The 60,948-nt window shown below is 45.7% G+C and overlaps 1 protein-coding gene across 4 annotated transcripts; it reads left to right on the top strand.

Annotated features, from left to right (window-relative positions):
• The first annotated feature begins 281 nt into the window (after positions 1-281).
• On the top strand, positions 282-18,951 carry SLC18A1 (solute carrier family 18 member A1). Of its 4 annotated transcripts, XM_016210888.2 has the most exons (15): positions 282-405; positions 2,007-2,370; positions 2,983-3,041; positions 5,328-5,411; positions 6,278-6,370; positions 7,941-8,030; positions 8,261-8,304; positions 10,171-10,231; positions 10,313-10,408; positions 14,989-15,067; positions 16,020-16,071; positions 17,261-17,324; positions 17,543-17,662; positions 17,876-18,009; positions 18,838-18,951. In XM_016210888.2, exons 1-15 carry the CDS (start codon positions 282-284, stop codon positions 18,949-18,951), a joined length of 1,578 nt encoding a protein of 525 aa, XP_016066374.2. The 4 variants fall into 4 exon arrangements, with proteins under 4 accessions (XP_016066374.2, XP_087672186.1, XP_087672187.1 ...); XM_087816060.1 differs by lacking the exon at positions 5,328-5,411; XM_087816061.1 differs by lacking the exon at positions 10,313-10,408.
• The last annotated feature ends 41,997 nt before the right edge of the window (positions 18,952-60,948 follow it).

Here is a 60,948-nt window from a genome sequence, read left to right as displayed (position 1 = left end):
CCCTTCTCTCTGAAATCAATAAAAATATATTTTTTAAAAAATAAAAATAAAAATAAGAAAACATATCCTCGAGTGAGGATTAAAAAAAAAAGTTTTTGAGGGGAAAGTTTTCAAATACTATCCTATTTTTAGCAATTCTGTACTTTTTATTTTAATAGTGAGCTACACTGGTCTGGGCAGACTTTCTCCCTCTTCTGTAAAGGCTGCAGAAGACCTTTACAGGTGTAACAGGACCTTCCCTAAGAACCTGGAGGAGAAGACGCCCCAGTCCGGTCCTCGCCATGCTCAGGGCGGTTTGGGACACCCCTCCGCGTTGGCTGCAGAAGGCGAGAGAGTCCCGGAAGCTGGTGCTGGTGGTGGTGTTTGTGGCTCTGCTCCTGGACAACATGCTGCTTACTGTGGTGGGTACGTCTGGGGTCTTGGTGTCGGGGGTAATTTGCTCTGGGTCCGGCAACACACCCTCCTCTAGCTTTCAGCAGTGAATGGACTTGAGAATGTTTCCTATCATGCTTGAAACAGCACGGAGGTTGCGGGGAATTGGAGGAGACAGCAGGAAAAGGAGTCTGGAGCTTGCCAACCATTGCTGAAAGCTCCAGAGGTTCAAAGAGAAGGAATTCAGAGAGTGTCTGACCAAAAAACAGGCTGACTAGAGCAGAACTGGCATTCCTCCCTCCCCATGCTATCTTCCCAAGGTGCTAATGACTCCAAGTGGCCTCTGGGACAGTGAGCCTCTTCTCACTGTTGCCTTCCCAGCTTCTGCTCCACCAAAACAACATACTTTGTATGGCTATTGATCTTTATATCAAAACCCACCATCAGACTTCTGCTTTTTTTTAGTTGGTAGTCTACTCATCTTTACATTTGGTTATGCCAGTTCTAAATGGGTGCTAATATGTTGCCCTTCTTGGGTGTACACTCTTAAGCAAGAAGCTTTCTGAGACAAATTGTTAATCCAATATAGTCCATTCTCATCATTCATAGTAGTTATGCTCTCTAAAGTAGCTGCAAACACTGAATTTAGCCAACACTGAATCATTACTCCTAGGGGAACTAAATACACACACATCCCATATAGATTATAATCTTAAATCCTAAAAACATATATCCTGGTATATTCTATTTTTTAAACTTTTTAAATTGTTCAGTTACAGTTGGCGTTTAATATTATAATACTTCCAAGTGTACAGCATAGTGCTTAGACATTTATATAACTTACGAAATGATCCCCCTCTAAGTCTAGTCACCTGGCATTATACACAGTTATGACAATATTTCTGACTATATTCTCTGTGCTGTACTTTACAACCCCATGACTATTCTGTAACTATCAATTTGTACTTCTTAATCCCTTCAATTTTTTCACCCAGCTCCCCAAACCTCTTCCTACCTGGCAACCATCGGTTTGTTCTCTGTATCTATGGGTCTGTTTTCTATTTTCTTTACAAAAGAAAAAACAAGGTTTGGAGTGTTAAGTGCCTCTCTGAGGCCAGCTCACTCACAGGTGCCAGAGTTGGGATTTGAGCTCTGCCCAACTGCCCCAGAGCTGGGGCTTCTTGCCCGACACTGGCCTGCTGTTCCTGTCTCCATGCTCTGCCATCTCTGCCTGAGAGCAGAAATAAAAAGGCAGAGCCCGCCTAGTCAACCTCAGCTGGGAAAATGAGCATCTGGTGACAAAATTTTCCCCTCTCTCTGTACATATATTCAAGAAAAATTATGACAGCTCCGCAAGTGTTGACTTTGTGATCACAAATACATTTTAGCCAGTAGGCGAATTAGTCCATATGGGATCTCTGATGATGAGGCCCAGTTGTATGATAGTTAGGATTTAGGTACTTTAGCTAATAGCATAACTTGGGGGGCACAATCTTTTAGTGGGCTTCAGGTCATGTCAGTTAGAAACCTGCCTTGAGCATGAAACTGAACCTCATAGCAATGACCCTGGACCCACTAGTGGTAAAAAGACAATGTGTCCTTAGCCCTTACCACTTGTCCTTCTTGACTTTCAGTGCCCATTGTGCCCACCTTCCTATATGCCACAGAATTCAAAGCAGTCGACCCTTCCCTGTTCCCCGGCACCACCGCAGCTTCCCGGCACGCCCTCGCTTCTCCTGCCTTTTCCACTGTCTTCTCCTTCTTTGACAACAACACCATGGCTGTGGAAGAGAGTGCGCCCAGCAACACCGCAAGGACAAATGGCACTTCTGGCACCATCCCCCCTGCAGTCACAGGAGTCATCTCATCCCATAAAAACAACTGCCTGCAACACACAGAGTTCTTGGAGGAAGAGAACATACGAGTCGGGGTCCTGTTCGCTTCAAAGGCCCTGATGCAGCTTCTTGTCAACCCATTTGTGGGGCCTCTCACCAACAGGTATATGCGTGGGTGCCCAGGGGCTCAGGAATAAGAGAATGGGCTGAGGTACTCCAAAGGTGGTTAGAAGGGAAAAAGAAACTCTTTCGTCTGCACCCCAGGACAGTCAGCTGCTAGAAAAGCTGGTTACCCCAAAGGATAGCATGATGTTGAAGAAATGCCATGGGCTTCGGATATTCTTAGTGATGTAATGACTAGAGTACCAAGAAGAGAACCAGTGAAGAGAAGTACACCATTCACGCTTTTTCAGTGCCCTAGAGCATGGCTCCCATAGGGTAAGATGGGAATGGGACAGGCCTATTGTGATCTAGAGCACTGGCTTCTTAGCAGGTGTGTTTGGGATTATCTTGATGTTCCAAAGGGGTATGCGCTCTGAGGAGGCTAGCCTTTCTGGAAAAGAAGGTTTGGGCCCTGGTCTGTGGGTAATTGTTCATGTTCGTTTATTTGCTTATATACATTCACGTGTCATGTCCATTCTCCACACCTGCATTCAGAGACGCATTTTACCATGTACTCAAATAACTGAGTTTCTTTTCCTAGTTACATGAAAACATATCGTCCAGGTATCTGGATGCCTCCTGGAACTGTATCTTTTTTTAAATTCCCTTTTAGGATTGGATATCACCTCCCCATGTTTGCTGGCTTCATTATCATGTTTCTGTCTACAGTTAGTAAGTAACTTGCTTCCTCTTTTCTTCCTCTCCCCGATTGCCCTTGATTTTATCACGGGCACTGCGGGAAGCGAGCAGGGCCAAGCTGGCCAAGTGCCTATGAGAGCGAGTGTTTGGTCTGGCAACCGGAGCAGCAATGGCAACGGTCTAGCTGGAATTTGTGTATTCTGCTCTAGGAGAAGACACTTCATTTCCTTCAGCTGCGGAAAATCGTGAAGGCTGTTTTACTGGGTCTGCTCTAGCGTGTGTGCTTGTGTGTGTGTGTATCAGTAAACCCTTGAGTGAGTTCAGAACAAACCTTGTATCTTTGGAAAGAGGTCATATTGGAAAATTCGACCATTAAAGGTTAGGAAATGTTCTAACTTAGGAAAATAAATTTGCTAAAGAAACAGGAAAAAGAAAGACAAATAGTCTATCCGGTAACTGATAAATGTTCCTGATTAAATGGAGATGGGATAAGAACAGTAAGTGAGAAAAAAACAGGTCTGGAAATTGACCCTGAGAATTAAAATAAAGCAGGACCAAATGGGGTGGGATTCATACAGGGGAGGCAGCCTGTGGCCCCACTGGTGGCTCCTGGTGCCTCTGCAGACTCTCTGACCCGAACCACAGACCTCCTGTGCCTCCTGCTTTTTTATTGCTTCTCCTCAGGTGTTCCCTTCCAACACAGGGCTGGACACCTACCAACCAGTGCTTAGTGAGAGGTTGTCTCCTTCAGGGCAGAAGGCTGCCAAGTGCAGGCGCTGGATGGCGTTCTGTCTCAGAACTGCAGCGTACTTGCATCAAAGAAAATAAAGATACTCAAGTTAGAAATGTTTATTGAACTTCTAGAGGCTCAGCCTACACTAAACTTTAAATTAAAAATGAATAATTTGCGCTGTTCTGCCAAATGAGACGTAATTCATTCCATAAGAGTTGATGGCAAAATTCACTGAAGGAATGTCAAGTATAAAAAGGCACGTTTTCAGTCCCCAGGGCTTTATGATGCCATTGCCAAACAGAAAGAGTTTGTCCACCCAGCGCGAGCAGAGCAAAACCCTAAACACCGAGAATGGCAGTAGAGAAATATTGGCTATGTTACTGTGAATGGCACCCCCAGGAGAATGGGGAGCTAAGGCTTAAAGGCCCAAACTCTCTGACGGCGTGCACATTACAATTATATAGGGCAAAATCACAGGTCACCGCGGGTTAGGGGGCTCAGGATCATGCTGGGAGCTGATTGGTCGGAGGTGAGGTAAGAGTAATAAATCATTTCTTGGGAAAGGATATAGGAAGAACCAACCTTGAACAGATTGGAAATCAGAAGGCCTGGGAGAGGGCACTGGAGGCCACGCAAGGAGAGACCAAGCGTGTGCATGTTTGGGAGACAGTGTGATCATGTCGGGAAGGAGTGGGAGATTATAAGACATAAACAAGCAAAGGCCTCTGTAATAAATGGGCAGCGGGATTTCAAGTCTGCTGATGCAGACACTCTGGGAGGGAGCCTTTGTCTCTCCGGGCCTTTGCCCTGGAACTGGAGGTGAGACATGTCTGCACTTACCAGCCTTACCACCAGCACCCTGTAATTTAGTTTTTTATAACATATTTCTCTTTGGTTCTCAGTTTTGTGTATGTTAGTCTCTAGTAGACCAAATCTCTTCAAGGGCATGAACTGAATGTCTCTTTAGTTTACATCTGCTAAGAGACTAGCACAGCTGCCTGCTCAGCATTGCTTAGTAAACACTCACTGATTTGATCTGGCTAACAGGTCTTCCATTGTAAGGTAAGGGGAAGGATCCGATTGGATAGCAAGGTATTACTTTAATATCTACCCAATGCCTATGGCCCTTCAAGTACACGTAGCTTTTTATCTCCATCCTTCAGATAACCCACTAGGGCCCAACAATGGCAAAGGTCAAATCTAGGTGTTGAGTATGGAGGATCCAGAAGTAGGGTGGAAGGACAAGTTCCCAGTCCAGGGCATTGGACTTCATAGACAGCCTGATTCCAGTGGACAGAATGTTGGAGGTTGAGCTTTGGGCAAGAAATGTGGAAATCCAGCCTTCCATCTCCCGCGTGGTGAATCTGTTTATGTTTCTGTGCTTCCTCAGTCTTCATACCAATTAAAATGCAGTCCTGATGAAGGGTGGGAGATCAGAAAGACAGCTCCAAGAACAGGGAGCAGTGAGCCTGCTTAAGACATATGCATAATGGCTCATCTTTGTAATATCACGGGCAGGTTTTCTGGTGGCCAGGGAACAAAGGCAATTTGCTAACTGGAGCGTTCTTGCTTTTCTCTTTCCCCAGTGTTTGCTTTTTCTGGTACGTATACACTGCTCTTTGTGGCTCGAACCCTTCAAGGCATTGGATCTTCATTTTCATCTGTTGCAGGTAACACCGACATCTTACACACACACACGCACACACTGCCTCGTTTACCATCTCTTACTACCGTCAGACCCTATTATACAATTTATATGAAAAAATTAAAGAAAATATCCTGGAAGGCAGAAATTGGGATTCAAAACCAAGATAATTCTGGAGTTGCTGGCAGTGCCTATAAATTCCTCAGGCTGACATGACTTCCTCCGATAATGTTCAGATGCAGCTAGCTCAGGCCAGAGCAAGCCCGAGGTAAAACAATAAAGCCAAGCCTTTACTTAAGGCCACTCTGTGGTCTTTTCTCTGTCCCCTCTTACCATTTTATAGTAACAGTAATGTTAATACTGCCAGTAACACCCTCACAGTTTGCAAAGTGTTATCAAGTACAATATGAATGTAATCCTTTGCCGTTTTACATGAGTGAACAGACATGAGAGCCCAGTCCATGCTCTCTTCCAGGTATTTGATACTTTCCTACTTCTCCTCGGGCTCCCCCGTTAAATAGAGCAGTGCTCTGTGTTTGTAGGTTTTCCCTTCCTTGACCTAGTCTGTATCTATTTATCCAGGGAAATGTGCTAGGAAATGATAAGATGATATGAAATACTACGTCGTAGGACAATGGTATTCTGTGTCCCCTTCCCAGAGACTTGCACTTCCAACAATATTCTGAACAAAGGGAATGAGCAATGTGGGAGTTTGGGGGAATAGTGGGGAAATATTTGTAAAATGCTATGGGCTAAGTTTTGCAAAACCCCTGAAGCTGAAACTCTAGCTAAGATGATCCCTGATGATATAATAAGGTGAAGGCCAGGAACCCTGTGAGAGAGGCAGGCAGAGAGCTCCTGCATGCTGACTCCATCTGTTACCTCCTTCAGGTCTTGGGATGCTGGCAAGTGTCTATACTGACGACTATGAGCGAGGTCGCGCTATGGGAATCGCCTTGGGGGGCCTGGCTTTGGGAGTGCTGGGTAAGTGGCATTGGCCCCAGATCTAGAGTTGTAGGGTGGGGGTACTGCAGACTCTCTGAAGATGGCTCCAGGAGGCAGGGGTTCCTAAGGTCATGGAAGACAATATTTTCCCTCTTTTTCTGTCCAATCATGTTTTGAGTCCTTATGAAATTTTGCCCTGGGAAGGTGAAATCCCTTTTCCTTTAAGAAGCTGAATAGCCCTTGAGGTCCTGGAAATGGTCCAGAAACCTAGTCTATTCAAGGGAGTGACTATCCCCATGTTAGCAGCCACTGCCTCACTTCTGCTTCTGCACATGGCCAGCTTTCAACAGTAGAACATGCTTTGTCAGATTTTGTACTAAATGCATTACAGACATAATCTTCAATTCTCAGCACCATGCTGCGACGGAAGGATGATTGCCCCTGATATAGAGATGAGAAGAGGGAAGGTTAGATAGTCATCCAAGGTCACACGGCCAGGAAATGCCAGAACAAGGATATAGATGCAGATTTTCTGGACTCGAATCCCAAATGTGAAACCATAAGGCTGTCCTTTCTTTGAGGTTCATCCCTCTTATGGTTTAATTGACTAGTCTGACAAGCCACATACTTTTACTGAGCACTTATTACATATCAACCACAATGCTAACACAGAGGGGGTATCAGTAAGAAGCCTCAGACATGGTTCCTGCCCTGTAGGAGCTTGTGAGCTAATTGGGGAGAAGTCTCTTCCCTGGCTCGTACCCCACCCTCTGCCACCACAGGAAAGAGATGGAACAAAACCTCTGCTCCTTGTTAGTACCCACCTACCCAAACACCCAAGCTAAAACCACTGGGTCCCTGTCTCCTTTCTCTCCTCTCACTCCCAAATGAGTACACCCATTGTGTTCTCTACAGCCACTCCCTCAAGGTCAGCTCCTCATCAGGTCTCAGTTGCAATATGGCACCAGCCTCCTGCCTGACTCCTTGCACAGTCTTTCCTTCCTCCAAGGTGCTCCAGAGGAAGCTCCCTATGCCCAGAGCTGGCAGCATTTCTCCCCTGCTACAAAGCACTGATGTTTCTCCCCAGCCTTCAAGGCCAAGTAGATGCTTTATCTGGATATATGGGGCCCTTAACTATTTGGCTTCAACCTTCCCTGCCTCTACTCTTCCTCTCCCAAATACTCATACCCTAGTAGAGTTGATTTTTTTGTATTTCTTCTCCAACCACACTCTCCTTTCTGACACCTCTGTCTTCTTTACACATGACCCTTCCCCACCAGTATTATCCACCTGACAAAGCCTGTGTGGCTTCCCGAACTCACTCCACTGTGCTCACACAGCTCTTTGTAGATGGAGCCTTTACTGTTGAACTTACTTTTTATCATGTTCTAATTACTTGGGTTGTCCCGCCCACCACCACCATGCTCCTTTCCTCCACTAGAATGTGAAGACCTTGGAACCAGGTCTTCTTCATCTGAGTCCCCAGAGCCTCATGTGGAGCTCAGCCCCAAGTAGGCCACAGTACACATTCACTGGTCCATGCGGATAAGTCACACTGGCTGGGAACTGGCCTTCATCTCTGCAATCTGGGCCTGCTTTGCCTTTGCAGTGGGAGCTCCCTTTGGAAGTGTGATGTATGAGTTTGTTGGGAAGTCTGCACCCTTCCTCATCCTGGCCTTCCTGGCACTGCTGGATGGAGGTAAGTCACCAGACAGGTGATAGTCCCGGTCAGGTTGGGAAAGCATTGTGCTGTGGTGTCAGTCTTGACATGTTTGAATGGATCAAGGACTGCCCCATCCTAGGAAAGAATGAAGAAACTTAGGGAGCTAGGTCTACATGTGATAGAGTGGCAGCAGTGTGGCTGCTATTGGAGCCTCCAACGAGTTGGTGGATAAACTGGAACTGTCTCTCTCCCTCTTTCTTTCTTAGCACTCCAGTTTTGCATTTTACAGCCTTCCAAGTTCTCTCCTGAGGTAAGTAGACACCAAGCCCCATTGCCAAGAGATATATAGAATGGCTACGGGCAGTGATCCAGGCATCCCTAGATCATCCCTGTCAAACCACAACAAGAGAGGTGAAGGGGAATGGAGTCGGGGGATGTGAGAATTGTACTTTGATTCCCAGATAGGGTCATATTTAGGGTAGTGTGTTGGGGGGGGTGTGGGAATCTGTCTTGATATTGGACAAAGGTGGAGGAAGGGCCTTATGAAGACTCAAAGAAACCTTATAGAATACACACACACACACACATATACATATGTATACACACATACATACCTATATATGGCCATGCACTGCATAACAATGTTTTGGTCAACAACAGACTGCATATACAATGGTGGTCCCTTAAGATTATAATTGAGCTGAAAAATTCCTATCGCCTAATAACACTGTAGCTGTTCTGCCATCATAGCCACGGTAATGTTGTAGCTCCCAGTGTCACTCATGTGTTTGTGGTGTAAACAAACTTTCCGGGCTGCCAGTTGTATGAAAGTATAGCACATACAATTATGTGCAGTACATTACAATAATGATAACAGACAACTATGTCACTGGTTTATATACTTACTATACTATACTATTTATCATTACTTTAGAGTGTACTCTTTTTTTTTTTTCAATCCTCACCCCAGGATATTTTTACCATTGCTTTTTGTAGAGAGTGGAAGGGAGAGAGAAGCATTGATGTGAGAGGGACACATCGATTGGTTGCCTCCCACAAGAGCCCCAATTGGGGCTGAGGATGGAGCCTACAGCTGAGGTACGTGCCCTTGGCTGGAATTGAACCCAGGACCCTTTAGTCCGCAGGCCAACACTCTAGCCACTGAGCCAAACTGGCCAGGGCTAGAGTGTACTCTATCTACTTATAAAAAAGAGTTTGCTGTACAACAGTATGCTGTGTTACACCAGCAGCGGCCTCATATATCTCCTGTTTACTGAGTCTCATGTTTGCATGATTTTCTCTTGTGCTTAATTTAATTTTGTGTTGCTTTGTACAATAACATGCTGTACATGCTTGTTGACTAGGAGCAGTAGGCTGTACCATATATCCTAGGTGTGCAGTAAGCTATCCTGTGTAGGTTTGTGTAAGTGCACTCTATGGTGATCACACAAAGACAAAATTGCCTAATCACATTTTTCAGAATGCACCCCTGTTGTTAAACAGTATATGACTATATATATATATATATATATATATACACACACACACACACACACATACATACAGTCATGAGTTTAATATATGTATTTAATACACAGGGTATGGCAAAAGTAGGTTTATAGTTGTGAGCACATGAAACAGTTTATTCTTGTATTATTATTTATTAATTATTGTATTATTTTCCATATGAATATATATATATATTCAGAACCAGGAAGGAGACAATGACCTTAGGACTTGTACATTCATAGTTATAACATCCCAGAGCCAGAGAAGACCTTAGACGCCATCCAGGCAACCTCTCTCCCAAGATCATCCTTACAGACCATCATTCTGTCTCAGTTAAATATCGGAGTTGGTATTTTTCTGACTCCAAGCCAGAGATGGCTCTGGGAAATCCATATCAAACCAGGAAGGAAGGAAGATAAAAAATACAAAAAACATGGGAAAGTTTATTCTAAATACCTTGGCTTTATAGCCAAGTCAGACCAAAGTGTGGGTGACCTGGGAACCCACTACTTGTGATTGGCATCTGAAGTTGGGGCAGCCTTGAGGGACTGAGCCCTTACCCTGTGGGGTCTGTGCTGACTCCAGGTCTGTACATTCTCAGATTCTGTGAAAACAGGAGAGATTTATATACTATACAAATGGAAGTTTTTGTTGTCCATGTTCTCAGAGTGCCAAGGGGACTCCCCTCCTTACACTTCTCAAAGACCCTTATATCCTGGTGGCTGCAGGTAAGCTGACAATACCCCCCTCGGGTTGGGTGAGTCCAGACTTCAGGGCAGCCACTGCAGCTCACAGAACTGTCCCCCCAGGATCCCTCTGCTTTGCCAACATGGGAGTGGCCATACTGGAGCCCACACTGCCCATCTGGATGATGCAGACCATGTGCTCCCCTGAGTGGCAGCTGGGTAAGTGACCTTGGTCCCCAACTCAGGCTTGAGCAGAGGTGTGTCCTCGGGACCTTTCTCGAGTAATAGAAAAGCATCACTAGGTCCAGGTCTTCAAGGTCACAGACAGACAATGTGCTTCCTTCATAGAATTATCTTCCAATTCTCACCTGCAGCCCAAGGAGGACAGGGTAGGAGGGGTTGACAGGGCTATGGAGCAACAGTTTCCTGTGTCGTAGAACCATTAATGATTTCTAGTCAGAGGACCTAGGTTTTCATTTCTATTGATTGGCTATGCAAACTGCGCAAATCAGAGACTTTCTGAACATCACTTCTCTCATCTCCAAGATAGGCATCAGAATATTATCTAGTTCAAGGGTAATTTGAGGAATAAATGGAAGTCTTGTACCTGTAGAGCATTCATATGCACCACCATTACCATCCACATTTTCTCTCTTCGACTCCCCTTCCCCCACATTACTTTTTTTTTTTGCTATCTTTTCACCTCTAAAAAGTAGTTTATGGAATATGTTCTGTGGCCCTCACCTAGGGAAGGTGCTGGGCTCTGTACCCCAGTGGAGAGCTCTGGGCCCAGGAGAGAGGCCTCCAGCCTCTGCTCTGAGGACAGATGTCCTTGTGACCCATCTGAGCTTAAAGAGGAGGTGCTGGCCCTTTCCAGGAAGCCTGAGGACAGGGACAGAGAAGTCTACGTGCAAATCACTCAGTCACTGCAGGGAGGAGAGGCTTCTGGGGCCAGAGGGGAAGCCGATAAGGACCTGATACTGCTCAGCAAGCAATAAAAAGCACTAAATCTAATTTTTCAGGGGACGATTCTAAGCAAGGCTCCCAGCCCCAAATTGAATTTTCCTGGCCTGCAGCTGCCCCTGGCCATGACAATTAATTGTGTTAGTCAGTGCTCGGTGCCAGCCAGCATCCCCTGCCCTGAGGCTCTGGCTGTGTAGGTGGGAGCCACGGCTCAAAGGGGCCCTTCCCCAGGCTTCCCTACCCAAAGGAGAGGATATTAAAAGCAAACCAGCATCCAGCAGTAACTGGTGAATTGTTGACTTTGGACTTAATTGTAATCGGCACTGTAGTTTCTATTAGGCAGTGCCGTTGCCCCGTGGTAGTAGAGGCAGAGTGGCAGGTGAGGCCTGAGGAAGCTCACAGGCTGATTTCACACACTCCCCAGAGCTCAAGGACGCTTTGTCTTCCTCCATCCTTTACTGCAGTCCTCAGTGCCATCTGTCTCAAACTGCCTGGAAAGCTTGTTAAAACTCAGATATCTGGGCCCCACCCAGCAATTCAGTGAAACAAGTTTGCGTTCCTAGTAAGTTTCCAGGTGGTGCTGAGATGGCCTCAGTGACCACACTGAAACATATTGCTCTAAATGCAGAACACCTCTCACCTGTTGGGAATAAAGGATGAGGCTTTGGGAGGGATTGTCATCTGTGACTGAGCTCTCTCTAATGTCCCACGTGCCTGCTGCTCTCACTGAGCAAGCAGCGAGTGGAAGGAAAGCTCAGGCTTTGGAAGCAGGCCCGCCTGGTGGCGTCTTACTGGTTGTAACTTTGGATAAGTTTCCTAACCTCTTGTGAATTCCACTTTTTTTATTTGTAAAAAATGGAGCTGCTTTTCAGAGTTGTTTTCAGGATTAAATGGATCTATGAATTATAAAAGGATTCACACCACACATGGAATATAGGATATACTCCATAAATTAAAATCATTACTGTTTTCGTAATTGTTTTTGTTTAAACCATGTTGACAATTACAACTATGTGTAATCCCCACTCCTTGAAGATGTGCTGTGAAAAGCAGGTGTGTGTCTATGGACATACAGTCTGGGACACCTATTTTGCACAAGATGCCACTGAAATGCAAGCTATTACCGGGTCCTAAAGAACAAGCCACTCTAAGGAAAACCTCATTTAGAAAAGTGCGCATGATTCAAAATGACATTAAGAGCATGATCTGGGAGGCTAGTAGGCTTCCTAGAGGAACTGGTTTCCAGATAATCAGGTAAACAGTTGAGCACTTATAACTTCTAATTTTTTAAAGCAATTAAGCATAAACAAATGGATACAGTTTGAAACAGATGGCCACACTGTACAGGTTGACTAGGCAAATCCACTGAGGTATATACTTCACTTCCACCCACAGAAGAGAATATTAAAAGCAAACAAGCTATCAGCCTAACTGGTGAATTGTTGACTTTGGGTTTAATTGTAATCGTCACAACAGTTTCTAGGAGGCAGCACTGTTTCCTCTCAGTACAGGCTGGTGAGACCCACGGAAACTCACACTGCTGATTCCAAGTAGTCCCTTGTGCCAGAGCCATCTGGCTGCCACACTGGTGGTGTGGGTGGTGGAAACACCTGGAGGCGGAGTGAGAAGGCCTGGGTCCAAGTCCTGACCCTGTTTCTCACCAGATGATACTAATTAAGGCCAGTGCTCAGAGGGTACTTAATCTGTGGCAGGAGCTATGCAAAAATGGTTGATATGCATCATGTCATTCAAGCCCCTCAGCCAGCCTACCTAATAGGAATTATTATTATCCCCAAAGTTCAGAGGTTTCTTAGTCTGACCCAGTTTCCCATTACCCTCCCAAACCCTGGGCCTTATGGAACTGCCTGTCATGGGCAAGGTCCCAGCGCCCTCAGCCTCTTCTCTGTGCATGTCCTTCATCTCCTTGACCTAACTGAAACCTGGATGATTCCTGAGAACACGGTTTCATGCAGACCTCTTGGTGAAAGTCCATGTTCCTCCTTTGCTCTCCTTTGCTGCTTCTGAATCATTTCTTCTTCATTCTCCTGTGAAGACGGCAACTCCTTTGAAGATCGTGTCGTTAAATTATACCACCCACCCCTCTTCATTGCAATCATCCACCAGCCCCTTAGTTATCCCTCCTCATTCATTAAACACCTGGCTCGGTTCTTTTTCACCTCTACTCCTGTCACCGTTTTTGGTGACTTCGATAGCCAAGTGGATAACCCTTTAACATCTTGGCCTATTCCTTAATCTACTCTTTTGCAATGATCTTTTTCTCTTCACCACCTTAACCAATCAAACCTTTATATAATCTTGACCTTGGCATCACCATTAATCATATCACCTCTGAATCTCCATTCCAAGCAGTCCAGTTACCACCTTACGTATCCCCTGCTCAGGTACTCTAGTAGCCCCCTATCAACACATTTTGGCCACTTTGAGATCACTACTGGCCGCAGTCCTTGCTCTGTTTCCATCACCACTCACATCTTCATTTCTTCCTTTACTCAGCTTGGATCCCATCACGCCGCTCCTTTGCCCACTCTTCCCCTGGGCTTGTCACCTGGCAAAGCCTTGATTCTGGCTACGCCCATCTGGTTGCCAGCAACTTGTCTGAACACAAGTAGTGAAAGATGCAACCACGCTGTTGGTCTCACCTTAGATTTAGGGCCGCTATAATCATTTTTTAAAATTTATTTTTATTTATAGTTGGTTTTTACACCGTCCAACAATCTTTCCATAAGTCCCCTAGTTGTGTTCTCCTTCCCACTTTCCAAACTCACTATTTTACACTTCTCCATTCAGACCTCTTATACAACCGCATCCCTTCACCTTTGTCATTCTCAACTCCCAGTCATTGAGAAATGGAAGAAATGAGAAGGGAGCTCACACGCTTCCATCACTAGGCGTACTCACTGCCTGCACCTGTGCACATCACTGCCTTCTCTTTATGGCTGAAGCGTCTCAGCTCCTAGAGAAGCCCAAACTCCTTTTGTTCCCTTTTCTCCTGGATTCTGTTCCCTCTCACCTACTCCATTGGCTGCTCATTTCCCCCTTTCCTGTATCCTTCCTCTCTGCTAACTTTTAAAGGTAGGATGCCTCAGAGCCTCAGACCTTAGGTTTCTCTTCTTTTCTACCTGGGCTTTGGTAGGTAAGCCCAGCCGTTCCCATGGCTGTAAGAACCATGCGTAAATCAGTTAGTTGAACGTATCTGTGTTGAGGGTCTTTGGAACTCTAGACTTGTGTGCCCAACTGCCTGATGTCTCCAGTTGGACATCTGATAGGTCTTTCAAGCTTTTCATGATCCCTCCAAGCTCTTCCTTCTTTTCCAGTCTCCAGCCACCCAGTTCATTAAGGCAAAAACCTGGGAGTCATCCTTGATTTCTCTCTTTCCCCCACTCCTATGCCTGTACCCAATCCAACAGAAAACTCCACTGGCTCTACCTGCAAAATGCCTCCCACTTTATTCACTTCTGCATAGTGACTTCTGAGCTGAGGCATTATCTCTTTTCTCCTGGGTTCTTCAGGTAGTCCTTTGGCTTCCACTCTTGTCCCATGAAGCCATTCTCCTAACTACAAACAGGGACTTTAAAAAAACAAATCAGAATATGTCATTCCCCTCCAAAACTTCCCATTCCATTTCCAGGCATATAGGATCGGGAGGTGTGGGACCCTATGTCATCTGCTCTGGGTTTCATGAGGATCTCCAACCCACAAAACACACTGGTTTGCAATCCTTGAAGGTAATAGGGGGACTTCACTGTCTTGTAGGAAGCAAGGTGTTTTAGAGTAAACAGGCATGTCCTGAGATGCAGTCCTGTGTCTTTCTACAGGTCTAGCTTTCCTGCCTGCCAGTGTGTCCTACCTCATTGGCACCAACCTCTTTGGTGTGTTGGCCAACAAGATGGGTCGGTACGTAGACTGGGAATCTGGGAAGAAAAAGAGGAATGTAAGGTAGGACAGCCTTTTGAGGTTGTCCCTGCACCTGGGATGAGGAACAACTTCTCTGAGGTTGAAGGTTTAGGACAAATACACACAGACTAAGACTGCCCACTGGGAGCATGGGGGTGCATAGGTGGTGAGGGCTATAAAGAGGAAGGGTGGTCCTGAGCTGGTTGCTATAGATGTGGCAGTGAGTGTTTGAGGGACAACCTATACTTTCCAGATGTTTGTTGTCCAGTTGAAGAGATAAAATAACCCCACAGAGATCAGGTATAAAAAAAGCAGTACTCTGGGTCAGTGGTTGCCAAACTGTGTCCCACGGATCCCTCAGAGGCCACCAAGGGTTGGGGGCTAAGAGCTCTGAGTGTGGACCCTTTTCCTCCATTACAGCGAGAATAGCTTTAATTTTATCTTTGTAGTTCAGCATATAGATTTTTAAAATGAGTTTAAACACCACTGCTGTAGGAAATCAGAGAATGAAAGAAGTTCATTGTTGTTTTTTTCTTTTTGTTTTTTGTGGTTTCTGAGATGGATCTTGAGACCAAATAAAATATGAATAGGAGAGAGGTTGTCTGAATTGGAAAACAGGGAGAATTAAGTTTGAGCATGACTTCCAAGGGGCCAGTACCCTCTCAGTCAACTGGTTCCTCTTCTAAGGGAACGGAGAATAGTTCCCATTGCACCTCCTCCACTTCTACTATGGAAAGAGGCATGGAGCCAGGGAAGAGATTAGGGAAGGAAAGGACAGAGAAAGGGCTCACCTGGGTACAAACTGGTCATGTAGAGATGCATTTATCTTCTGATGTCCAACGGGGTTCCTGGGATCAGGTGTGGTAGGACTAGCCGTTGTGGTGGTGACGAGGTGGTAGGTGGAAGGGATCTCTCCCTTTGGCACTATTTAATGACAGCTTTTTTCCCCCAGGTGGCTTTGCTCCCTGATTGGCATGGTGGTAGTAGGTACCAGCTTGCTTTGTGTGAGTATAATAAGGTCTGGTTGAGAGAGACGCCCAGATATTTAAATACCACTTTCCTTTAAAATGAGCAGAGGATTGACTTGGCAAGCACTGCGAGAAAGCCCATTTCTGACATACGTAGGAATTGAGCACTGAGAGAGATGCCATCAGGCATCCCATTGGAGAGAGGGAAGGCTGGAGTCAGAGGTCTAAGTCTCTGTGTATGGGCATATGAAGCAATACATGTTGGTATCAATTTATGGAGCCAGGAAGATGGTGCATTTTATGCCTTCATTTATTCATCCCACCTTGACAGAACCCCATAAGCCACTAGGTCAACCACTATCTGCGCCTCAGCCTCCAGCACCAGAATATTAGATAGAAGAAGAAAGAAGGGCTTTTCCATTTTCAAGGGCCCCTTCAAGCTCTCTGAGCCCTCATTGTCTCGTCCCCGTAATGGAGATCATAAGCACTCCTACAGGGTTGCCAAGGTACTCCGCATAGAACACAGCAGTGTCTGGCATATAGTGTGTCCCAGGGAATCTTAGCCAATACTATTAATAAGATATAAATACCCCCTGAGGAATCTTTCCCAAAGTTATTATCAACCACTAACATCTAAGTGGTACATTAAACCTCTGAGAGGTGAGTGTGTTGGGGTAGCAAGTTTGGGTGACAGATGCCCAGGGAGGAAGGTGAGGAACCACCAGACGAGGAAAGGGAGGCTCCCGTGGATGGCAGGGCGGGCGGGAGAATGAGCTTCACAGACTTGCTGGTGTGGCACCAAGCCATGGACCTGCTTACGGGTAATTGGTTGTTGGTATCTCCTCTCTCTCTTGCTTCAGTGGCTACCAGGTTAAGACTTCACCTAGGCCAGGGGGTGGAGAACAGGGAGGAAGAGCCCATACAACAGAAAAGGACCATGGTGATGATACGATGCAGTCACATCTGAGGTTCACACTTGATCTTGCCATCTATTAGCTCTGTAACTTTGGACAGGGCATTTGACCCAGCAGCACCGGCCTAGTTTCCGTATCGTTACAATGGAGGTAAAGAGTCTTCTTCATAAGGAGGTGTGAGGATCCAAATAGGTAGCATACGTGGCGCAGAGCACACGTGAGTGCCGTTCACGCGAAAACGCTTCTTATTTCGCTGCCCCCACAGGGCCCGGCTGGACTCCTGATGACCTCTCCCTCCTTTCCCACTGCAGGTTCCTCTGGCTCGTAATATTTTTGGCCTCATTGCTCCCAATGCAGGGCTTGGCTTCGCCATAGGTAAGAAGTGCCCTCAAAGGAAACAAGAGACCCTGAATGCTGGCTTTGCATCAGAGCAGAGGAGGGCCGTGGGAAGGCTGACCTGGAATGGGTGTCGTGTTGAGTGGGGGGACAGCAGGCCAACGCAGTGGACTAAAGGAAGGGGTAGCGAGGGTGCACTGACGGGGAGGCGACTGGGGGCATTGCTGACAGAGGTGTCCTGTTTGCTCTGACCACAGGCATGGTGGATTCCTCTATGATGCCCATCATGGGACACCTGGTGGACCTGCGCCACACCTCTGTGTATGGGAGTGTCTACGCCATTGCAGATGTGGCTTTTTGCATGGGCTTTGCTATAGGTATGTTGGTGGGGCAGAGGCGAGCACCCAGGACCTAGTGTCCCATTCTCCCTTTTCTACAGTTTACCAGCTGGGAGCTGGGAGGCTGATCCTCCCAGGGTTCTGGAGGTATTTGACCCTGGGACATCTTTTGGGTCACCTGCTGACCCCCCCATGGTGTCTTCTGCGTGATCAAGGCTCAGTAAACACTGGTGACTGATTTATTCCTCACAGGCCCATCCACTGGGGGTGCCATTGTGCATGCTGTTGGTTTCCCCTGGCTCATGGTCATCATCGGGGTCGTCAACATCGTCTATGCTCCTCTCTGCTGCTACCTGAGGAGCCCCCCAGCCAGAGAGGAGAAACTGGTAAGGGGCTCTGACTACTGCCAAAAAAAATCTTGTTTCTTTCCATGTCTCTCATTCCTTTTCATTCTGTGCTCTTACTTCCTCCCTCTTTAATCTCTTTCGGCTTTGCCATGTTTTCTGATCCCCGTTTCATATTTGTCTTTCCTTTGTTTTCCCTTCTATACATAACCACTTCCTCTCTTACACCAGGTGGTTAAGCAGGGTCCTAAGTAAACAAGGTAAGAGGGAAGTTTGTAAAGAGTTGGGAGCAGGGACCCATCAAAGGCATTTTATAGTTGCTGTCATTACTAGCAAAGCATGAGTTACCAAATTATCTCCCTAAAATGGATAGAATTCCACTGGGCTCGTTCGTTCATTCATCCATTCATTCATTCGTATCTACCATGATCCTTACCAGGTCATCTCTTAAAATACCAAAACCTCAGGGAGAGAACCACAACATATGATTTTAGTTAACAAGATACTTTCCTCTTACTGCAGCATGAGCACCCTGAGGGTGTGGTTGGGTTAGGGATGGATATAGTGGCTGCTGAAAGGAACAGTAGAAGAAAGGAAGGTCTGATGGGTAGGGAGGGTGCCAATTTCAGCTGTAGCCTGCACAACTGCTGTTAGGATTCAATTACAAGATATCAGATGTTTGTCTTGACTGGGGTGGCTACAGCTAGGTGCCTTGGAAGGCCTGTGCACCTACCTGAAGCAGAAAGAGGGTCCTGTGCTTGTTCCTGAGTCTTTCCTGAACAACCCTAGGCTTGGATGAGCTAGCTGGGAAGGGAGTGAGAAGACTGAGTAAAGATGTGCAGTGATTTGTCTTCCTACCTCTCCCTGCAGGCAATTCTGAGCCAGGACTGCCCCATGGAGACCCAGATACATGCAGTCCAGAAGTCCCCGAGGGCATTTCCACTGGGGGAGGACAGCGATGAGGAGCCTGGCAGTGAGGAGTAGCGGCAGAAGGTGGTCCCTGAGCCTGTCACACGTGGCTCTATGAGGCTCGAACTTCAGTGACCACCTCTTTCCCTGGAACCAGATTACCACGCTCCATTCAATAGGCTTCACTTCCCTCTCCCCTGGGTGTCTCTCAACCTCCCCTCCCACGGGTGCCAAACCAGGTTGTCTCCTCCCCTGTGTAACCCACCACTCTCCCTCCAGCTTTGATGCCCCAGGTGGCCCATCTTTGGTGGGAGGGCAGAGTGATGCTTTCTCCTAGGCTTCTGGGAGGCTGATTAAACTTGCGCTGTGACAGGTTCTGCAAGGGGTGACTCATTTCCTGGAGGCAGCAAGGAGCACAGTGTGCCCCTGAAACCAGTGGGGTGACTGACAAACCTCGTTTCATCTGTTGTCTCATTTTCTTTGGCATGTTCCCAACAGACTCTCAGGGTTTTGTGCCCTGAGTTTTCCCGGCTAGATTGAGAAAGCATCCTCAACATTGTACTGCTGCTAAATTGCCAGTTCGGGAAATCTTTTGCCTAGTGTTTAGTGGTTTTTTCCCTGTGGCAAAGACTATGGCTGATCATGTGACTTTTTTCTCAGTGAATGGAGGACTCTTTTCTTCATTACCAAATGGAAAGGAAAGAACCTGTTTCTCTTATGCTTGAGTTATTGGCATTCTCACTGCTTCCCCTGTGGGTTTCCACCTTTCCTAACCCTCTTAGACTCTAAGAAATAAAAGTAGGAAGACAGAAAAAAATCTACTAATCCCAAGATTTCATGGGAAGAAGTACAAAGCAGCTGCCCTAAAATCCTTCCCACTGGATTTCCCGAATCTTTCCTGAGGAAAGAATGGGGCATTGTTCACACTTGCCAATGAATGTTATTGCACAATTCAGACATGGCCAATTAGACGCTCTTTTATAGCAAAGGAAGTCTGTGGGCAAATACATCAGATACTATAAACATTTTTACTTTTTGCTGCTTTTTTGAAACAGTTATGGAGTGATGGGGTTTCAAAGAGATGGGAGACGTGGCACCCACTCTTAAGTAGCTTCCCACCTATTTGGGCAAACAGCATGTGCACAGTCTAACAATGATCAGTACTGTAAGTTAGTGTACGCTCTGTTCAGGGACAAAAGGCAGGGAGGTTTATGATCTGGGTGGGAAATAATGGTGGAGCTGGGGGCAGAGGCAGGAATGGGAAGACTCGCAGGCACAGGCCGCTGGGTGCCTGGTAGCAGGTTGGGCGTTCGGGCTTGGCAGGGAAATGCTACCTGGCTCTCATTCTTGCACCTGTGGAGGAGTGTGGTGGATTCAGTACAAGCTCCGAGTCATCAGAACACATTCAAGCTGAACCTCAGTGAATCTTATCACTTGGACAGTAGATGACTGATTTATGGATATGTTTTTAGGGGGTTGGCATTAACTAGAGTTGCCTGATATGCAAAACCCGTGTGCTTATGTCTTCATTTAGTCAGGATGATACTTGTCTCAGATTTTGAAGAAGCTCAATGATAAAATTAGGAAATCATGTGTCAAAATATGTAAGTTGTGCCCTAGCCGGTTTGGTTCAGTGGTTAGAGCGCCAGCTTGTGAACTGAAGGGCCCCAGGTTCAACTCTGGTCAAGAGCACATACCTCAGTTGCAGGCTCAATCCCCAGCCCCAGTTGGGGCACGTGGGGAGACAACCAATCAGTGTGTCTCTCTCACATCGGTGTTTTTCTCTTCCTCTCTCTGAAAAGCAATGGAAAAAATATCCTCTGGTGAGAATTAAAAAAAAAAAAGTAAGTTGTAAGTACAGCTCAGCTGGCGTGGCTCAGTGGTTGAACATTGACCTGTGATCCAGGAGATCAAGGTTCGATTCCCAGTCAGGGCACATGCCCGGGTTGTAGGCTCGATCCCCAGCAAGGGGCATGCAAGAGGCAGCCGATCAATGACTCTCATCATTGATGTTTCTATCTCTTTCTCCCTCTCCCTTCCTCTCTCTGAAATCAATAAAAATATATATTTTTTAAAAAGTTGTAACTACAGATGTAGACTGAGCAGAGGCCCCTGTGAGCTGTGCAAAGATAGGAGGCGGGGTACGGAGAGGTCAGGGGCTCTGACAGTGGAGCACTGCTGGTTCTCACATCCATGAAGAGGAGGATTTCTAATAAAGGATGGGCTTGTTACAGAAATTGTTAACACATTTAAAAAATTAAGATTTTTAAAAGGAGAAAGTCATTCTTGACTTGCCAGTTAACATTGCTTGAGCAATATAAAAACGTTCTTAAGGAGAAACCAATAGATATAATTTATTCAGACAAGAGTCAACACCAAACACTCCAAGTCAGTCCAGATACACTTTCTGTTATCGGTCAGAAATAGGTCATAAACATAGGCTGTGTATGAAACATACAAGGAGAATCACCTAAAAACAGACAGTAGAATTCGTCTTTATGAAATGGCATGGCTTTACACGTGTCATGAAGAAAAGAGTGTGGGCTACACTTCCCACATTTACAGATGACACTAAGTTCTTCTAAAAATGAAAATACCAATCCAGCAAGAATGAGCCACAAGAAGTTTTTTTTATAGAAAAGACCATCAAATGTCAGATGGCCTCCACTGTGAGGAGGCTGAGGACATGCATTTCCCCTGACGAAGGGAGGAGGGGTGGGGATTCCAAACTTATGCAAAGGGTGAGAGGCTCTGAACCAGTTACACTGCAGCAAAGAACAAATGGGCGGAACAAATGGGCTATTGTCGGGGTTGGAAACAACCAGCAGACGTTTTGTTTCCCAAGCCCAGAACCTGGGATGGAAGCCACGGCGCCTCGAGTGAAGGCCGTGACTGTGGAGTCGAGAGAATATGCGGAGGGTGCGCGTGAGATGATGAGTGGGCGGCGCAGGGAGACCCCAAAAGCGCTCGCAGGGTTGCAGCACCTCTGCTGGAAGTCGGGTGCCGTTTGATCCTTTGGACAGCACCTGCTGTTGCTTTGGGGTTTTAGGATCGTATTCCAGGTCTGAAATGTCACAGTAGTGACTCTTGGTGGAGGGTGTTTGTAGCCATTGCGCTGCAACCCAATAGACCTCTTCCGTCTAGAAGACCACGTTCTTTCGTTCCAGGAATGTTGCTGTGCCACCTCCTTGATCATTTCTTCTGTGTCTGCCTTTTGCTTTCTTTCTGGACATCCTGTTTGTTGGCTGTGGGCTTCCTGGATTGATCGGTCGTCTTTCTTTTTTCCTTCGTTTCATTCTTTTTAACTTACTTTGTTCTGCTCTCTGAGATATTTCCTCAATTCTACGTGCAGCTGTTCTTTGTAATATTTTTTTTTTCACTTTAGCTATAATTATAAGAGCTCTCCAATTTTTTATAGCCTCCTAATCTCATTTCATGGTTGCAATATTTTTTATCTCTCAGAGTGGGTCAAATTGTTCTTCGCTCCCTGCATCTGTATGTTTCTTTGGCTCCGGTTGGCTTGTTGGAGCTGTTTTGCACTATGGAGACTCTTCTTTGAAAAGCTCCTGGAACTGTAATGACTGGGGCTATGAACTCCTGGGGTGCCTGGGTGGGAGTTGCTCTTTTATTGGAGAGCTCACCAGCATCAGTGTCCGTTGGTCTTGTCTCTAAATTTCTCAGTGCAAACACTTCCTGCTGGTGTGGGGGATAGGTCAAGTTAATGTATTTGGAGCAAAGTGGCTTAAGGGAGTTCAGGGCACGTAGTGGATCTCAACTCTTCCCTCCTGGTTGTGTTGCCGGTGGAAATGGGGTTCTTCTATGGAGTCACATGAAAAGCATTTCGAGGACCCATGTATGGGAGGGTGACTTGTAGTGGGTAAGATGCCGGAAGCCATTCCCTCCTTGCTGCTTGACACGGTTCTTCAAGGAGGAGACATCTGCACAGCCAATGCTCCATGGGACTTGGCGTGTGGCAGATCCCTCTTCCCAGGCTTGTTCCCCTTCCTGACGCTCTGTGCCCTTGCCCGAGTCACTGCACCAGAAAAGGGCACTGCCCTAGCTGGAAACTTTTCCCTAGCAAGGGGAGTCGGATGGGACTGGAAAAGACAATGATTCAGTAAAAGCCCCAAGGAGTACGGGAAAATCTTGTGCCACTTATGAGGATCTCAGACTGTCAGCAGAAAGTTTAGGACTTGTTAGGCCCACTACCGCAGGAAGCTCCCCACCCGGGAAAGGCCTGGGTCGGGTCCCTGCTGATTCGCGGGCGCAGGGCCATCCACAGAGAGTCCACCAGCGAGTTCCCACAAGGAATGTACTACTGGGGGATGTTTATATTAATGGAAAACTCTGGGAATCCCCACAAGGAAAGAGCAGTCTAGGAAAGAGATTATTTCAATCTACACCTGACCCCTTAACATACACAGAATAATCATACACAGAATATTACAATGAGGACGGACTGCTGCAGGGAATGCAAGCGGGGAGACTGAGGCAGGTGCCAGACAGGCGGTCAGTCACCACAGCTACAAACAATCACAGGCAAGCTACAGACCCTCACTTAGGACTCGCAAAACCTTCACATAGAAAAGCTGGCTGAGTTATTCTCCTTTTAGCTATGTGGTAGAGCAATAAAATAGTAACTTCAGAATATAAATAAAACAGTAGGTAAGACAAAAATTAACATACCTAAACAGATGTAAATTCTTTAAAAGGTCAGATAAGAAGGTATATTCATTAACTGTGAAAGGCCAAAACAGAAACTGGAACATAGCACGATGTCATGTTGTTTAACTAGCAACAGAATCAAATGGTATAAATACAGTTGTAACAAGGCAATAAAAAAGAAGCTGTTTGTCACGATGCTCTGACCGCTGTCCCCGTATACTTCCGTCATTCTTCGCCGACGCTGTCCGCATCTTTGGGGACCCCTGGACCGCTGGGGCTGGACCCTGGCAGTAAGACTTACTGGAGCTGGACAACCACAAAGGACTAAGAGGAGTGTCCCCAGGTGTCCGGCGTCTCATTCACGACCAGATGGCTCAGCTCTGTCGTGCTGTGGAAGAGGTCCAGCCTTGTCTTCACCGCGCCCAGAAGAAGGGCCGCAGTCCAGAGGTGCTGTACCATTACCCGGCCATTGCAGGGAATCTGAGGCTGCCATAGGGCAGCTAGTCCGTGACAAAGCTTAGCCCAGCTCAGTCTCTGTCCCCATCCTGCCAGCTTAGTCTCTGTTCCCGGCTGCACTACGGCTGGCACCTTGCTTGCTCACCTAGGCCCACGCCTGGAGCCCACCTAAGCTTGTGCCCGCGTGGCTGCTATGGAGAGAGAACACGCATGACCCGGCAAATGAGTGGGTGAACACATGCTACCACAACAGGCCTGGGCTAAGCTTTAACTATATTACCTCAGGCTTGGGAACGGGGTAAGCTTTCTTTCTTTGTTTTCTTTTTTAATTGATTTTAGAAAAAGAGAGAAATTTGTTGTTCCACATATTCATGGATTCAATGGTTGATCCCTGCATGTGCCCTGACCGGGATCAAACCTGCAACCATGATGTAGCAAGACGACCCTCTGACCACGTGAGCTACCGGCCAGAGCAGCTTTCTTCGAAACTTGCCAATCTCTCCCCTGGTTCTTTGCGGGCTTGTGCAGGTCCTCCTCTTTATCCAATCCCTGTCCTAGAGTTCCCAGGGGTTTGTGTCCCTTATCCAGTCCAATTCTTTTCCCAGATTAGATGCCTCTATTTTATGGTCACCATCTTGGCTCCTATAGGCGCCCAGCAGAGGAATTTCCCCTTTAGTGGTTCTCCACGCCCCACCCCCAGTAGCCTGCGGGGGAACAGATCCGGGGTTCCCTGGGGAGCTTGGAAAGCCAATCCTTCCTCCCTACGTGGGGAAGGGTAGGGATGCTGCTATCTCCTGGGGCGTCTGATGCTGTAACTTCCAGACCTGACATCAATTAAGTGTAACTTTCAGACTTAATCAAGCCCAACTGGTCCAGCCCCCCTCTCTTTTGTTAACTCCTAGCTGCCTGCTCTAACAACTGTTTGAAGTATGGCACATCTCCTCTGCCTTCCACTGTGAGTAATGTCCTCAGGTTTGGGGGTTTGTTTGCTGGCCTCTCTGGTTCCATTTTTTTACAGAATAAACCCTTCTGCCCCAGTGACAGGTAGGCTATTTGCTGGCTTCAGGGTATGGTGGAAGGGATCTAGGTGTCCTTATATACACTTTTCCCCCCAACAATCTGCCTTTTTTCAGCCTCTTATCTTACACCACCTTCAATTCCTAATTATTTCTGCAGTTCTGTGACATAAATTAACTTTATTTTTTATTGGCATCTCCTTTTGCCTGAATTTGCTATTTGGACCTCCCATTTTGCTAACTTTCTGGTAGTCAATTCATTAAAAAAGGTTGATTTAAACATCTGCAATAGGGACTTTGACCTCGACTCCTGGCTCCATGCTGATGGGAGTAATCTATTGAACAGCCTCAGGAGGACTGTGGAAGCCGATGAGTCGTTTGTGGGTCCTCATCTGGAACAGATCGCGTCTCAGAACCTTCCCCACGAGGAGTTTTTCTTGTGGTGACTGAGTCTTGGTAGGCATCCTAACTGGCCCTTTCACTTTGAGATTTTTTCCTTTGCACCTCCGCTCAAGTCAGCACACACCTTCTCAAATTTACGTTGCAACTGGTTAGAGGAATCCTAATTCGGTGACTCGCCAGCTCTGGTCCCAACGAGTGTCTTTCGGTCCGTGGCATAGCTTCCTCGCCCATCGCTCCTCAACGACAGCGAACAGCAGTGAGCACGGAGCAGCGAGGGAGCGGCGTTTTCCTGTCTCATCCACTTTTATCCAACATTTTCATCCCAATAATTTCCATGAAAGACATTGTTGCTCTCTTTCATGAACTGTCACCTACTTTGCCCAAATCTTTTCTTCTGAACCCTTCCATAGGGTAGCTATTGGAGCTTATATGACTCTCTATTCAAATCTTTCCTGCTTATTTAAAAGAATATGGGGGAAGGGGGGATTACTCAATTTAAATTTGCTCATGAAGACATTGAAAAGAGCAGGAATGGAGACAGGTAGGAAGAGAGTTTGGTGTGTGTGCCTGTGCTGATTGTTCACATTCACTGGTGTCTGCAGTCCAGTGAAGTTAATTAATTGCCTTATTTCTCAAATTGGCTTGACAATTTTGTTAGCAATTAGCTGGGGCAGAGCCACAGCTGAGCTCGCTTTGGTATGCACAGTAGGCCTGGTGTGCAAGGCTGGGGGGGTGACTTTGGGGATCGCCACTGTGTTGACACCTGCATCCAGAGCACTTTCCAGAAATTGTGGGAGCAGCAAATCTTACCATCCAGCTCCACCCTGGCAGCCCCTTGGCCCATCTTGGCGTCTGAGTCCAGGGGTTTCTAATGGCAATCGCTTTCTCTCACTCCCCACGGGTGTTCCTTTCACCTGATGGGGTCACAGGTTGTCCTACCTCTACTTTATCTGGTCACATGGGTACCAGCAGAAATTCTTCAAAGTCTCTGCTTGTGGGTTGTCTCCTCCCATAGTTTCCAGGACGGATACAGGTCGTTTAAGGAGCACTCAGGATGGGGGGATTGGGGGAGTAAGGTGGAGTTAAAATGCTTAGATGATTGTCTTGACTCAAGTTCTAGGATTCCCCACACACACACACACCGCACCGCAGGTCTCTCAGTCGTTGCTCCCTTTTCCTTTCCATTCTTCTTGGCTTCTGCTTCCTCCTCTTTTCTCCAGCTGAAAATTGTGTGTGAAGGTACCAATTTTAAGTGCATGCTGGGTAAATGTGTGTGTGTGTGTGTGTGTGTGTGTGTGTGTGTGTGTGTGTGTGAAACTACCATACAGGCCCTGCCCTCGCCTCCTCAATCAGCACCCGCCCCTTCCCCAGGGCATCCCTGTTCCCACTCCTGTTCCCATCCACTGCTTTGACCTGCTCTTGAATTTCACACATAGTTTTCCATCGACTTGGGTCTCTCTTTATTTTTCTCAATGTGATTTTATAATTTCAACTAGATTTCTTAAAGGGAAATCTATGAGACATTAGTCCTCTGAAATATGGCATCTCACTTCCCCCTCCTGGGTTAAGCGTTACTGTCTCCACTTTACAGATGAGAAAATCGAGGCCGAGAGGTTAAACAATCAGCTTGAGCTCAGCCACTTTCTCACATAAACGGCAGCAGAATCCAGATTTCAAGTCCGGTTGGACTGGCTCCTCCTCAACAAACACCTTCTGCTCATGAACAGAACTTAATACAGGGCACTGTTTTGTAGCAGGGAAGTGTTACAAAAGTTACTAAAGGGCCAAGGGAACTTCTCTGCATATTTTGAGAAACGTGCTATGTTACCGTCATAGCTTCTCCAAGCTGGCTTTCCCTTCCTCCTGAGACACCTGTCGGATTCTGTCTGAAAGCAGCCTCAGACTCCCCATGCTTATTTACCACCCACTTGCACAAGCAGAAGTAAAGGTCAATTTCCCGTCCTTTCCAGAAGAGGGCAGTAAATCCCACACTGATCAGACCCTGAACTCTTCAAGCGAAGGATTCTGCCTAAACCAAGTTCCAATGAGACTTGACGCAGGTGACTATTCACTAATTTTTGTGAGCCTTATACACACTTACAAATTTTAAGTGACACTTATTTCCTGCACCCTGTGCTCCCTTCCCCCCTCACTCTCGTCTGCACCCTTCATTCCCTTCTAGCTTCGGCCTGTCTGAACCAAGCCTCCCACTCCCCCCTGCTTCCCACCTCCTCCCAGCCCTGAAGGGAGCTGGTGAGGATTCTGTTCTCTTTGGGCTCTGTTTTCATCCACAGGTGATCCTAGAAAGTTGTTCAGCAGTTTGTGTGAATGACTTACCTCAAAGTAACTGCTAATGACTGACCTCAGTGCAAAAAACATTGCCTAACATCGAAACAGCACTGGGCAAATCTATAAGAGAATTTAAAAAATCACATTTATAACTACAAATAAAAGAAGCTCACACTTACTAAGTGTCAGGCACTTTTTAAACACAAGAGCCCACCAAGGCAGTTACAGCACCCACGTAGCCTTGCATTGGCAGGTGAGCTCCAAATTCACGGTGCAAAGAGAAGGGAGGAGGCGGAGGCCTCGGGGAGCAGCACCACCACGGAGGAAGGCGATCTCTGCAACCCGAGAGCTTGCTTTGGTGCCAAACTTGCTGTTGATCTGGGGCCAGTGGGCCAGAGCCTTTCCCTGACCTACTTAAACCTCACGAGGGTGAGTGACCTCCCACCTCTGATGTCTTGCAGCCCTCATGGCTGTCATTCACCTGGATTTTTATACACTCTGATTTTTATACATACATGAGTTTAGACGATCTTGACTGATTGGAACTTAGAGTAGGAGTCCCATTGCTAGTGCTCACTGGCTGGCATGTCCCCAGTCTGGGTCTACGTGTCGTCATCTATGAAACAGGGAGGCTAATCCTCACCAATCCTGTAGCTCTAGGCTCTGTGTCCTGCTTCATCTTTTTCAGGGTCTGTGTAGAGAAACGATGAGTGACAAAACCAGCAGTCACCTGGGGGCAAGACCGGGAATGTTTTCCTGGCCTGTGATTGGCAAATCTGTTTAATTTCTGGGTTTTTTGCTTTTGAGTATGGTCATTTTTCATATCAATACCAGATCTGTTCTGAGCAGTCAAAAGGGGACAGGAAGTTTTGGTTGGAGAAATCCCTAGGAGGTTCACTGCAGCACCCACTTTGACCTGTGCCTCCCTCTTCAAAAACAATGGAAGCATTACAGATGGTGGCACTGAAAGGCTGCAGAGAACTGGAGAACACGGCTCCCCAAAGGGCCATGAGACCCAGTCGCCAGCAGAGCCTTCCTCAGCATAAGACTGAATTCCAGCCAGACCTGCATGCCCTGGGATTTCCTCTGCCCACAACTCCTGTCCCTGGAACCCAGCCCCTCAGCACTCTGATCACCCTTTCCAAGGGGACAGCCATGCCATTCTCAACGGGCCATCTGATGTGTGTGGGAAAAGACTCCAGGCCTCGGGGTTCAAAAGCCCAGGGGCAAATCCTTGCTGCACCTACAATTCACTGAGTCCGCAAGAGGGTGTCACTCACAGGCTTGTTTTCTATCTATATGTGGAGGTGCGACTAACACCTGGACCAGAGCCCTGGGGCCAGTAGGGTCGTGTGTGGGAAGACACAAATGGTAATGAGTCTGTTGACAGACAGGTCACAGGCCCCAAGAACTTTGGAAAGATGTCCCTCCTTTCCAGAACATCTTTGTGAGTTTAGTGGGTTCCTCTGGAGGCTGGATTTTCACCCAGAGGAGTGACAACTGTTGGGAAGGAGGAGGGAAACCCCCCGAGTACAGGACATGAAGGCCTCTCAGCATCCTCTGGCATTAATGGAGATGCACAGTGTGAAAATCAGATGCCACAAGCTCTTGCCGGTGCAGGACAGATGGGGATGCCTTCAGAATCAGCTGTAGTTGTAAGAGGTTCAGAATTTCTCCTAAAGCTCTTGAAAAAGAACAGTTTGGTGCACATTTAAACTTAGAGTTAGTAACAGCAACTTACAAATTAAAAGCAAGTTAAAAAATTTAATTGTTTGAAGAGAACATCTGGATCTCTAAGTAAAAAGAAAGCTGTTATTTAATTTAAGTATTATCCCCATTCTTACTTTCATCTCCCTGCCCAGCCAGTAAACCTTTTTGTTTTATAGCATTCAAATTAATTACAAGTACATGGTGAATGCACTAAATTGTGTTATACCCAAAGGTGTCTACCGAGGTGGATTCCTGAGGTGGCATGAGAGACAGTCTGCATTAGAAACCCTTCACCCGCACCCCCACCTTTGTCCCTCTGTACCCAGAGGTGTGTGCCGCCTGCTCTGCGAGGAATATTGAAATCCGTGCACTTTGCAATCATCCAAGAGTAAAAGAGTGCTTCCTGACAACTTGTTGAGAATTAATTTCCAGACTTAGCTTGAAGCTTTGGGGCTAACCTTGTCACCCCAGCTCCCTCCTTGCTGGGGAAAGGCATTCAAATTCCTCTGGTCCAGCCCCTGCAAGTGCTCCAGCCTCAGCGTGAGGCAGTATTAAGGTGACCATCCACAAGAGCACTGGTTACCCTCTGGGCCCTAGTTATCATCTGTGGTTGGTCTAGATCAGAGGTTTCCACCTGTGCCTCCCAGAGCTCTATATGATCCATGGAGATGGGTGGGCAAAGTTTGGGATCACCCCAAAATGTTCATCTAAAATCTGGTTTAAACCAAGGATTATGCTGCTTGGAGAACAAAGACACGAAGCTGGGGACCACTGCTCTGGATGGTCTCTGAGCTCTGCTGTGAGCCTCTTACTCTCCCCAGTGGGCTGGTGGGATGAAGCAGTAGGGACAGGCCTCATAAATATTCACACTGAGATGCAAGGGTCGGCCACAGCTTCAGGCCTCCCTTTACAGGTCCCTTCACATTTTGATAACAGAAATTTAGCTTCCTCTTGGATTTCTTGGCAAATTGGCAAGATAAGTATTGAGAGGGAAAGGGGTACTGAGCCTGCCACGCGAGGCAGTGGGGAGCAGGCATTCCTTCCACAAACACCTATGGGCATCCACCATGTGCCCAGCACCGTGTGAGGGGCTGGTGTTAACCAGAGACATTGCTCTGGCCCTTGAGTTCTTTGCCTGGTTGGAGAGGGCTGGGTGCTCACACACACAGGTGGGTGGACATGACATTAAGTCAGTAAGTTGTGTTAGGTTCTGTAACTGCCACAGGGCCTGAGGGTGCTGCTGGAATCCAATGCTGGACCCAGCCTCCAGGCCCACCTGCTCCTAGCTCACTCTAGGATCTTAAAAACATCTCTTCCTCTCGGTTTCAGGTTTCTTAGCTGTTGTTTATGGGTGGGGGGGATGGAAAAGCTGAAAACAATCCAGATAAATAAATAGTGGCATTCTTATATAAGAAATATGATGCAGTTACCCTCAAAAACATAGATGAATCTCAAAACACAATGTTGAGAGAAAAAAGCTGGATACAAAAGACACATTCTGTAAGAGTTCACTGACAAGGTTCAGAGTCAGGTGAAGCTAACCTGTGCGGTTAGAAGTCAGTAGTTACCCTGGGAGGAGGCAGGGGCGTTGCTGCCCGGATGGTGATGTTCTGTTCCTTGATTTTGATCATGGATTTATGGGTGTATTTATTCAAGATCTGTGTGCCTTTTCTGTGTGTATCTGATATTTTATTTAGAATTTTACTTAAAAAGAAATGAAGAAACAGCTGTGTTCTCCTCTCTGGATTAATCACATCAAAGAGCTTGGATGTGCCCTGAATGTGCACCATCCCTCACGGGGCAGAGGAAGTCTCCTCCCAAGTCTGCATTCCCAAAACAGGATGGTGGACTTCAAACCGTTTTCCAGGCCAGAGGGTTCCACAGAGCTGACCAGGGGGTTCAGGGCAGAGTTTTATGTAGCCCCAGCATTTTAAAGTATATTACATGTGTGGAGCTACCCCCAAGATATGCAGCCTCACCAACACCCCAAAAGGCTCCCTTACCCAGCCAGTTAAGCCCCAGGGTGGCCATTATTTCAGGAACCTTTATTTTCACTTCTTTTGCTTATTGGACATCCAGATAAGATTTCATCTGAACAAAGCTTTCTGAGGAAAACAGCTTTAAAAAATGGCTCCCCTACCTCCTAGGAACAACACCTTTCTTTGGACACGTAAGAATTCCCTGTTTTAATACAGTCCCCTCTTTCCTGGAAGCCAAGTGGGAAAGTGGCCTGTAGACAGTGGGGAGAGCAGGCTGGAACCACGGATAAGGGGTTCAGAAAGTGCTGGTCCTCGGCCCTCAGCTGAAATGCCACCCTCCCTGGGGAGCGGTCTCAGGCCGGAGGGCAGAGCAGCGCTCCCTCCGCAGGACCCCGCAGCACCTGTGGCCCGCAGCACCTGCGGCTGCGCTGCGTGTGCCCCGCGAGGGAAGGAGCTTATTCATTCTCCACCCGAGCACCAGGCGGATGGCCACGATTACGGTGGGTGAGGGGCAGGTAGAGTAACGGCTGCCTGGAGACCTCCAGCCCCAATCCCCCTAATGACTGTTCATCGCACGTGGCAAAAGGCACTTGTCAGGCGCGACTAAGGTCAAGAACCCTGAAATGGAGAGATTATCCCGGATTATCGGAGTGGGTCCAATTAAACCTAATGAATCCTTGAAAGAGAACCTTTTGCAGCTGAAGCCAGAGTCAGACAGAAAGGGTCAGAGAGATTCCACATTGTTGGCTTGGAAGATGGAGGAAAGGGCGGCAGGCCGAGGAATGTGGGAGGCCCCTAGAAGCCACCCCTCACCTTCCCCCACCCCTCACCTTCCCCCACCCCTCACCTTTCCCTCTCCCCCACCCCTCACCTTCCCCCACCCCTCACCTTCCCCCACCCCTCACCTTTCCCTCTCCCCCACCCCTCACCTTCCCCCACCCCTCACCTTCCCCCACCCCTCACCTTTCCCTCTCCCCCACCCCTCACCTTCCCCCACCCCTCACCTTCCCCCACCCCTCACCTTTCCCTCTCCCCCACCCCCAGCCCCCAGCCCCCAGCCTCCAGCCTCCAGAAGGAGCCCAGCCCTGCCCACACCTTGATTTTACCCCAAGGAAACTCATTTTTAACTTCTAACCTATAGGACTACATGGTAATAAATGTGTGTTGTATTAAGCCACTAAGTGTGTATCAATATATAACCAATACAGATACAAAAATTGGTGGAGAGAAAGTTGAATGATGGGTAAGGAGAGAATTAGGAAAGATCTCCCTCTCATTTTTCATTTATCCACCAGGAGGAGCCCTGAGCACGCTGTTGAAACTCCCTCTCCTCAGCCTCATCCAGCGTTTCCATGTTCAGGGAGTGTTCTCCAGGCGTAGAAAACTGTCACTCTACAAAAACGCTCAAGGGAGATCTGTGAAGTGGTTGTTTCGGTCACTTCTCTAACTCCCTTCTGTTCAGAATGCAGAGAGGCCAGGTATCGCCACGTCTACCTCCAGGACCGAGGTCTGCTCACTGCAGCTTCTTACCTGGCCTGGGGCTCCGGGGGGAGCACCCCAGTGCTGAGCTGCCGGCCAGCTTTCTGCCATATAAAACCTACCTGGCCCTTTCATTTAAATCCAGCTGGTGACCCAATAAGCTGATTTATGCCACTTCATTCATTGCCTCTGCTTCCCCTTCTATCTGCCCCCATTCCTCTCCTTCCCTGCTCCCTGAAATCCTGGAAGGAGAATTTAAGTGTGCTAGTTCATCCATTCATTCATATATTTTCATGATCATCATTGTTATTTATTAAGCTCCTATGATGTATCAGTAACTGTTCTAGAAAAACAAAGTTAGATAAAACCTGGCTCCTACCTGTCCAACGACTCAATGTTAAAGAGGGGTCTGTGGTTGGGGCTGTTAGCACAGGATTAAATGCTGTGGGCGCAGGAGACACTTAAGTTCAACTATTCTGGAGGGAGGAGTTCACGGAGGGAGAGACTTGGCCAGAGGAGGTGATATTGGAGTTGGACTTTGAGGGATGGATAAGAGTGTGCTTCTCATGAAGGGGAGGGTGTGCAGCAAAGATGGAGCCCAGCACCTTGCTTTTCAGGAGCAGCAGGTCCTTGCCAGAGCCTGGAGAGCTGGGTGAATGGCGGGCGTGGCTATGGACACACACACACACACACACACACACACACACACACACACACACACTGCAAAGAACAGCAGGGTTTCTTTGTAATGAGACTTGAAGGCCAGTCAAGGAGTTCAGGCATTAACTTAGAGTCAGTCAGGATTTCTTTTTTTAATATATCTTTATTGATTCAGAGAGAGGAAAGGAGAGGGAGATAGAGAGAGAGAAACATCAATGATGAGTCATTGATCGGCTGCCTCCTGCACGCCCCCTACTGGGGATGGAGCCCACAACCGGGGCCTGTGCCCTGACCGGGACTCGAACCGCGATCTCCTGGATCCTAGGTCAGGATTAGCGCTGAGCCACGCTAGTACGGCCAGTGAGGATTATTTAAGAGTTTTACTCATGTCCTGACATGGCCATGTTTGTACTTTTATTTTAATTTATTTTATTTTTAATCCTTGCCCAAGGATATTTTTTCCATTGCTTTTCAGAGAGAGTGGAAGGAAGAGAGAGAGAAACATCGATTGTTTGCCTCGGGCACGCACCCTGACCCCAGCCGGGCACGCACCCTGACCCCAGCCGGGGATCGAGCCTGCAATCGAGGCAGGTGCCCTTGGCCAGAATAGAACCTGGGACCCCTCGGTCCGCGGGCCGAGGCTCTAGCCCCTGAGCAAGCAGGCTGGGGCGCCATGTCTGTACTTTAAAAGCTCTCTTTGAAGTGGGGCTGCTATGAGCAGGGACATGAGTTAGGAGTCTCCTCACTGTGAGCGAGAAGAGAAGGCCCGGGAAGCCGCTGGAGCAGAGACAGCGGAGGAGCACGAGGAGCCCCGAAAAGTAGAATCTGGGGGACTTTGTCCAGGCGGAGAGTGAGGAGAGTGAAGACCAGAAGGACACTGCCAAGCTATGGCCTAGTGCCTGAATTAGGGAGCCGGTTTCCACGCCGAAGCCTCTGGCCCAGACCGGGAATGAAAGGAGGAAGGAGCGAGAGAGGGGACAGGCTTTAAATCAGGGGCCGGTAGGACATACAGACGTGGCTGAGGGCAAGCAGCCGGCCACAGTGAGTGAGTGGCTGCAGGTAACCATATTTACAACTTGAACAGTGAAAGGCACAATTCTGGTGTGAGTTCTCAGCGCTGCGGCAAGCTGTTGAGGGGAACTTGCAGCCAGGGCACCCCTGAACTCCAGCCCAGAACAGCGAGGTCTCCCCGGGCCTGGGTGGCAGCGCCTGCCCTGCGTGTCTGAGAGGAGGGCATTACGCCAGGGCTTTATCTCTGGGAAAAGCCTGAGGGGGGAATCAGACTGAATTGGGGGCCCACCCCTGTCCTGCCACGTCACCCCTGCACCTCCATTGTCTCCCTGGGAAAATGAGAGGAACATCTGCCTTCCAGGGGCTGTGTGAGGCCTAATAATATGCCCCGTGTGAGAACACCCAACATCTTGCCTCAGAAGCAGGTAGAGTCTAGATTCTTCTCTCCACGCTGATCCTAATAAGGGCCCCCTGACAATGAGAGTGCTTTTTTTCTCAGAGGCTGTTGGCAGCCCCGATGGTGTTTGCTTGGTTCTGTTTCTGTGTATCTGTGATCATCTCTGCACACATCTCCCAACACCCAGGTCTGGGATCTTCCCAGCCAGGAAATGGAGCCTCTGCTCACCCCAGCTACTTGATATTTAGTACATTGCTGGACAGCCCGAGGGCTCAAAAACCCAGCTGCTAAACTCTCTCATTCAATAGGCTCAGGGGAGGGGGTTGGGGAACCAAGCTTGGGAAAAACAGCATGTTTCCCATTAGAAAATTCCTGTTCTGCCATCTTTCTTAGAAAGCACCCCCTGGCAAGTCAGATCCTCGGCCCATACTGACCTCCCATGAGCAGCGGGTCCCCTGGCCCGGGCTGTGCAGTTTCTCTGCCCACAGTTCCTAGTGCCCAGCAATATTTAGCTAACCTGATGTTTTTGTTTCCTCACTGAAACACCAGTCTGCTGGTTTTAGAAATCTTGCTTTTACCCTTCCTGTCTCCAAAATGTTTCTTAGGAAGAGTTAAACTTAATTCATCCAGGGAATGGTGGGAGCAATGGGAGAGTTAAACACCAAAGGTGCTGGCAGTGACGGGGCCTGGCAGGGAGAAGACAGTGACAGCTGGCAGGGCTCTCTGGTGCCCTGGGAGTCATATCTGAGCCTCTCAAGGCATCTGGCTGGTGCTTTGGACAAGTACACTGTTCAAAACATATTTGATGAGGAGGTGGACACATAAGGGTAAGAATGAATGGATTTAGCTCATTTATTCGAGAGGCAAAGAGAAGCATGGAGTAGCAATGGAAATGGGCTTGGGAAGAGATAAACTGGTAAGTCGCAGTGTGGGGACCAGGCAGGGTGACTGTGCAAGCCAGCATGTATATTTCAATGTGTGCCTAACGCCATTGGCCTTGGAAGTTGGCATCAGCCTCACAGAATTCCAAATGCCTGTGCCCCTTAACACAATGCAAGAAGGTGGATTTTAGAATATTGAGAAAATCATTTCCTAGAAAGACTTCTCGCAAGGCTTGTCTCTGGATGGGAGAGGCCAAGTAGGAAATTATTCCAGGAAAGTCACCCAGCGGGCTCTCTACACGTGGGGCTGAGAATGAGAGCAGCCTGGGGATGTTCTCTGGGCATCTCTTGAATCGGCCATTGCAAAGGCTGAATAGAGCAAGTATGATGGTAACTCGAGTTTTCATGGGGTTCTGGTTTGTTTCTCTTGAGGCATTTCTGGGCTCCGCGCAGGGGGTTGGGCTGCGTGTTGGGTGGCGGAATCAGTGGTGTCACGCAGGCAAGAGAGCCTGCGGTGATTGTCCGCAGCGGGCAGCAGCAAACAGGTTGCAGAGTTAAGAAGGAGCCTCTGAACAGCCTGCAGGCTCCTTGGGCTCCCAGAAGCATCAGGTCAGTCAGGGTCCTTGATTCTAGGGACTTCATTCCTCATTTTATTCCTCTATGGCCTTGACCAATTGAGGTTTTTCAGGAGTATCCTGCAAAACCCTGTACTGTACTCTGTTGGAAAGAACAGGCCATGATCTCTTTCTTTCCTCCCCAGAGTGTAGGACTATTTCATCTTCAAGGAGGTAGAGAGACCATTGAGGTTTCTTCGTTTTGACTTTCTCAGCTGCTAATTCATTCTTATGGTTTAGAAATTTGTTTTTACTGTTATGAGTTGCTTTAATTCTTACACATAACAGCTTAATTTGAACATGCAAAAGTATATCATTAAATGTCTTCAAATTGCCTAGAGAAATGTCAGCAGACCCAAGTCCCATCATGAGGGACAGTGGGTGTGGAAGACCCTGGGCTCACCTTTCCAAAGCCCCTTCTGTAGCAGGGTGATCTCCGGTCCAGAAGCTCAATGAGCCTCAGTAAGAAAGAGTAGGAGCTCTTATTTCCCTACTGATCTGAGGACACAGTGGCCTACCCCACGTGAGAGGCACTGCCTGGAGAGAGAGGCTCTTGGGAAGTGTAAATATGAGGAACATGAGAAGCGTTGAACCCCATGCCTAATTCTGTGGAGAGTAAGGCATTTGGGAGCCCTCATTGTGGGGGATCCCTAACTGATCAAATCAGGGAAAACAGAAAGAGGTTCATTTGAAAGAGACACTAAAGGCGAGGACCAGGAGGTGACTGTGAGGAACTTCAGTGCTCTCCCCCCACGCTCCAACCTCCTCAGAGTGGGGCTGCTTTTTAACTGGTATCCTCAGAACTTCAGGAACCAAATTCCCATCAGTTGCAACAGAAGAGCTTCCACTAAGTTCCATCTCACAACAAATAACATCTGAGGGAGATTCCAGGGCAGGGGCTTAAAAATAGTTAATCAAGCCAAGACTATTGAACCAGTAACATCTTGAACAGTTATGCAGGCCCAGCAGTGTGTTAAGCACAGCATGGAATATATGGGGATAAAAAGGTGTGAAGCTCATTCCCCAGGAGCCCTCAGCTGCTTAGAGAACAAGGCCTCTCCATCATAACCTGGCAAAGAGCAGAGTCGTTAAGACCAAGAACCAGGTGCAAGCAGCATGCTGTGGAAGTAGGAGAGATGGACAGATCGAGTCCAAGCAGGGAGATCTGCTAAGGTTTATTAGAGAAAATAGAATCTAAGCAGATCTCAAAGCCTTGCTTTGCCAGATTCAAGGTGGGGATTAGGGTAAGATTAGTGACACACCTGACTGGGGTGCAAAATGTAAAGGAGTGCTAAAAAGCAATCAAGACTAACGACATTTTAATAAAATATTTTTAAACATAATGGCAAATTCAAGAAGCCTATGATGAACAAAACATAAAAATTTCCATAAAGACTGGATGTTTGATTCATGACCCTGCATTCTTAGATGATGGGAACAGTCATTTTCAATCAGCTTGTGGTCCTCAGTCCCCTAACTGGGAGAGTTTACGAGGGTTGACAGTGACCTGCAAACAGATTGGGCAACACATAGCTTTATAGAGTCATGCGTTTTGACTGCAGAACTTCCATTAACTTTTGCACCCAATTCCACATACGAGAGCATAGCTGATAAGTGTGCATAGACGCATGTATTTTTAATTTTGCCTCAACTCCAATATGGTTTGACAGAGCACGACACGTTGGTAAAGAGCCAGGGGCATGTGGAAGGCAAATAGGAAGCCTCAGAGTATATTCAGACCCAGGGGTTACGAGTAACATACATGAGAGGTTATAATAAGCTAGAAGGCTGCAATGTTTAGAGTAGAAAAAAATTATGAAGGACTTTCAATACTGTTTTGAAGACATTTGGCATTAATGCTGTAGACACTTAAGAGACCATTGAATGTTTCTGAACAAGGATTCTGAGCAGTGACTTGGGGCCAACGGTTGCGGAGGCGGCAGGGAACAGCAGTCAGAGAGGATATGGCGGGAACCATCCCAGGGGAGAAGGGACGGGCTCCCCGAGCCAGGCGAGGCCCTCAGCAGACAGCCGTTCAGAATCTGCCTCCTGAGGGTAACACCTGCCACACTAACGTCCCCTTGAGGACAGGCAGTGCAGGCCATCCTTGCTCCCGATGGCCTCTGGGTCACCTAGCCTCCCTCCATTTCTAGGTGGAGGTGCAGTGAGTTCCCAGAAGCCCGTGGCCTCCTTCCTGCTGTTCTCAGCCGGTCTCAGGGCACCTTCCAGTGAAAGAGCCAGAACCGCCTCAGATGTAGGAGAGGGTGGGAAATCAGTCCTCAGCAACGTGGTGTTGTTGTTGTCATTTTTTGCCCTGCCCCCCCACATAGTGGGAACACTAAGAAAAAAATAAAGCTTTTGCAAAATGTGGACTGATACGGGGAAAGAACTCGTTTTGTAAAATGCACATATGGTCAGACCTCACCGATTCTGATCCAGTTTCCTGGAAAACCACAGTGGTCCAGGCTGCAGGAAGGGCCGGCCTTAACCTTTGTGATTAAAACCTCCTGCTGTGAAGGAGCCACAGAGACAAGATGGCAGGTTGGAGGTTCAACGACACACCAGGAGGCTGAAAAATGGATGTTTAAGTTTTGTCAAAAGTAGGGTACCCATTAGTACCCAGTGACTAAGGGAACAGACAAGTAATTTCTGTTTGCATATTAAAGTCTCAGAAGAAGTTCTCTTGAACGACATTTTTAGGAAGCATTGTTCTAGTTAGAATACGATCTTGAAGATACAAAATTGAACCTCTTGAATTATTCCTAAAAAACATAGTTCTGCCCGGCCAGGCATGGCTCAGCGGTTGAGCGTCGACCTAGGACCCAGGCGATTGGGGTTCGATTCCCAGTCAGGGCACATGCCCGGGTTGCGGGCTCCATCCCCAGTCGGGGGCGTGCAGGAGGCAGCCGATCAATGACTCTCTCATCATTGATGTTTCTGTCTCCCTCTCCCTTCCTCTCTCTGAAATCAATAAAGATATATTTTTTAAAAAACACCAAAACATAGTTCCATCACTGTAGACAGCTCTTTCTTCAGTTGGTCTGAAATGCTAAGCTGACCGCAAATGAGGCCAACTCCCATTTGAATGCCAAGCCCTGCGGGGTGCTGTGGTGCTTAAGGCCCTGGCTCCCTGGGAGAGTGAGGAGCCTCTTGGGAAAGTAGGAAGTGGAAGGGGAGGAAAAGTTACCCAGCAGAAGATATTATCTGTATCAGCTAAGACCGCCATAACAAAACGCCAACAACGGGGGCTTAAATGACAGAAATTTATTCTCTCACAGTTCTGGAGGCTGGAAGTCCAAGATCAGGGTGTCAGCACGGTTGGGCCCTGGTGAGAGCCCTCTCCCTGCCTTGCAGACGGTCACCACCTCCCCATGTTCCCTCACGGTCCTTCCTCAGTCCTGCATGCATGCAGTAGGGGGGGAAGGGGGAGAGACGGGGGATGGAGGTGGGGGGACAGGGAGAAGGAGGACTCTGGTGTCTTATAAAAGAACTAATCTCATCAGGCAGGAGGCCTATCTTCAGGACCTCATCTAATCCTAAGTATTTCTCCAAGACCCCATCTCCAAATACCATCACATACCAGTTAGGGCATCAACATATGAAGTTTGAGGGATGTAAACATTCAGGCCATAACATTATTGAAGATCACAGTTGTGGGAGATTGACTGATTGACTGAAGTGAAACATGAAAAAAATTCTGAAACATAGGATGGAGATCACTTTGGATGCAGGAAGGTGCTGTGGAAGCAACCAAGTTTGAGCTACACTCTCAAGAAGGAGCTCACTTTGGGTTGGGCAAAGAAGCTCAGAAACATATCTTAGGAAAGCCAGAAATGGACACCTTGAGCAAAACCCAAATGACCGTGGGCAGGAGAGAGGCAGAGGACAGGAAAGAAGCTTCATGTTGAGCAGAAATGGGAGGTAAAGAACGAGAGGTTTGCTGAGCCTGGGGTGTGAGGAACCACAAAGGCCAGGTTGGAGGGAGCTGGCTTCACCTCACTGGTGGTGTGGAGGGAGCCCAGGGAACGTGACGGCCCAGGAAGACCACTTTGGGGGGACTCTGCAGGGTAGATGGAGGAGACAGGTGAACTGGTGAGGAGGCTGCGGGAGTGCCCATGTCGTGGCTGGCAATTCTTGGCTGCATTTTCTCTCTCAAAGTTGAGGAGATTGCACAACCCGGTAGAGTGTGCAAAAGTCCCAGGGGCTCTTTCAAAATCTTTGTCTCATTTGGGCTAAGAAAATGGGAGAACAGCAAGAGGAGAGCCAAGAAGGAGCCCCCAGCCCAGAGAGAACATGAGCAAATACCTCCAGGTGCTGGAGACATACAACTCTGACAAGATATACTGATTAGAGAGTTTACTCTGGGGCTAAAGCACTCACTGATGAAAACCTATTTTCTCCTGCCTATTAGGAAGCATGAAGACATTCCCAATATTTCTGCGCTTCTCCCCTACCCACAGGGGTAGTGAACTAGAGAAAGCATAGGGAATTGGCCTGATTTTGTAAGATTCACTTTTCCACTAAAAATATATATATATTAACTTTCTATCCAAACAGGATATCGCTGGATGGTTCTCTGAAAAATCATTTCACAATTCACAGTGCTGAGCCAAATGCTCCTGAAATATATGACCATTCTTCCCCCGAGGGCCCTGATAAAGGAATTTCATTATATTTGGCAAGGAAAGCCAGAAACACATCCTTTTAGGTGAAAGAGGATCTGATTAAACTGTATCAGCCAAACTCTCCACACAGCTCTGTAGGCCTAAATCAACATATAACAGCAAGCCATCTCTGCCTCGATTTTCCCCACAAGTCTGTTACCTCCATGCCTTAGATATGTAAAGACATGATTATTCCTGACACTAAAGCCAGCGGCTCCTGGAGAGTGGTCCACTGTCGAGTCAGCCTTGTTCTGAAGACCTCCCCAGGATAAGAAGTTGACTGACAAGCCACCTGTCCTGAAAGTGGGTCTGTCGAAGCAATAGCATTATTATATCCTGTGCTATCATGTGCCGAGTTACATTCAGCCCAAGACAGAGGGCTCTATGTCTGGCAGTCTCTGCTGAAGGGTCTTGAGTCATACAATCACCTATCTCCTCTTCAGTTGGAGACAAACTTTAAAATCAGAGAGGTTAACCACTATGTACACCTGAAACTATCCCAAAAGGTCCGGGGTTCGACTCTGGGTCAGGGCACATACCAAGGTTTTGGGTTTGATCCTCGGTTGGGGGCACATACAGGAGGTAGGAGATGTTTTTCTGTCTCACATGAATCTCTCTCTCTCTCTTTCTCTTCCCTCTCTCTCTAGGATCAATAAGCATATCCTCTGGGGAGGGTTAAAAAAAATACAACATGTGATTCTGAATTGGATCTTGGGCCAGAAAGTTTTATTAGTGAGTGATTAGTAGATCAGATAGTAGTGATAATTTCTTCTTTGTGATCACTGTACTGTGGTTATATAAAATGTTAGCATTTGGGAGAGACGAGTGAAACTGTACTAGAATTCTTTATATTATTTTTGCAACTACATTGTAAGTCTAAAATTATTTCAAAATGAAAAATTTTTAAAAAGAAAAGAAAAACAAAAAACGCACAAATGCTTGTGAGACTCTCCAGCCTTCCAGAAATAACAGCAGGTGGGGTGGGGAGGGGAGGCGGTCTTCGGTAAGGTGTGGGAGAGTGAAGATGTCCTCCAGGTAGAAACTAATACCTATACCATTTGAATGCTATATTAAATATAACATTTTTATTCACATCTTTATACGTCTATTTTGGGGTAAGTGGAATAGTGCATATAAAATGCCTGTGGTGAGTGCTTAGAATAGATGCTATTCTAAGAATAGACGATAGTCACTGCTATCGTCATCTTCACTGTTGCCATCGTGGTTGTACAAGCTGGTGAAGGAAGCCTGGGATTTTCTGTTTACACACACGCATTTCACAGCTGCACATATCTTCTTCCCAGTTACAGATTTCTCAGTTTGATTCTTACTCAACTGTATCATAATTTGTTAGGAAATTAAAATTGGGTTTTATCTATTTCTTTACTTGTTTGTTTATTTATTTATCTATCAATGTGTCCTTAGATACTATCCAAGGACCACAGAATTAGTCAGAGATTCAATTTGAGTTTAACCTATGAAACCTTGGATGGAGGTGCTAAAGCAGAACTGAACCAGAAATGTAAAAAGAAAGAAAGAATTTTTTTCACAAAATGAAGGAAACTCAAAGAACATCGAATCACTGTACGCACAGTGCGCTTCTCTGGAGAGAACACACACCCTCAGAGTGGTGGCAGCTTTATGCAGGCCTCGGTCCTGAGCTCCGGTGTCTGCTGTGTGTGGGGGACCTAACAGGGGGACCACATAATTAAAAGTGAGAGGAAAAGGGGTGCCAAAACTAATCAGTGGAAAGAAATTGCCCTAGAGAGAGTGGGTGCAAGAGTATGGCATGCCAATACCTCATCTGCAAAGGGATGCTGTGGGGTTGGTTCTCTGCTGTGTACAAGTCCTAAGCCAGCATGCGAGGGCAGCCAGCGTGCACCTTCGGATGGCAGGCAACTTCTCCCGCAGGGCTATGCTAGCATCCAAGCAGGACCAACAGAACAACCGGACACACGCACACACACACACACGCACGCACGCACGCACACACGCACACACACACTTCCCCCACTGCGCCCTGGCTCCCCCCGGGGAAGGCCCTTAGGACTCCCTGTCAGGGCAGCCACTTCCACCCCCTTTCGCACCCAGCCCTCGCCCACCCCTGCCTCTGCGCCCAGTGCATGAGATGCCCCCTGATCAGCAGTGATGGGAGGGGTGCTGGAAGAGCCTGGCAGCCCCCCCAGTAGTCCCCACACACTCCCATTTGCTGATCTTTGAAATTCCTTAGCAGAGAGTAAAGCTTCTGTCCAAGAAACAGACACGGAGGGAGGCAACGGAAGACCAGGGAACAGGGAGACTTGGCTCTCAGTCCCAGGGGCAGCTTTGCTGTTGATCACGTGCCCTTTTGGAGTCAGTGAACTCTCTCAGTGACAGGTTTGTGTGTCTGAAGTGGGGACAGCAACTTACTATGGACATCCCAGGAGCTGCTTTAATGGTTTAATGGCCTAACTAATGTGAAGCCGCTGTGTGCACCTGAGGAAGTGTCATTAGCATGAGAGCTGAGCAAATGCTCTCATTCCTGGGAGAGGGAACATACTGAGATGAAAAGGGGTCGAAATTCATCAATCAGATGGTTGCAGAAGTGGGTGCTGGATACTGTATTCAGAGATCTATTTGAAACATAGCTTAGAAATAAAAAAGACTTTGAATTGTTTTTCGAGCATATAACAATCTGTATTTTTGTAGGTATCGCTGATAAAAAGCGCAGTGTGGTTGATTTTTTTATCCTGCGTTCCATGAAACTTAGATGATACGTCGAGAAAAAAGATGAGAGCAAATTTCCCTTGGCTCCTGGCTTCATGATTCTCTTGTTCGTGTTTATGGGGTGCCAGGTAATTTTCAGGTCTTAATCTCTGCAGTAAGATGCTCTGAAGGGCACCAACCTGTCTCAGTCAGGGGCCAACCAGGACACAAAAGCCACACAGTCACATGAACAGGGAAGGTTTAAAATAAGAAATTATTAACTATAACAAGATACTGAAGTTATGAGGAATTGTTTAGCAAGGAGGAAAAGAGCCCTACAGGCTATAGAATTTGCAGATCTAAAGAGTAGTCACTACCCTGCGGCTGAGATTCAGACCTCCTGGAGGGCACAGTCCTGGCTCACTCAATGGCCATGAAGTTGCTGAGGTAACACGCTGGCAGAACTTGCTGGAAACCTGCCCTCTGGGGTGCCAGGGAGGGCTATTCACTGGGAGGTCTCAGAACTCACTGCAAAACTTCCGAGGGGGTGCTGAAGAGGGCAGCTGGGCCCTGGGCCCTGAAGGGCCACTCACACAGGAGTGGGATGTTGGACAGACCCTGCACACCTTGGGCCTGGAGGAGTGAGCGCTCTGGGCCGGGAAGAGAAACCCCCTTCCTGACAGTGTCCCTCCAGAGCCCTCTACTAACAAGGTTAACACTGTGCCAGCTGGCAAAGGAGAGACAGTCACAGGACCCGCTCCACTTACACAGATGAAGGGTGGCTTTTGAGTGGAGGCAATAAATTGATAACTGACACAGCCCGTGACATATAAGAGAACCATCAAGCTTCTAGACCCAGCACTGTGGCTCAGCAGACACCGGACCTCAAGCAAGCCCACATTCCAAGCCTTAAATCGTATGACTTCAAAATGGGATCTGACATCCTTACCCCTCAAGGCCAGTGTGTGGATCAAACAAGATAGAGGGTGGGAACTGTGTGTCATTAACAAGAGGAATAGCAGCATGAGGACAGCCCGGGGTTTACAATGACGTGTTCATGTGACAGGCTGCCCGAGTCCCTGCTCTCCACTCCCCGACTGGGTGATGGTGGGAATCCACTTACTTTCTGGGCCTTATTTCCTCGTGTGCAATGATAATACCAACCTCGTCACCTCATGTCATGACGAGTCAATGAGACAATCCACTCGGAGTGTTTGCACATATTGAGTGCAGAATACATGTTAGTTATTGTTCTTCGTTTCTATTATTAAGTTGCTTCAAATAAAATCGTTATATTTTTACATTCCCCATGCTGTGCATCCACTCACCTTTGTCAACCCAGTGCCTACGATCGCATGCTTTATGCTAAGTGTGTGTTAGAAGCCCGGGATCAGGGCCCACTTAGAGAAGGGGGAGGCATCACACTTTCAGGGATGTGGTTCCTCAGAAGGAAATGCTGTTCATTTTTCTCAAAACCAGAAAAAACACCATATGCATTGAATTATGACCTTTCTAAAATCAGCCCTGAATTAGGTTTCCCTAATTCTGAGTGTTTAAACTCTAAACAAGCTTTTATTTTCAGAGAAAGTTTTGCAGCAAGAATTTCTCAACACATTTTCTGGATGAAAGGACTGAGGTTTTTTTATGTGTTTGTTTTAATTAACGTAGCTAAGTATGAAGTATGCAAACCACCAAATAACAATTCATTTGCCAGGAGGGGCATGAGAGCCAGACCAGGGCCCTCCAGGCTTCACGGGCTCCATCTCCTTTTGCACAGAGATTCTGGGAAGGAAGATGCCAACTGGAACCACATTAAGGCATGGTCAGAGCTCACTGTGCCCACACTCGCCTCTGAAATTGTTTCCTGATTATAGTCTGTTTGCCCTTCAATCCTTCTAGTAAAGAGATTCTCAGTCTTGGCACTGCTGACGTTTTGGGCCATACAGTTCTTTTTGGGGGGCTATCCTGTGCATTGCAGGGCGGTTAGCAGCAACCATGGTCAATACTCACTAAATGCCAGTAGCACCTTCCCCTCTACTATGACAAACAAAAATGTCTCTAAAAGTGTGAAATGTCCCCTGGGGACTAAATCACCCTTAGTTGGGGACCACTAGGAATCTTCCAGAAGCAAGCTTTTCACCAGCTTGGCCAAGTGCACATTCTTTGATGTGACACTAAAGACATTTCAACAACCTGACGCCTCCTCTACCTCCCAGCCTATCTACTCTCCCTTTCACTCCAAACAGTACATCTTGCCCAGGGTTTCTGGAGCGTGTCTTTCATGGCATCTGAGTCTTACCACTCTTCTTACATTTCTGTTTCTCTCCTCTCCAAACACCCAAGGAAAATTTGAATAAGTGGAAAGATATAACCTAGTTTGGGATAGGAAAAAAAACCCTCATATTGCAAACAGATCAGGTCTCCTTAAAAGAATTTATAATTAATATGATCCCAGTAAATATACCAAGGGAATATTTTTAGTAGCTAGACTTAGGTTCTTCTAAATTGTAATATAGAAAATAAACAAGTGAGAATAACTAGAAAAATGTCAAAGAGAATTGAGGTACAAATCCTAACAGTTACTAAAATATGGTACAGAGGTATAGTAATTAAAGCAATTATGGGGCAATGTACAATTGCAGATGAATCAATAAAACAAAACAGATATACCAGAAATGTGGCCAAATGCATGTGTGAATTTAACATACGATAAAGAAGGCATTTCAATTCATTGGGGGAATGATGGATTATTCAATAAATGGTGTCAAAACAACATGTTCACTATCTGGAAAACTAAATCCCTACCTTACTTTTTACATTAAATCCTTTCCTAGGTAGTTCATAAAAAAAATAATAAAACCACAGACAAGAAAAAAATAAATAAAAGTATTTTGAGTAAAAGCTAAGAAAAAAATAAAAGTATTTTGTTAAGAATAATTCTTAGGAGCCATAACAGGAAAATACTGATAATTTTATGTAATAAAAATTTGTGCTTCACAAAAACATAGTAACAAAGTAAAAGACAAAAATAACTGGCAATGATATTTGCAAGATGTGGTGAAACAATGGGCTAATTCCTTAAAATATAAAGAGTTCATGATTAAATAGGAGTCAGGTCAAATAGAAAAATGACCAATAGTCATGGACAAGAACTCCAGAAAACAAGGAAGTAAAAATCCCAGAATAGTCTCAAAATCAGTCTCACTATAAAAAACATAAATGAAAACAATGAGACTCCATTTTTATCAAAATGTCAAAGATCAAAAAAGCTGTTCATCAACAGAATTTTTATGAGTTTAGGAAAATAATACCCAGCTACACCTTAAAAGGAGAACAATTTGGCAATGTCTTTCAATGTCTTTGGAAAGTCTACCCGCATATCCAGCCATTTCATTTACAAAAATGTATCCTACAGATAACCCGTAGGATACCTGCAAAGACTTATGTACACAGATATTCATTTAAAGACTGCTTAGTGGTTAGTTAACAGCAAAAAAATGAAAGCCTTCCAAATGTTCAACATGAGGAATGATAACATTAGTGATGGAGCAACGGAATAAAACACTCTACAGATGTGAGGTACAATGTGGTTGATTTCTATGTGCTGAATGAATTGATTTACAAGATATTTTAATGAGCTATCTTTGAAAAAAAACAAAGGACCAAGTAGAGCTGTGTTCATGGTATTTGTGTGTGTGCACATGTGTGTGTGAATGGACTACTTCTGGAAAATGAGATGCAGAATTCACTAAGTTGACCTCTGAGAAAGGACTGATTGGGAATCCGGTTCAGGAGGAGAATTCACTTCCCATTGCTTGTTGTTGGGTCCTATTGATTTTTAAAATATACATGTTTTGTCTTATTTTATTAAAGATAATAAAACTTTTATCATTAAGAATAACAAGAAGAATAAAAATAAAGCTTTCATGAAGCTTTTTGTGGCTGCTCTTGCCCACACCGGTATCTCCCTTACATGTGTTTACACATATTCACTTATGTCTCTTTTTTAATTATCAAGTGTCCTCTTGTTAGTTCACACATAATTATTCACATGTCAGTGACTATAACACAAGGAATGTGAATTGTCCTTTTGTCCAGCGTGTCCACACTGTAGACACTCCCCGCCCATCAGTCACTTAGTAGCCGTCCCAGTTTCATTTCGACTTGTGCTAGCACAGGGTTTGTGTTCAAATCCCCCTTTCTTTACTTAAGAATGGCTCCAAAGCGCAAGAGTAGTGATGCTGGCAATTTGGATGTGCCAAAGGGAAGCTGTAAAGTGCTTCCTTTAAGTGAAAAGGCATATCTACATAGGAAAAACATAGTGCATAGTACAAAATATAGGGTTCGGTACGACCCGTGATTTCAGGCATTCACTAGGGTCTTGAACATGTCTCTCATGGGTAGGCGGGGGTTACGGTACTCAGTTCTATGGAAAGCATAAGAATTTGGGTAACAGATATTTTTAAATAAGTTACTCAAGTAATCCTTATAATTAAGCACCCTTATAAAGTATTGCTCACTTCATCCTCAAAATAAGCCTGTAAGTTAAGCAAAACATATATTCTTCATCTCCTTTGAAGAAATTGAGGCCCATTGAGTTTAGGTGACTTTCCCTTAATCATAAAGTAACATTTCTAAGCTCCAACATTGCTTTTACTATGAATATATATACACATATATATTTTGTTTCTTGTAGTCTAACTTATTTGCAGCAATTAGAAAAAAAAATATTTTATGAATTCTAGAATATCTACATCCTAATAAAGCTGCCATGCAGAACTGCGCATCACAGGGTGAAACCCTGTCCTTTAGGTCATGAGGAATGGAACATATTGGGGGTGGACATCACTCAGGACATAAACGCTCAAATACATTCCACCCAACTCTTCCTATTTTAGAATAAAGCAGAATGAAAAGGAGAAGGGGGGATTTCGCAAGTCAGTAAGCTAACTTACTGGCCTGCCACTAAATTGCTGTAGAAATCTGTTTCCTTTTTCTTTTTCACCTCCAAGGCTTTTTCTAAGACATTGTGGGGTGGGGTGAGGAGGAAGGAACTGCGTGAGTCATGCTGCCACTTGTCTTAAAAAAGAAAAAGTGGAAAGTAATTTAAGGAGAAAGGAGAAGTAGCGCCTTAAACTCACACATCCACCAGAAATTTGGCCAGAGGTCAGGGGCTCAGGGCCTTCAGCACCACCCAGACGGCAGGAAGCCCCCCGCCCCATTCCCCAAAGCACCTTCCACGGCCTTCCCTCCCCAGCCTCAAAACGCAGTCAAATTCTGAATGCTCAGAACCTTAGGAAATTAGCTATTTCTCAGGACCAATTTTTATTTTAGTACTGGAGGGTCTATGCCTTTAAATATACAAAATATGAACACATTCTAGCTGTTTGGGATAGAAATCAGATTAAAATATACCTTTGCAGCCTTTTGTACAGACCACATGGATCTACTTTTTCCATGTGACTGAAGGTCACCATTAGAAATACAGTCCTGGTGGGACTGGGACAACAGTGATTCCAGCCTGGGCCTAAGGACACTGGAAATTATAGAGATGACCTCTTTGTCCCTAAACTAAAATGGAATGGTCTTAAGTTGATGTACCTATTTATTAACACATTTAAGGTCTTTTTTTGTTTGTTCGTTTTCACTGTCTAATGTCTTGAATCATTGGTAATTTTTCCACGTCTCTTTCTTCTCCAGAGCTCGATTGAAAGCTCCTAAAAGGCAAGGGCTGTGCATTGACTCCTGACCCACAGAAACTGTGCAGTAACAAATGTGTGCTGTTTTAAGCTGCTAAGTTCATGTCATTTGTTCTGTAACAATAGAAACAAATGCATTTTATTATGTGTCTCCCTATAATAAAAAGTAAGCTCTACAACGGTAGAGATTTTTGTCTAATGATCTTCATGAATTTATACCAAATTCCTAAAACAGGTACACAGTAGATCTCAGTTAATATTTATTGAGTGGATTGGGGAAGAAATGGGCTATTAAAATGGTGCCAAAGTGTTTTGTGCCAATCAGTCTCAGCCTATCAATAACCAGTGTTGTGGCTGGACTGGCCCTTGTAGTTCTTACTATGATTACAAGACACTCTCAGCAGGAAACTTTGAAAAGAAAGGTTTATTATTCACAAGTCCTGGAAACTACATGGCACACCAGGTGCCACACAGTGAGGTCAGGGGGAGAGAGAAAGAGAGACTAGGGGACTCTGCTTTTATTAGGGTCCAGGGTAGGGGCTAGGACTCATTTTATTGGTGAATTTAAAATGCTGAAAGAGCCCTGGCTGGTGTGGCTCAGTTGGTTGGGTGTCCTCCCATACACCTGAAGTTTGCCGGTTCGATTATCAGTCAGGGCACATGCCCAGGTTTCAGTCTCAATCCCCAGTAGGAGACATGCAGGAGGCAGCCTCACATCGATGTTTCTCTCTCTCTTTCCCCCTCTCTCTCTAAAAAATCAATAAAAATATAAAAAATAAATATGATAATTATTTTTTTAAACAAAATAAAGTGCTGGGGGGGAAAAAACAAACACAGTGGCCCAAATGGTCATTTAATGAAATCAACCTCGATTTCTAAAACAAAGGATCCTGGGGCAGAGGGTGGGAGCAGCAGTGGCCTAGCTCTTCTACGAGTCCAGTGGCTGGCAAGACAGCCCTAAAGCCCCCTTTGAAGTGGATGTCTCAGCAGTCAAAGCTGATATCATCAGAGCTTACACTACACAGTGTCTTAAGAATACTCTAACAATTTAGCAAGAAAAAAAAATGCTCAGAAGAGAGAAAGGTGCAAATGTTTAGGCTTAGGCTAATTTACTTTTACCTTTATTCCTCTAAAACATAAATACTACAGACACACTGTAATTATATCTGCAAATAAGCTGAGTAATGGAGTAAATACAGAGTTCTGAGGTGGGCAAATTTATAAAATATAACTCCACATAGAAATAGCTCAAAATAATAGCATCAGTTTAATTATGGAGTTGTTAACTATACAAGGCATGTTTGTCAGCAGGTAATTTTGTACTTGCTATGATGTCATTTTAGGACTTTGAAAAATTTTTTAAAAATCAACATGATTAAAATTTTATCAAGTTCTATCCTAAAAGTACAAATTTGTTACACACATGCATGCATTTTGGGTTCTATTTTGCTTTGTGTTTAGTCAGTTTCCACATTGTGGATGACCTAGTTTTAAATACTGAATCTGCCAACTAGTTCCAGTAAGGATCCCTGTGGAGTTGAACTTCTTTGGTTCTTATTTAAAACATTTTAAAAGTTAAAAGACATGTTTCAGAGGATAAATAGAACATATTTTTGACTTGTTGACAAAATATAGTATTTACCAAGAGGCTAAATTGTTGATGTATGAGTGTGTGTGATGGTGTGTGTGTGAATATTTAGTGTGTGTGAACTCTTAACCCAGAGCACTTTATTTATGATTAATTTCCACTTACCTAACTTTTCCAAATAGAATTCTCCTTTGAAGTGATGCTGTTATAAGCTAATTTAGAGAGAAGACATCTCTAGAGGGCCTCAGGGACTCAGAGTCATCGTGAGGCAATGTGGTTAGAAAAACACAGTATACAGGGCCCTCTGAGAGTTGTGATACAGATGAAACTCAGCTCAGATGATAGTTAGGGATGTTTAGAGAGAAAAAGCATCACTAAATGGTTAAGTGAGAGAAGATTCACTCACTTATTCAACTCTTATTAAACTCCTTTAATGTGCTGGGCACTGTCCTGGGCACACGGTGAAAGGAGAAAAATTCTGAGATGTCCTGATTAATGACAGCAGGCTGGAGAGTGAGAGAAAGAGACAAGAGTAGTGAACAAGTTAAAACTGTGGGCCAACTAACAAAAGATTATTCATATTCTTGAATGTATGTTGGGCCTTTGAATCAACTTCTATAGTGACCACCAGATGCCAACACATCCTGTGTGTGCGTGAACTTTCAGGACTGTGGCCTGCCACCAATCAAAAATAGTAAATATTTCTTCCTGACAGACTGGGCACCTTTCACAGAACTGACCTGCTTCACCTTTTCCCATTCCCCTCACCTGTAACCAATGTAAATGCTTTCAAAACAAGTCGCACCTTTCTTCCCCCCAACATAAGGTATAAAAGCACCCACGGACTCCAGGACGCTGCCTCCTCTGACATCTAGCCCTGCTGCTGGTGGCTTAGATTTCACACCCCAGAACCTGGTCCTTTTCTGGCAGCATCTGCTCCAAAAATCCTTCCTTTTACAAAAGCTTTCACCTGGGAAAGTTTTTTGTTTCACAGTGGGGTACACCAAGGAGCACGCCTGGAAAGATCCCTGTCTCATAGGGCTTACCTTCAAGTGGGAGGTAGAGGTGAGACCTATGATAAATAAATGAGTTAATCCTATGTAAGAGGGTAATAAGTGCCTTGAAGAAAAACTGGGCTAACAGTGGCAGAGAGAGATGCTGTTTTAGAAAGTGCTGTCAGGGAAGCATCTTTGATAGAATGTTATTTGAGCAGAGACCTGAGTACAGGGAGGGAGGAGTCAAGAAGATGCCCAGAAGGTCATCCGGGCAGAGAGAAAAGCAAGTGAGCACAGGGAGCTTGCTGGGCATGGCCAGTGATCACACTAAGGTAAGCCCGGGATCACCCCCTTCGCCAGGTCATACCCACTAAGAATACAGCCACGCTGTGTCTGTTGTAAGCTGCCAGCCACAGCGATGGCTGATGAGCGGAGTGGGACATGCAGGAGGCAGATGGAGGGCAGAAGAGGTTAGCCAGGCCGCAGGAAAAGGCCACGGAGAGGTCAGTGTAAAGGGCTTCACGTTTTCTTCACAATGAGGTGGGGGAACCGCTGGAGCTTCTTGCTTGGAGGGGTAATATCTTCTAACTAACGCTTTTGAAAGTTTGAATGTTTTCAGTGCTTACTCTTGAGCTGTGTGAAAAATAAACTGAAGGAGGACAGTGGGAGCAGAGAGATCGTTGAGAAGGCCATTGCAGTATTCCAGGGAGAGTTGGTGGTGGCTTGTACTGGGATGTAGCAATGGGAATTGAGAAAATTATCTGCCTTCTGGATATATTCAGAGATGGAGCCAACAAGATTTGCAGGTTGACTGGATGTAGGGTATTTGAGGAAGAGAGATCAAGCATGAATTCCAAGGTTTTTTACCTGGGTGGCTGGAAAAATGGACCTGCTGTTATCTGAGATGGGGGAGATCAGTTGGGAAACATAATTAGGAAATTATTTCAGAATTCAGTTGTGCATATGTTGCTTTAGATGCCTATTAGCCACCCAAATGCAGGTGCCTAGTGGACTGTTTAGTGGAGGAGTCTAGACTAGAGATATAAAGTTGGAAGTCACCAACCTGTAGATGGTTTTAGAGTCTGTGGGAAGATTACCTAGGAAGTGAGTATAACAAGAAGCCATATGAGGGCTGAGCTCAGGACCACTCCAAGCCATAGAGTTCAAAGAAATGAGAAGGAACCAGCAAAAGAAACCAAGACAGAGTAGCTACTGAGGTTATCAGGAAGGATAATCCTGATGCCAGTCCAAAGAAAATTAAGAAAGAGAGACAGAGGTCAATTCTCTTGGTTATAGTTGAATAGTTAAGGACTGAGAATGCCTGAACTTTGGATTTGGCACATAAAGGCAACTGGTAAATTTGACAAGAGCAGTTTTCATGGATTGGCGAAGATGAAAGCCTGACTGGAGTAGATATAAAAGAAGATCAGGGAAAAGACAGAGTGGAAGAAGGATGTGGGGATAGTACCTTTAGACAGCTATTTCAACCAAGTTTTGTTAAAGGGGGAGCAGAGAATTGAAGTGGTGACTTGGGCAGGATGTGGTGGGTAAAGGAATTTTTTTTTACCGCAGCATATTTATATGTTGTTGATAATATGATCCAGTAGTAGGAAAATAATTATAATGTTAGGAAAGAGAAGGAACAACCCACAAGTAATGTCACTGGGCAGGGAAGAAGGGACAAATCCAGTGTGTAGATGGAGCTGTTGGTGGGAAGAGGGACAGATCAGCCATTGTAACAGAGACATAGCATATATGTGCAGGTTCATTGATAGATTTGGTGGCAGAGGCCCGGTCCTGTGGGGCAGCCAAGTTTTAGTTTTTCAGTAGTTTGCAACTCTAGCTACTACTAGAGTCACATGGGGACATTAAAAAATATCAATGAGAAATATAAATTAATACCACAATAAAATAGTACTACACACCTATGGGAATGGCTAAGATAAAATATAATGACCAAAAAAAAAAAAAAAAAGGCACAAACTCAAAGACACAGAGAACAGATTAGTTGTTGCCAGATGTGGAGGGTGGGGGTTGAGCAAAAAGGTGTAGGGGGTCAAAAGATACAAATTTCTAGTTATAAAAAAAAAAAGGCATGGAGATGTAACATATAGTATGGCAGCAATAGTTAACAATACTATATTGTATTGCTAAGAGAGTAGATCTTAAAAGGTCTCATCACAAGAAAAATAATTCTGCAGTTATGTGTGGTGATGTATGTTAACTAGACCTGCTGTGGTGATCATTTTGCAATATATGCAAATACCAAATCATTACCTCGTATACCTGAAATGCATTATACGTCAACAATAATTCATGAAAAGAGAAAGGTTTGATCACAAGAAAGAAACAAAACACTGACAACACCAGCTTCTGGAAAGGATATAGAGCAACTAAAACCACACGTGCTGCTGGGGAGATTGCACAGCAACTTCAGAAACAGTTTGGCAGTTTCTTACTCTATGAACCAGCAATCCCACTTCAAGGTATTGACCCAAGAGAAATGAATAGTTCTATTCACCCCAAAACCTAGACATAAATGCTTATAGCGGTTCCATTCCTGGTAACCAAAGACCAGAAACAATCCAAATGTCCTTCAGCAGACGAATGGTCAAGTACACTGGTGCGTCCATGCCATGGACCACGCTACTCAGCAATAAAAAGAGCAAGCGCTTCATGCACAACTTGAATTGATCTCAAGGTCATTATGTTGAGTGAAAGAACCCAGTCTCAAGAGGTCACATACTGTATGATTCCATTAAGTCACATTACCCAAAAGGCACAATTACAGTGATGGGAAACAGATGGGTGGTTGCCGGGGGTGGTAGTGGGAGGAGGGTGTGACTATAGAGGGGTTCAGTTCTATGTACATGTGTTAAACTTATACAATTATGCATCAATTAAAAAGTCAATTTTACTGTATATTAATACCCCCTCCCCCCCAAAAAAAGACTCTTACTGGTAATGAGGGCCATGCAGTGAGCAGACTCCTTTTTCTGGTGAAGGTGGTAGCGTTGATATCCCTCTTTCCAGGGCAGCCCCCGGAAATAGGCTTCAGCTTTGCTCCTGGCTGCCCAGCGGACCCAGCCGGTGCTCTGGCTCTCCTGGAGACCCAGGACACTAATATCCTTTAATAAACGCCTTCTTGTTTGAACTTTCTAAAAATGCCTAAACTCCATCCCCTCCCCCTCCCCCAATTCTGACTTAATTATTGGGAGAGAGGGGATGGATTTAAATTTTTGTAAATTATTTTTATGCATAACAAGCAATTCTAATGTGCAGCCAGGGATAAAAACCACTGAGCTAGACCAAGAAAGTGAAGGTAAAGTTCAGGAAGAGTTTAAGACTAAATAGCATTTCCTAATGAGTGGAAACAAGCTGCAGAGGGCACTGGGCCAGCCTGGGGGGTGGGAGGGTCATCTGGGCAAGGGGTCTGGCAGTGAGAGGTGATCAGGAGTTTTGCAGGCTGACCAGTATGGGGCATGAGATGAGCCCTAGGTTTTTGGCAGACTATGGGGGTAAGGCTGTGGGTGCTGGGTAGGGGGTGGAGTCCTGAGAGAAGCATGTGGAGCTCCACGGATCTTCTCCTAAGCTACTCGAACAGCTGTGTGGTTGGCAAGGGAAGCGCAGGGAGCTTGGGGGTGCTCTCTGTCAGGCCAACCAACAGGGAACGAGGGAATCAGAACATTTTACCCTTTCACTCGAATAATAATGGGAGAGGGAGTGTGGTTATGGAAACAGACATGATTAAATTTACATGATGAATACATTGGCACATGTAAAGTACTTTTAAAAATAATTTGTTTTATGGATTTGAGAGAGAGAGATTTGTTGTTCCACTTATTTATGCATTCATTGGTTGATTCTTGCATGTGTCCTGACCAGGGATCAGACATGCAAATTTGGTGTATCAGGACAACACTCCAACCAACTGAGCTACCCGGCCAGGGCCAAAAGTCCTTTAAACAGTGCCAACCTCACAGTAAGAGCTCAATAAAGGTTAAGGGAAAAATTAAAAGGTGATGTGTCTGAAAACGCTTTTCCTTTCTGTGTATCAGTGTAAGAAATTGCCCTCAAAGATTACATGCCATTGACAAAACCACTTTGTTTACCCATCAGATCTCTTTTCCCGGCTCTCTTGGGGCCCTGGACAGATTCCGTGATTCGTCACACTCTCGGGATAGCTCTGTTTATAGCAAAAAGTTTCCTACAAGTACATTCCAAAAGACCCACGATCCAGAAACCGTTTCCGGGGTTCTGCATGGCTGAAAACACAGAGCACGCGAAGGAGCGGCCCCCTGAGCCCAGGGCCTTGCAGGCGCTCCAGAGTTTGGGGTTTACTGGTTCAGAGCCTGTCCCTCCCTGACCTCTGTTTATTCTTTATTCCCTTCCCAAGACTGATCCCAGCAGAATTCTGCGAGAGGATCGCTCCATGGGAATGGAGACCAAGAAAACAATGTGTCCGCAATTACTCTAAGCACCTCACATGGCCACATTTCTTGTTGAATGCAATGAGGCAAATAAGTTTATGTCTGCTGTGGAGATCATCTAGGATGTGCACTGAGAAATTAAGCCTTGCTGTGATTTGCTCTCACACCTGTAATATCATTTTTGTAGCAATTCTGGGAGGTAGGTCAGGTGAGTAATAAAGATTTCATAGTTGAGGAAGCTAAGGCTCAGAAAATATCTTGTCGCCCGGCCGGGGGTGGCTCAGCAGTTGAGCATCGACCTAGGATCCAGGAGATCGCAGTTCGATTCCTGGTCAGGGCACATGTCCGGGATGAGGGTTCGATCCCCAGTTGGGGGCGTACAGGAGGCAGCCAATCAATGACTCTCTCATCATTGATGTTTCTCTCTTTCTCTCTCCCTCTCCCTTCCTCTCTCTGAAATCAATAAAGATATATTTAGCCTGGCCGGGCATGGCTCAGCAGATGAGCATTGACCTAGGGTCCAGGAGATCACAGTTCGATTCCCGGTCAGGGTACATGCCCAGGTTGAGGGCTCGATCCCCAGCTGGGGGTGCCCAATAATGACTTTCTCATCATTGATGTTTCTACCTTTCTCTCTTGCTCTCCCTTCTTCTCTCTGAAATCAATAAGGACATATATGAAAAAATAAAGATATATTTAAAAAAGAAAGCCACAGAGGGATATAAACTCACCTCTGTCCCAACAGACCTTTCCTGTCTCCTCACTTCTGGGGCCCACAGCCTTGCTCTGAAACACCATAGTCAGTAAGTCGCTGTGAGCACTGAATGTCCCCAACTGTCTGCCTAAATTCTTGCTTCCTGTTCGAAAGGGTCATCTGGTGGAAGGTGGGCTTAAGTTAGAACCACTGGGTTTCAGAAGGTGGCTCTGCCGCCTCGTCTGTTTCCCATGGCTCACGGGTCCCGAGGGTTTGGAAACGCAAAGCTGCGCCTCAGTACACCCACGTCCCTGCTCCCATTTGTCTCGGGCGCCAGAGTCCCAAACCAGCTGCTTCTGTGTTTCTCATCTTCCTCTGTCTCAGGGACAGACATGGGGAAATCACTGACCTTTGACTGAAAAGGAAACACTGAGCCAGATATCCAAGATTCCTGATGATCAGGCCATCTCTGCAGAGAGATGTAGTAATAGAGCACGTGAGCCAGGCTCTTTGTTGGGGGCCAGCGTCTCTGTGGCTCTCCCGAGGGTTCCCCTGAGGGTGAGAGGCCATCTTTTGCTAAGATGTTTAGAAATCGGGTATGGAATTTTTTATTTTATTATTATTATTTTAATCCATCACCTGAGGATATTTTTTCCATTACTTTTCAGAGAGTAGTGGGCAGGAGAGAGAGAGAGAGAGAGAGAGAGAGAGAGAGAAAAATCGATGTGACCGATTGGTTGCCTCCTTCACAAGCCCTGCCCAGGGCTGGGGATCGAGCCTGCAACCAAGGTACATGCCCTTGGCTGGAGTCGAACCCAGGACCCTTTAGTCCCCAGGCCTACGCTCTAATCACTAAGCCAAACCGGCCAGGGCAGGTATAGAATATTAAAATTGAAAGAGATAATCTTATACAATTTATTCAGGAAGCCTAAGAGAAGTCACACGATAAGGAAGATCGGGCTAAGAAGTAGAATCAGGTCTCTCCTCTCTTTATTCAGTGCTTTTACTGATGGGTACCAAGGGCTATTTTTAGAAATATTAATTTTTTATCTGGAGAGCAAAGTAAGATTTTCTAAATAATGGGTGCAGATAGTCCTCTTTTCTGTGAAGTTATCAAAATTGGGTCCAGAGTTGAATACATACAGTATTTCTTATCCATGGGGAATACCTTCCAAGACGCCAGTGGATGCCCCAAACACCAGATAGTACCAAACCCTATATATACTATGTTTTTCTTCTACACATATATACCTATGGTGAAGTGTAATTTATAAATTAAGCATTGTAAGAGATTAACAATGATAACTATTAATAAAATAAAATAATTGTTGATGTAAGAAATATCCAAACTTGTAGAGAATTTTTATAAGTTCATTTGAGCGAAGACTGACAAAAATTGCTGGGAATTGATCATTGTTATCCTCAAATACCTCAGAGAATGACTGTTTTGCAGTTTCTTTTATGTGTTTGAAATTAAGGAGGGAACATAAGGAAGATTATATGAAGGTGGGGAAAGCAAGGTGGGGATTGAATTACAGGGTAGTTAGTTAACAAGATTATGTGCTCTCAAGGATGGTTACACTTCCAGGGTATGAAAGGGGGCGTTTCAAAGGTGTGTTGACCTAGATGCACAGAAGCAATGGACAGGCTTGCTTAAGGCCAAGATATACCTTTTACTAAATAAGTTATATGTCTGGAGTGTGACTACCCACCATGACCTACCCAGTTAGGAATTTTTGATCAGATCACCTCGCAAGGTTACTTTTGGTTAGATTTATTACAACACCCCTTTTTTGTCCACACAATTATAACAATATACTGTAATAAAAGTTATGCAAATATGGTCTCTCCCTGTCAAAATATCTTATTGTACTGTACTCCCTGTTCTTCTTGTGATGATGAGATGATAATATGCTTACAGTGAGGTGAAGTAGAGTGAATTGTGAAGAAGCCTCAGGCTACTGTAAGGGTTACTTGGACACAAGCCTTGAGACACTGGACCAAGGGATGAGTCATGTCCCAGGTGGAATGGAGTGGGATTTCTTCACCCTACTCAGAACAGCATGCAATTTAAACTCATGAACTGTTTATTTCTGTAATTTTCCATTTAATATTTTCAGACCATGGTTGACCACAGGTAACTGAAATCAATAAAACAAAACCACAGATTGCAGGGAGGGGGTTGTAATAAATTTATAGTGACACAGAGAAATAAAAAGGGTTTTCAGGGGTATAATCTCTTTTATTTCCTCCCTAACTTTTATTAAGCTCTTACCCTGTGCTAAGCACTCTTTTAAGCACTTTAAAATATGTTAACCCATTTAATCATGTCAATTTGACCACATTAAAGATATTATTGGGAAACTAATAATAGTGTATGTTAACTATAACTGAAAAAGAATTTTTTAAAATAATCTAAAAAAAAAAATTCTTTTAAGATATTGTTGGAAAATAATAGCATTGGCTGGCACTTGTGAACAGATGCCAAGCTAAACATTTAATTTAACCCAAACTTCTCTGAGCATTAGGCTCAAATCACCATCCACAACATTTCCTCTTGGGTGTTTCAGTGGCACCTCAAGTTCAAAAAGTCCTAAAATAAGCATATGCTTACCCCTCTCCCCCATTTCACACCAGTGCTCCCTGACTCAGTGAATAGCATCTGTTATACACTTTCCATACCAGGAGTTATCCTAGTTTACCCCTTTCCAATCTATCATCAAGTTCTGTGGATTTTCCCTCCTAGGCTTCTGTCAAATCCATCCATATTTCTCCATCTCCATCAGACCACCCTTTTCCAAAGTATCATCATTTCTCACTTAGATTGTAGCAGAAACCTCCTAATCAACTTACCCACATCTACTCTCACACCCCTTAAATCTGTTTTCCAAATTGCCTCCAGGGTAATTTCTTTAATAAGACAAATCTGAACATATTCTGTTTCTTAAAACACAGTAACAGCTTTCCATTGCTCTTAAGAAAAAGACAGACTCTTTAGTATGGTCAACAAGGTTCTGTAAGGTCTGGCTGCTGCCTCTGTCCTTCATTTCCTCCCACTTCAACTACCATGTTATTCTTTAAGTCTTATTACATGGTCATTCCAGCCACGGGACCTTTGCACATCCTATTTCCTATGCATGGATTGCCTCTTCTCCTTATCTAGTTAAATCCCTCATCTTTTATATCTTGGCCTTCCCTAACTTTTTAGATTAAGTTTCTTCCATTCTATCTTCTCATCACCATGAACCCCTCATTTTTAAGATTTATCACAATTATATGTTTCTTTTATTTGTATGATTCCTATCTTTCTACCCCACTAGGCAGTAAACCCCTTAAGAGAAAGACTATCAATAGTTGCTCAAAATTGTATTCCAGGCGCCAAGAATAGTGCCTAACCTATAATGGGCATTCATTCTTTAGGTATTATTGGGTAGATGAATGAAACAGATTTTTCCAACATGGTAGAAATCTTTTGTGCTGTCACTATTTCAGTAAACTTGATCCTGACCATAGAAAGTCTTCCACATATGATGGAGTCACAAACTCAAATACTCCTTAGATCAGGCAGGTGGTGTACATGAGAGGGTAACTATCATCTAAAGAGAGCAGCTGTGGGAAATAGAGGCTCAATGATTTTTCAAGAGAAACTGTACATGTGAATTTTTTTGTTTCTTATAAATAGAAAAATATTGAGAGGGTTAGCCAGAAAGATGAAGGAAAGGAGTGGGGAAAGTTTATCAAATGCTGCTAGAAAGGTG

Source organism: Miniopterus natalensis, chromosome 4 (assembly GCF_054644295.1).
Source record: "Miniopterus natalensis isolate mMinNat1 chromosome 4, mMinNat1.hap1, whole genome shotgun sequence".
In the NCBI taxonomy this organism is placed as follows: Eukaryota; Metazoa; Chordata; class Mammalia; order Chiroptera; family Miniopteridae; genus Miniopterus; species Miniopterus natalensis.
The sequence above is the reverse complement of the archived record's forward strand: the minus strand, read 5'-3'. Positions and strand labels throughout refer to the sequence as shown.

Bases quoted from the DNA above. Each gene is read 5' to 3' on its own strand.
- SLC18A1 (XM_016210888.2), top strand. From the start codon at position 282: ATGCTCAGGGCGGTTTGGGACACCCCTCCGCGTTGGCTGCAGAAGGCG. The intron at 15,068-16,019 runs GTACGTAGACTG...TTTTTCCCCCAG, and splicing joins TTGGCCAACAAGATGGGTCG to GTGGCTTTGCTCCCTGATTG. The intron at 17,663-17,875 runs GTATGTTGGTGG...TATTCCTCACAG, and splicing joins TTGCATGGGCTTTGCTATAG to GCCCATCCACTGGGGGTGCC.